This window comes from Trachemys scripta, chromosome 1 (assembly GCF_013100865.1).
Source record: "Trachemys scripta elegans isolate TJP31775 chromosome 1, CAS_Tse_1.0, whole genome shotgun sequence".
Taxonomy (NCBI): domain Eukaryota; kingdom Metazoa; phylum Chordata; order Testudines; family Emydidae; genus Trachemys; species Trachemys scripta.
This window is the reverse complement of record NC_048298.1, coordinates 53096819-53168907: the sequence shown is the minus strand read 5'-3', so window position 1 is coordinate 53168907 and position 72089 is coordinate 53096819. Positions and strand designations below refer to the sequence as shown.

The following is a 72089-nucleotide window of genomic DNA, read 5'->3' as shown; positions in this document are numbered from 1 at the left end:
AAAAAGGTTGCTTAATTAGTTAATTAATTAACTATTACATTAATTAAAAAGAGTGCAGTTCAAAGATCTTTCTCCCCTCCTGATACATAAGTCCTCCATACTCCCCTGTTATCTTGACATTTCCAAGATAATGCACACAGGCCAAATTTGTGTCCATTTCAGCTAAACATGCACCAACTGTGGCTCTCCACAGGTCAGTGTGTTTAAAGCTGTGGTTTTCTTTACTGTCCCCTGGTATGGAGTGGTAGGGGTAGGTAGGGATACAGCCCATGATGCCACATGGAATGTTGGGAAGTGTAGGGAGTTGCTGAAATGGCTTTCTCCATTGACTGCCAACAGAGGCGAGCACATGACTGTTGGACCTGTATGTCAAAAAGACTCTACAGTATTTGTGTTTGCTGCCTGAGAAACCCCATTATGTCCTGGTGCATCTTCCTCACTGACTCCTGGGTCTTTCTCTTGTCTGCTCTTTCGTTTTCCAGGCTGTGTGCTCTATTCACCCTCCAGGCACTCTGTTCTAGGTCCAGGGCAGCACTCACTTGCAGGATCTCATTGAACATGTTCTCCCTAATCTGCTTCTTTCTCCTTCTCATCAGGGTCAGACATTCCACAGTGTGGGGACCCCTCAAGACTGCCATGGCAGCAGCTACAGATAAAACAGACAAATATCATTGAGTTTACAGTCACAATGCAAAGTGAAAGATGAGTTTCAGAACTCCTCTCATTCCCTTAAAAGTTTTAAATCCGACATGGTTATGACACGCAAGGTTGGAGCACAAATGCACAACACCACTGACCACCCTTGGGAGTGCGCTTCTGTGGAGAGATGGGACAAGAGGGAGGTTCCAGCCCAGTGAGAAGCTTCTCCATGGGAATATCATTGAATGAGAGGGCACAAACAGCTGAGGCAGGAAACTGTTTGTGTGCCGACAACCAGGCCACTTCTGATGGGACTGTCCATACATGGAATACAATTACAGGTGTGTCTAGATAACAGTACAGGTTAATGGGATCAGAGTTCAAAGCTTAATAGATTCAGTATATAGTCATGATGGTCAGAGAATACCTGGCAAGGGCAAAGGGAGAGCCTTTGGGTATCATATTTTTACAATGCATCCACAGGGATATGCACCCCTACTCCATGAGATGGGTGCAGTTAACAATACAGAACCACACTGACATGGCTTGCATATAGGTGGCCAGGAACCTAGCCTGCCCCATGATAATTGGGTGGGAGTGGAAGTTCTTTCAGGAATTGATAGAGACATGGTGAGAGGGGTCCCCACAGGAAGAAAGGGAGGAGTAAGTGGACATAATGATAGTAGACCCCCAGGGAACGGTCAGGCTGAGGGCAGGAATGATGATCTGGGGGAAGGAACGTCTGTCTACAGTTAATAGTCCCATCCCCCATGGATGACACCCTAGGCCAAAAAACGTATGCATCCCTGGTTAATAATCCCACCCCTACTGATGACCCAGGCCCCACAGAGACTTGAGCCAAGGACCCACAAACCACACCTCCTGACATAGACCTGCTCTTGAGCCAATTTGACTTCATTGAGCAACAATGAAATGATTTAATGCTGAGCAGATCCTACAAGCAGTGCACTGGGTCAACAATGAGGCAAAGAAACCACAGCTACTAAAACAATGGCCACACTTTGAATTGCAAGGGGAAAAGATATACTGAGTGGTGAAGGACACTCAGACTGGGGAGGTCAGGATGCAATTCCTCGTCCCCAAGTTCTGAAGGGAGGTATTGAAGCTGGCCCATGCAATACCTTGAGTAGAAAAAATGCTTGAAAGGGTGACTGAGGTTTTATTGGCCTAGTGTCCACAAGGAAGTATAGAACTATTGTGCTTCATGCCCCAAATGCCAGTGGATGAGCCCCAAGAAGGTCCCCAAGATCCCTCTAGGGCCCCTTTCTTTGGTAGGCCGCATCCGAAAGGGTAGGAATGGATTTAATAGGCCCGCTGGAAAAGAGTGTGGCAGGACACCAATATATCTTAGTGATCATGGAATATGCCATGTGTTAGCCCGAGGCAATAAACCTCTGATCCAGTTGCAGTCATTGCTGCTAGAGCTTACAAAGGGGATCCCTAAAGAAATAATCACCAACCAAGGGACCAATTTTATTTCACAGTTAATGAGGGGGATGTGCAGCTGACTAAAAGTGAAAGCCTTAAGAACATTTGTCTACCACCCACAGGCCACCAGGTTGGTGGAACATTTTAATAAAATGTTGAAAGAGATGTTTAAAAAGTTTGTGGCCACCTACTCTTGTTACTGGGACCAATTCCTGCCTTCCCTCATGTTTGCTGTCCAGGAAGTTCCCCAAACTTCTATGATTCAAATGGGTAAAACCCCACAGAACTGGAAGGGACCTCAAGAGATCATCTAGTCCAGTCCCCTGCACTCAAGGCAGGACTAAGTATTATTTGAGTTACTCTATGGGAGACAACGTGGGAGGGACAGGATGTAAGAACCATCAACCTGGTGCAATACATGCTACAACTAAGGGAAAAGCTAAAGACCCTGGGTGAATTTGCAAAGGAGGAAATGTTGAAGGCGCAACATGACCAAGAGCGGACCTATAATAAAGACGCCCATATCTGCGAATTCCAACTGAGGGCCCAAGTATTGCTTTTGTTACCTACCTTTGAATCCAAGTTGTTGCCATTGGCAAGGTCCCTTTGAAGTAGTGAGTTGGGACAGAACCGTAGATTATGAAGTTCACCAACTGGGGAAGAGAAAGAGTACTCAGATATATCACACAAACCTGCTGAAAGCATGGAAAGAGCAGGAGAGAGTCCTCATTACTCTGTTCCCTCCTGACCCTGAGCTTGGCTCCTAGGCTATAACGGTTCCCCATCCAGAGACAGTGCCGATCGGAGAAGGGTTATGACTTAAATGGGAGCAGCAGATACACAAGCTTCCTTTCTGTGTTTTTGGCAAACCCAAATCAGACTCACTTGGCGTTGCACTATATAGAAACTGAACCCAGACAAAAAGCAGGGGAAACCGTGCAACCGTTACCCAGGAAAATGTGGGAGATGGTGCAGCAAGAACAGCAGAACAATGTTGACCCTAGCGGTTATCGAAGAGTCCCACAAGTGGCGAAGTCTGATCATACTTGTGCCCAAGCCAGATGGTTCAACACAATTCTGCACTGACTTTCAAAAAGTGAATGCAGTATCCAAGTTGGTGCCTATCCCATGCCTCAGATCTGGAGAAGTTGGGGATACTGGTTATATATTCACCCTTGGTTTGACCAAGTGATACTGGCAGATCCTCTGACCCTTGAATCCCAGGAGAAGACTGCCTTCTATACACCCCTGGCCTTATTCCAGTTTAAAACCATCCCTTTGGTCTGCATGGGGCTGCTGCTACATTCCAGAGGTTATTTGAAAAAGTGTTACGACTACACAGACAGTATGCAGTCACTTATATCGATGATAGTGTCATTTGTAGTGAAACCTGGGACGACCACATGAAACATCTCACAGCAGTCCTACAGGCATTCCAGGAAGCTGGACTGAAAGCCAACCCCGCTAAATGTCGATTGACCAACAAGTGAACTACCTGAGATATACTGTGGGTGGGGAATAGTCATGCCTTTTGGTGGGAAAGATTAAGGCTTTGTCAGAATGCACTATCCCCTCTACAAAGAAACAGGTGTGCTGCTTTCTGGGGCTAGCACAATATTATAGTGGTTCATCTCATGATCTTTGCCATGATCATCATCTCTTTAACATAACTGGTGAAAGATGCCTCACCAAGGAACCCCCACTGGACTGAAGCCCTTTGGCAAAACCTTCCAGCTATTAAAAGAATGGCTGATTCAGGCAGGGCCGGCTCTACCATTTTTGCTGCCCCAAGCAAAACAAACAAACAAAAAACCACGCTCGGACTGCCGCTGCCCAAACCGCTGAAGTGCAAAAAAAAGTCGCCTGGAATGTGCCGCCCCAAGAATGGACAGAATGCCGCCCCAGGCACGTGCTTGCTCCGCTGGTGTCTGGAGCCGGCCCTGGATCCAGGAACCCATTTTGTTTCACCCTGACATCTTGAAGCCTTTTATTTTGTAAATGAACATAACAGCCATATTGGGTCAGACCAGTGGTCCATCTAGCCCAGTATCCTGTCTTCTGACAGTGGCCAATGCCAGATGCTTCTGAGGGAATGAACAGAACAGGCAGTCATCGAGTGATCAATCCCCTATCATCCACTCCCAGCTTCTGGCAAACAGATGCTAGGGACACTCAGCATGGGGTTGCATCCCTGACCATCTTGGCTAATAGGCATTGATGGACCTATCCTCCATGAACTTATCTAGTTCTTCTTTGAGCCCTGTTATAGTTTTAGTCTTCATACCATCCCCTGGCAACAAGTTCCACAGGTTTAGTGTGTGCTGTGTGAAGACTTTCTTTTGTTTGTTTTAAACCTACTGCCTATTAATTTCATAGGGTGACCCTTGGTTTTTGTGTTATGTGAAAGAGTAAATAACACTTCCTTATTCACTTTCTCCACAACAAAGTCATCTCTTTTCTGAGATGAAAAGTCCCAGTCTTTTTAATCACTCCTCATATGGAAGCTGTCCCAAACCCTTTTGTTGCCCTTCTCTGTACCTTTTTGAAGTCTAATATATCTTTTTTGAGGTCGGTGAACAGAATTGCACACAGTATTCCATGGATTTATATAGAGGCATTATGATATTTTCTTTCTTATTATTTATTCCTTTCCTAATGGTTCCTAACATTCTTTTGGGTTTTTTTGGCTGCACTCTGAGCAGATGTTTTCAGAGAACTATCCACGATGATGCCAAGATCTCTTGCTTGAGTTGTAGCAGTTAATTTACACCCCATCATTTTGTAAGTATAGTTGGGATTATGTTTTCCAATGTGCATAACTTTGCATTTACCAACATTGAATTTCATCTGTCATTTTATGGCCCAATCACCCAGTTTTGCGAGATCCCTTTGTAACTCTTTGCAGTCTGCTTTGTACTAACTCTCTCAAATAATTTTGTATCATCTATAAATTTTGCTACCCATTAATCCCTTTTTCCAGATAATTTATGAATATGTTGAACAGCACTGGTCCCAGTACAGAACTCTGGGGGACACCACTATTTACCTCTTTCCATTGCAAAAACTGACCATTTATTCCTACCCATTGTTTTCGGTCTTTGATCCATGAGAGGACCTTCCCTCTTATCCCATGACTGCTTACTTGTCAAAGGCTTTCTGAAAGTCTAATTACACTATATCCTCTGGATTACTCTTGTCCACATGTTTGTTGACCCCCTCAAAGAATTCTAATAGATTGGTGAGGCAAGATTTCCCTTTACAAAAGCCATGCTGACTCTTCCCCCAACAAATTGTTTTAATCTATGGGTCTGTGTAGCAAAGTGAAGACTGACCAGCACGGCACCTCCTGCTGTTCATAAGGGAATTAGCTCTTTTCAGGTCCAGAGCACCCTCTGCTGGCCAGTGGCTCACCCACCTTAGGGCCCCAATATCCCTCCCAGACCCCAGTGCCCCTTTACCTTGGGGTTCTGACCCCTTACTTTGGGTTTCCCCTCCCAGGGGAACGCCCAACCCTCTAAACCCACCTTGCCTCAGTGGCTACTGAGAGTCATCATCTAGCCCCCACTCTCTGGGGCAAACTACAGTCTGTAAAGGCCACTCATCATTGGCGAGGGGTTAGGACCAGCTACCTCTGCCTATTCCCAGGCTGTATCTCTACAGCCCCAGTACCTCTTCATAGGCCTTCATCAAGGTCTGCAGCCTGGGGGTTTACCAGGCTGGAGCTCCCCAGCTCCCTTTACCCTTCCCCACTACTGCCCCACCTCAGGTACCTTGCTCCTAGACAACTAGCCCTTCTCACTCCAGGGCTAGAGTTAGACTCCTCAGTGCCTGGCTCACTGCCCCTTTATACGACCAGCTGTGGCCTGATTGGGCTGGCCACACCTGTGGTCAGTTACTCCCTCAGCTGCTTTCACTCTTTTTCCCAGCCACAGCCCTCTCCAGGGCTGCTTTCAACCCCCGTTCTGTGGGAATGGGGCAGCTGCCCCACTATAGTCTGATAATTCAGTTCTTTAGTATAGTTTCAACCAATTTGTCTGGTACTAAAGAAAGGTTTATTGGCCTATACTTGCCAGGTTTGCCTCCGGAGCCTTTTGAAAAAAATGGTGTCACGTTAGCTATCTTCCAGTCATCTGGTACAGAAGCTGATTTAAACTATTATTACATACCACACTTAATGGATGCATCTGATGTCAGCCTTGGAGCTGTACTGTCACAAGAAGTGGTGGGAGGGGAACCTCTTGTCTTCAACATCAGCAGGAACTTGTTCCCCCAGGAAGTTGCCTCTTCAGAGATTGAGAAGGAGGCCCTAACAGTAAAATGGTCTGTAGATGCCCTATGCTATTACCTATGGGGCCACCCATTCCATCTGGGACTGTCCCCTGTGATGGCTACAGTTCCTGAAGGACCGTAACTCCAGAGTGATGTGGTGGTATTTGTCTCTGCAACCATACCAATTCACAGTGCTACATCAAGCTGGCATGGATTATAAAAATGCAGACTTCTTTTCACAAGACTGGTGGAGGCAGGAAGACTCAACACAAGTTCACCCAGTGACTCCAGAGCTGAGGAGGAGGGTGTGAGATGGGATTTACAGACTACACACTAAACCAGAGCAAGGCATAAGGCAATACTGGGTTAGGGAGACCCCCACCCCTTAGCAGCTGCAGGGCATGCTCCAGGTTGAGGGACAGTTTAAAAGGGCATTGTAGCCCAGAGGAAAAGGGGAAAGAGTTATAGGCTGCACTGGGAAGTGAGATTTAAAGCCTGGAGCTGTGGAATAGTGACTACAGCATTGATAAAGTTAATCTACAAGAAGTAATTCATATTCCTCCTCTTGTTCGAGTTGGAAACCCATAAGAGGCCCCAAAGAATGGGTTATTGTGTTCCTGGCAGATTAAGCTGATACTACTATGACTGTTACCGTGCCCCAAATGGAAGAGCCACGGTCCAGTCACAAGTGACCCAGGGAAAAGTATAACTTGGGGTGAACTGAGTGGTCTGGACCCTGCAATACCCCTTTACAGCCCTTGATTTGGACCCGATGAAGTGGGGGGCCTGGGTCCCTCTGTACTGCTCCTACTCCCCTCTGCTACGACAGAACCCCAAGGGGAGTAGAAAGGACAGGAGGGTCTGAGGCCCATTGTATATGATTTGGCAGTGCCTCCTCCAGAACGAACAAGACCGATGAGAACTGTGGAGCTGCTGAGTGGACAAAATGCCCCTAGGTGCTGCATTTTGCAGGGAAGAGGGGAATAAAGTTCACCTAGGAATCTAGAGATATTCCTTCGCAGTACATTTCTGTAATGTCCTATTGTGACGTTGCACCCGATAAAGCTTTATGGAAATATGCTTATGAATGTATATATGACATAACTGGAATTTTATGCTACATATCTCTGTAAAGGTTATGGTCTGCTGAATCTATTCATTCTATTTGTATGCATGTATCATTTTTGTATTCAAAGTTATGAATATTGGCTGTGTTCTGGTTTGATTTTCAGTAGCCTAAGGCCGTGGCTACACTCGAAACTTCAAAGCGCTGCTGCAGGTACTCCACCTCCATGAGGGGATTAGCTGGGGCACTGTTTATACTGGCGCTTTGCAGCGCTGTAACTTGCTGCACTCAGGGGGGTGTTTTTTCACACCCTGAGCGAGAAAGTTGCAGCGCTGCAAAGCGCCAGTGTAGCCATAGCCTTAGTAAGGCATTTGGGCAGCTTCTTTAGAAAGGAATTTGCAAGTTAAGTGCCCAATCAAGAAACACTTAATGGACAATGGATCTTGGAAGGCTCCAATCCACATAAGAAGTCTACTTGAGGTCGTTCAAGGTAGCATGTGAACCATAGCTGCTACCTGTAAATTCTGAGTCATACATGGACAAGAAACTCCAAAACTCCATCTTGTAGCTGGGATTCTACACAAGGGGAAGGAGGGGTGTCCGCCCACAAGAGAAAGTCTATTTAAACCCTTCCATTTTGTCTTCAGCTGGCTCAAGAGATAGCCTCTCCACCCCAAAGGATACCTGAAAGAAACTGGGACAAAGGACAGTAACTACAGGGGGTATGAGTGATTGGTGGACCCAGACTAGAAGAAGGCTTGTCTGTAAAAGAGGCTTATTGGAACATCTCTGAGGGTGAGATTTTATCTGTATTCAGATTCTTACTGTATTAGGCATAGGCTTGTGTGTTTTATTTTATTTTGCTTGGTAATTCACTTTGTTCTGTCTGTTAACACTTGGAACCAATTAAATCCTACTTTTTGTATTTAATAAAATCGCTTTTTACTTATCTATTAACCCAGAGTATGTATTAATACCTGGGGGAGCAAACAGCTGTGCATATCTCTCTATCAGTGTTATAGAGGGCAAACAATTTTATGAGCTTTATACAGGGTACAACGGATTTATTTGAGGTTTGGACCCCATTAGAAGCTGGGCATCTGACTGTTAAAAACAAAAACCCTTCTTAAGCTGTTTTCAGTTAAGCCTGCAGCTTCTGGGGGACGTGGTTCAGACTTGGGTCTGGGTTCGTACCAGGCTAGCGGGCCTGGCTCAAACCAGGCAGGGCACTGAACCCCCAAGCAGCCAGGAAAAGTGGGCTCAGGGGTAGTCTCAGCACATCAGTTGGCAGCCCCAAGGGGGTTTCTGTGAGCCAACCCATCACAGTGGTGTAGTTGAGCAGGATCTGTGCACAGCTGATTGCTTTGAGATACTGGTAGTGATTTTAAGTGAGTTTTGGGTGTGGTGGCTGGAGAACAGACAAAGTGGTTACTGGTTTGTTATTTTCTGTTTGCTTATTTCGGGTAAGGGAAGTAGGGACAGAAAAGTAAGCAAAATAAGTAAGAGTAAAGATCAGAAGAAGTTAGAACTACACAGGTTGCAAATTGCCCAGAAAGGTTGAACACTGGGCGCTGGGAAAGTCTCTGTTAACTAAGAAGCCCCTGAGCTGAGTGCATCCCAGTTTCAGTGAACTGCAGAGGGGGTGTGGCCCAGCACAAGAAAGCAGGAAAATTACTAGCAGTGAAGCAGCTACTAAACTATAGCTGGCTAGACTGGAAGCAGATGAGAAGGCAAAGGATCGGGAGTTTCAATTGAAACTCAAAGAAGCAAAGACAACTGCACACCGAAGGGCTATGGAGGCAGAGGCAGCCAGGGAGGAGGCTGCTCATAAAAGAGCCCTGGAGTTAAGAGACAGAGAGAAATACAGGCCAAAATTGAGGCCCAAAAGCATGAACTGGCTGTTATGGAATTGAAGAGACAAAACCCTCCAGCTGCTGGCTCCACTTCCCCAAAAATCCACAAATGGGAGTGACTATGTCCACAGTATGATGAATCCGGCGATATTGCTGAATATTTCATCACCTTTGAGAGACTATGCACCCTCTATGCTATCCCTGAAGATCAAAAGATGACCACATTGATGGCAAAATTGACGGGCAGAGCTCTAAGTATATTTAATAAAATGCTATTAATGATGCTTCAAACTATGGTAAATTTAAGGAATGGATTTTGAAACAGTTTCACATTACACCTAAAACCTAGAGGGTTAAATTCAGGAGTCTTAAGAGGGGATCTGAATTCAGTAATGTGGCTTATGTAAATGCAATGAAAAATTTGGTAGATAAGTGGGTGAGGGAGAAAGGCATTACAAGCTTTGAAGGAATGTGTAATTTGGTTACTCAGAAACAATTCTTAAATATGTACAGTAATAATGTAAAACAGTATTTGTGGGACAAAAAGGTGAAAGCAGTGGGTGAATTAGCTGGGTTTACAGACTCTTATGAGCAAGCACAAGCTGCAATTAAGTATAAACCACTGGCAGAGGGGTACAGGATTGGGGGAAAGCAAAATCACCATTTTATCCCTGGGAAAAGGTAGGTTGGGTGGTCACCTCCCCATTTCCCTGTTACTCATCCCAAATCTCCTGTACAAGCAGAGGAGCCCAAGAGGTGCTATCATTGTAAGTCCACTGAGCACATGAGGAATAATGGTCCTTGGCTATGAGGGAGCAGGCAACACATGAAGCTGCTGCTTCTCAGAGCCAGACTGCAGCCTCTTTCCACACAGGGTTTGTAAAGGTTGCTTCTACCCAACCAAGCAGTGAGCATGTGCATGCTGTTAAACTTAATGGTAAATTACTTGTTGGATTAAGAGATACAGGTGCTGAGATTTCTATGGCCAGGAGGGACCTGATCCAGGAGAAGGATTTGTTGCCAGGGAAAATGGCAGAATTAGAACTGGTGGGAGGTTACAAAGTCCTTGCACCTTTAGCTAAGGTACACATGAAAACTGGTCATTTGCAGGCTAAGCTGACTGTTGCAACAGTGGCACACAATTTTGAACCGTTTCTACTAGAGAATGATTTTTTTGATGTGGCAGGATCTGTCCCAGGGTTTGTTAGCAGTGAGAAGGAATCCTGTGCTAAAAGCCCTGTGTGTGTGTGTGTGTGTAGTCACATGGACTGCTGGGTGAATAGGAGAGTGTCTCTTAAACTTCTCTGTGGCAGTAAAGAATGGAGCTTTAGGGGCAGCAATGTTGTAACCAGTTCCTGTAGCCCCAGGCTCAAGGCAAGTCCCAGAGGGAGGGGCTGGAGGAGGCCCGTAATCATCATCTGCCTGGAATGTTCCACCTTGTAGCAGGGAGGCCATCCCAGCTGCTGACTACCAGGAAGTTGCAGATCAGCAGGGGACAGGGCCTATCCTGGGGTGCACAAACACATGTGTCCCAAAGGTGGAAGTTGGGGTCCTGATAACCGCTGCAGTGAGAATAGGCCCCAAGGACTCTGTAGCTGCAAGCAAGCCCAACCTGAGGGAAAGAGGGGGAATTTTGCTGGCCAGTGAAGGGTCTGTCAGAGCTGGTAGCTATGAGTCCATAGCCGGACCAGGGTTACCTTCCCTTCTGGGGGACACAGAAGTGTCTGATCCAGAGGGGAGTCCAGAGAGAGATGTCCAGACGAAAGGTGACGGGGGGGTCAGAGAGTCTGCCCACCTTTTGTAAGAAGGATCTTTCCCAGGAGGAGGGTGAAAAATCTCCTGTGGATCAGGGTTTAAGGGAAAACTGGGGGTCAGATCTCCTGGAGGGGAGAGCCCCCACAGTTAACCTTTTGGGAACAGAAAGTGGGATGTCCAAAGGGGTCTTACCAATCCAAAGCACTCCATTGAAAGATGTTCCTGCTAAGCTTGTAAGAGATAAAAACTGTCTCTTCAAGGCAGGAGGAAGAAAACCTTTGCCTTAGGGAAACTTCACAAGTGTGTGAGGTCCAGCTCAGAGAAATTCCAGAGGGAGGGGCTGAGGGCAGGCATGGTTGTAGTACACCCTTTCCTTGCCAAAGACTTAAACACATGCCGGAATTAAAAGCCTTCTCCAAAGAGGCAGAAGAACCTGCATCAGGGCACCTATCATGGTACGCAAAGGAAGTGAAAAAGGTAATCGACACTAACCAAGCCAAAATGTGCGAAGAGAGCCTGTCCGCTGTAGATTTGTTGTTAATCTTGTGTCTTTTGCTACTTAATCTATGGGTCATGTCAAAGGAGTTAATACTAGTCGTAAACCCTTTAAAGATGTGGAACATACCTGATTTGTGGAAAAAAAACTGTTGTACATGCTAGGGATGGTGACAAGACAGTCCCACAAGCATGTTACCTTTCAGCTTATACCTGTAAACAGACTGGAAGCTTGGCACAGCAGCAAAAGCATAACAGGCATATGCTGCTGTGTAGAAGGGAAAACTGAGGCACACTGCCTCATGGCATTGGTGGCTAAATGCCAGTAGGCCTACACTTTAACAAATATTGCTGTCTGCATTCTGTTTAGCAATATTACACCCCAACCTGTTTCCTGGTCCCCAAGTGCCTGAAACCCCCAAACTTGTTGGTACGCTTATGAATGACATCCTTTCCGTACCTTTAAACCATATGGAGTGTGACCAAAGACAAACAGGGATTTTATATGTACTGCCTCTGCCGTGGACAGTGTTCAAGTCTCTGGCAGTAAGTTCAGGAGAAGGGTGTGATGTTGCATCCCATAAGGCTTTATGGAAATATGCTTATGAATGTATAGATGACATAACTGGAATATGTTTTATACTACATATGCCATGTAACATATCTCTGTAAAGGTTATGGTCTGCTGAATCTATTCATCCTATTTGTATGCATATATCATTTTTGTATTCAAAGTTATGAATATTGGCTGAGTATTGGTTTGATTTTTAGTAGCCTTAGTAAGGCATTTGGGCAGTTTCTTTAGAAAGGAATTTGCAAGTTAAGTGCCCAATCAAGAAACACCTTATGGACAATGGATCTTGGAAGGCTCCAATCCACATAAGAATTCTACTTGAGGACGTTCAAGGTAGCGTGTTAGCCATGGCTGCTACCTGTAAGTTCTCAGTCATGCATGGACATGTGACTTGCCCATCTAACGCCAAAACTCCATCTTGTAGCTGGGATTCTACACAGGGGGAGGGAGAGGTGTCCACCCACAAGACAGAGTCTATTTAAACCCCTCCATTTTGTTTTCAGCTGGCTCAAGAGAGAGCCTATCCACCCCCAAATGATACCTGAAAGAAACTGGGACAAAGGACAGTAACTACAGGGGGTGTGAGTGATTGCTGGACCCAGACTAGAAGAAGGCTAGTCTGTAAAAGAGGCTTATTGGAACATCTCTGAGGGTGAGATTTTATCTGTATTCAGGTTCTTACTGTATTAGGTATAGACTTGCATGTTTTATTTTATTTTGCTTGGTAGTTCACTTTGTTCTGTCTGTTATCACTTGGAACCACTTAAATCCTACTTTGTGTATTTAATAAAATCACTTTTTACTTCTCTATTAACCCAGAGTATGTATTAATACCTGGGGGGGGCAAACAGCTGTGCATATCTCTCTGTGTTCTAGAGGGCAAACACTTTATACAGGGTACAATGGATTTATTTGTGGTTTGGACCCCATTAAAAGCTGGGCATCTGAGTGTTACAAACAAAAACCCTTCTTAAGCCGTTTTCAGTTAAACCTGTAGCTTTTGGGAAACGTGGTTCAAACTTGGGTCTGGGTTTGTAGCAGGCTAGCGGGTCTGGCTCAAAGCTGGCAGGGCACTAAACCCACAACCTGGCAAAAAAGGCGGGCTCAGGGGTAGTCTCAGCACGTCAGGTGGCAGCCCCAAGGGGGTTTCTGTAATCCAATCCGTCACACCTATTACTGTCCCAAATTCAGGATTTACCTGAAGCTTGCTCTCTCTGAGCAAGTTTCTCCTTCTTCCTGCCTCCTAGGTTGAAGAATGCTGCTGAGCGCTACTGCCTGGAGCACGAATCCATCTTTCAAAAGTCACTCTGTCCTGTGTCACAGACCAACAATATTTTAGATGTGGTTACATCAAAGGTAGGCACATGTCATTGGTGATTTCCTGTGCCTCTATAAGTGTACCAAGGTATGCAGAAAATAATATTTCTTCTCTCTGTAATGTTATTCACATAGGATGAAATTCACTTAACCACTTAAAATAAGGCTGGAATGGGACTTGAGTGGTGAACAGGTTTTGTGTTACCCCTCTGCATGTGGGTAAATTTCATGCATCTTGAGCAGGGTCAGAATGGTAGAATCTGAAAGATTAGTGGGCGTTAGGAATGATAGTTGGGGATTAGCAGTGGTTGCTCTCCCTGCTGATCAGAAATGGTACTCCCCAGGAAATTTTCCCTTAGAGGAAAGAGAAAAGCTGCTACTCTTAAGCTGCTTTTTACTATGTTGCAACCTATCACAGTGTTTCATAGGTAGTGGTCTGAGTTTTATTTCGTTTCTTTTCATTTCTATGGGAAAATTCATAATGTCAGAGAAAAGGTCAAGAAAAAGGGGTTATTTCAAAATAATTGCTTTCTCAAAAGGGAAAAAAAGTTACGTATATAGTAGAGACTGTTATAAATAAAAGGGCACCAGGAGACAGGTTCTACCATCATTTCCAATCTAAAGATTTCTTCACAGTATCCAAGTGTCCAGCTTAGCAGTGCAACTCTGGGTTCCATCCCTATTGCAGACCAGGCTCTGGGAGCGGCAGGGAAAAGGAAGAAGTAGACATTGAGGGAGAGGAAGAAGTGAGGATGGGGAGAGGAGCATGGAGGGCAGTGATCATCAGACAGAAAACAATATTCATTCTTCATATTGTAACAAGTAGTCTGCTACAACCATAGATGGCAAGGTCCAGAGAGAGGGGCTGTGGTGCTTTTAGGTAAATGCTGAATGCCCCAAGAAATGGGGAGACAACCTTTTAGTATAATATAGCTCACTATTAGTAGATTCTTCTAGATTTTCAGTCTACATTTTCCTTTTCTTTATTACACCCCACTATTCCTAGCTAAGTCTTTTCGGCAACTTTCAGGCCAAGGAAGAACATTCTTAGTGTTTTGTTTAATGATGTTAGAGCATGCCATGTTAATCACAATTTATTTGTACTTAATCTATAAGTACAGATATTATTTGTATCCTTGTATCTAATGCTGGATAAGATCTATTATCTTATGAGTTTGTACCTGCATCTGTCACACTAGTACCAGTGTCTGGCATTGCAAGGTACCCAATGGAACTTCATGGAATCTTCTGCTCTTCTCCTGACCCTGGTTATAGGCAGCAGTGCCTGGGATACATTTTTTTTTCTTGGGCAAGGGGGTCTAATTATTGTGGTAAATGTTACTCTGTGATAATATGAAAGTTTTATCAAAGAGGGGAGGTCTTACAGCATGCTCTAAAGTGGTCAGATTCTAGTTTAGATTACTCTCTTCTGGAATTTTGTTCCACAGCCAGATCTCCTTAACGGATAACGCCTTAACTCTGGCTCGCATAGTGTTTTGTCCTGAGCTTTGATCAGCATTGTTTCAGTGGAATGCAGCTATATTGGTAGTTCATAGATGGAAATGTAGTCTCTCAGGTACTTAGGACCTAGGGTTGCCTAGTATTTGGCTGGACGTATTCCTGGAGGCTTCATCACATGACATAATCTTTAATTAAAAATTGATCTTTAAGTCCTGGAGACTCCAGAACAATCCTGGAGGGTTGGCAACATAATTAGGACCAGATCCATTAATGGCTCTGAAGAAAATGCCCAAGGCCTTGAACTGGCAGTGAAAATGGACCAAGAGCCAGTGCTGATGTGGCCTAACCTGTGGAGAAAGTGGGCTGTCTTAGTCTGTACTACCTGCAACCTTACTTACTATTGTTCATATTTATATTCAGGGAATTATGATTATACAGTCTGGAGTTGATAAATGAGGCCAGGTCTCTGGCTCACAGGAAGAGATGAAAGCTAGAGGTTTTCTGGATCAGTCCTGGCTTTACGAGGATTGGGTGCAATATTGCATTGTGTGTAATTTACATATCGTCCTAGGTGAGATGACATTGATTTACATGTAATAGGGAAATGGTTCTGTCATGTATTTCAGCCCATGCACTCTGCATCTGTAATGCATCAAAACACGCATGGCCTATATGAAATACATATGTCATCGCTGGAGAGGGGATCTGTCTCTCAGCCCGCCTGGCAGCTTGCTTGCCATGTGCTGTTAGGCAAGCTGTTACAGGCGCAGGAGACAACACAGTGGCCCGGGGGACCCCAACCCCGTCAATCCCCGCGCGGCGGGGACCCCCAACCCACACTGGGGGTGGGGGGGTTGCTGGCCCAGCACACGCACGAGTTTCCATGTCCCTGCCACCTGCCTCCCGGGCGCTGGCCGTGAAAGGGCGACCCCGACAGCCAGCGCTGTGTGTGGGGTGAGAGGCCCGGGCTGCCCTAGTCGCCTCAGCTCTCCGTCCGCCTCCCTGGCTGCCGCCTGCTCACCGCAGCCGCGTCCCCGCGCCCCTCCGGCCGCCCGGCGCCGCCAGCAGATGCGAACCTGCCGCCTCGCGCTGCCTGGGGCTCGGAGGGCTGCGGGCGGCCGCTGGTTGGCGGCGGGGGGACACGTGAGGGAGGAGGGGCGGCGGGCGGCAGCGGGAGCCGGAGTTTCCCCGACAGCTGGAGGTTGCGGCGGCGGCTCCTCCTCCCCGCTCGAGCCAGGGCCCCCCGCGCTCCTCCTTATTTACAAACACACAAAGGGCCGGGCCGGGGTCGCGTCTGCAGCCGGCATGGGAGACAAGAAGAGCCCGACCAGGTAAGGGCGGCGCGGGGGCCTGGCGCCGGCAGCGCCCGCGCCCTGGATTAGCGGCGCCTCCTGGCCGGGCCCGACCCTGCGCCGGGAGCAGCGGCGGCGGCGGAGAGCCGGCTCCGCCGTGCAGCGGCCATGGCGGCCGTGGGAGCCGGGCTGCAGCGGGGGCGGTCGGGCCGGGCTGAGAGCCGGGCCTGACCCACCGCCCTGCCTGTTTTGTCCCTCCCCTCGTTGTGTGTGTTGCAGGCCGAAGCGGCAGCCGAAACCCTCCTCGGACGAGGGCTACTGGGACTGCAGCGTGTGCACCTTCCGGAACAGCGCCGAGGCCTTCAAGTGCATGATGTGCGATGTGAGGAAGGGCACCTCCACCCGGTGAGTGTCCGGCCACCCCGGCCCGGCCGCCGGCGAGCAGCTCGCAGCAGCCCCGGCATGCCAGTGAGCCGCCTGCTGCAGTAGGAACTAGGTCAGATTTATTGGGGACTCTATCGCCCGCGGGCTGCAGGGACAGGGACCAGAAATGCTGCAGCGTTTGATCCCAGAGTCATTTAACCCTTTGGCTCTGCCAGCTAAGAGGCATTTTCCTTTATAAAATTAACAGAATACTTGTCCAGACACTAGCTGATTCAGCTCTGAAATCATCGGGAAGGGAAGAAGAGGTGAGCTCCCTTCATTGCAAGGAGCTCCCTGGGCTTGATTAACATCTTGTTGTGCTTTGATTAATGTGTGGTAGTATCCAAGCAGGTTTCCTTTTGTATGTTGTACTAAAATAGCGTATGCAATGTTACATTTTTTATATAATGCCTATGGAGTATATTCACCTAATTATGAAAATAATTCCGTGTAGCATGAGATAATTATTTTCAAGTTTTAATGTATAAAACTATTTGTACAAAGTACAATTTGTTAAACTATTTTTTTAATTGAAAGAAAGACAGGTGTGGGTCACCTTTATGCTATTTTACCTAACGCATTTGCCTGTATTAGTATTTTTTCTTTATGCAGTAGCCTAATTGTTTCCTTAAAAACCCTAAACAAAAATCCCTAAATTTTGTTTATTTTATCTCTAACATTAAAGAACTGTTCTGTTTATTTTCAACACCACCTTTGAGATTCCATTTCTCTACAGAGATGATTGCCCCTATTAATTTTACAAAAGAAATATAAATTAGCTGAGTGTCGTTATACAGTCAGTCTGAAAATCAGTGACTTCCTAGAACAACCTTTTTTTTTTTTAAAAACTCCTTCAGAAAGTATGCTGGGAATTATTTGGATCCAACACGTCTGTATAGTTTTAATATTATAGGTTAGAACAGAGATAGTCAATTATTTTTTGTCAAGGTCCACATTTCCTAATCAAGATATAGTCAAGGTCCAGACTCCAGAGGAAATAATAATAACCCCCCCCCCATAATGACAATAAGAAAATAAAAATATTTTGGTGTCTGTTCAAAAGGGTTTGGTGGTCCAGATTTGGCCCACGGTCCACCTATTGATTACTCCTGGTTTAGAACATGCACTAGAGGATGGATAATTCTATAAAACCAACAAGAGTGCAATTGTAGAGTCCTTTGTCTATTAGCATAAGAAAATACTTATTTAATGAGGTTTTACTATTATTACTATTATACCTTTTCAGTTAAACTTGCTAGCAAAAGAAGTTTGTGGCCATAGAAGTCGCAGTATTCTCAAGAGTTATAAGAACTTCATTCCAGACATAAACCATAACAATATTGAATATGACTTTTGCAATGAATTTATGGTAAATCAATGTTAGAATACAAAACTGTGTAGAATTGAGTAAAATAATTTCAGGATTTTTTTGGGCGGGGGGGGGGGGGACCATAATGTATTTTTAAGTATTTTTTCAAAGCTAACTTTTAAATTAAAATGAGACTGGCTTTCTGCTTAAGTCACTTCGTCAGTTTTCAGAGAATTTAATAAGCTATAAATCTTTAATAGAAGCAAGGTGGGTGAGGTAATATCTTTTACTGGACCAACTTCTGTTGATGAAAGAGACAGGCTTTACAAACCTGAACAAGAGCTCGGGCTAAGCGCCACAGCTTGTCTCTTTCACCCACAGAACTTGGTCCTATAAGGATTACCTCAACACCTTGTGTTTCTACTACCTTGGGACCAACGTGAGTACAACAGCACTGCAGACATACGTCTTGATAGTCAGACAGCATCCATAAAAAGTTACAATGCCAGAAGAGTGAAAGCAAAATCTCCCCAACAAGTTTAATACAAGTGAAGATGACAGCTTCTCCTAGACTTCATTAAGGACTCAAAGCCAGTTAAAATAGTGTTTTATTACACTAAAAAAATCATTTGGGAGAAAAGTATTAGAATCTACAGCTGGCATTGGCTAGAGAGGCAGCTGTGGGAAACCATTGTTTTATTCTAGGGTATTTTAAAAAGAAAAAAAACCCTAATTTTGTTTTTCCTTGTTCAGTGATGTTCTGATATGGAGGGTTTCAGTAGATTCATGGATTTTTGTTCCCCCACTTGAAAACCTAAACCAAACATGTAAACTGACTAGACATATGGATTTCTTGCCATAAAACTTAGTCATATTTTCAAAACCAGCCTTCTAAGTTTTGTTTACAGCACCATGTATGCAAAGTCTTGGATTTACACATGCCAGTCATATGTACGGATAGTTGATTCACTTGTTCAGTTACATTTGTGTGCACAAATTATGCCCTAATCCTGCATTTGGATTTGTGCTAGTGGATGCCTGTGCCCATGAAGAACTTCATTAGGCTCCATGTATGGATCCAATTATAGGAGCCTTAGAGGCTAGAGTGAGGACCTTCTGAAAATGTGTTCCAGGTAGTGCAAACAAAAAAAAATGTTTTTAATTAGAGGGAAGACTAGACACTCCCAAATAACACTTTTGTGAGAGAGAGAGAGTGGATGAATTCTGTAGCCTTTTAAGAACATAAGAATGGCCGTACTGGGTCAGACCAAAGGTCCATCCAGCCCAGTATCCTGTCGGCCGACAGTGGCCAATGCCAGGTGCCACAGAGGGAGTGAACCTAATAGGTAATGATCAAGTGATCTCTCTCCTGCCGTCCATCATCACCCTCTGACAAACAGAGGCTAGAGACACCCTTTCTTACTCATCCTGGCTAATAGCCATTAATGGACTTAACTGGATAAATTCATGGAGGTTTTCTTTTAAACCCTGTTATAGTCCTAGCCTTCACAATCTCCTCAGGTAAGGAGTTCCACAAGTTGACTGTGTGCTGTGTGAAGAAGAACTTCCTTTTATTTGTTTTAAACCTGCTGCCCATTGATTTCATTTGGTGGCCCCTATTTCTTATATTATGGAAACAAGTAAATAACTTTTCCTTATTCACTTTCTCCACATCACTCATGATTTTATATACTTCTATTATATCCCCCCTTAGTCTCCTCTTTTCCAAGCTGAAAAGTCCTGGCCTCTTTAACCTCTCCTCATATGGGACCCGTTCCAAATCTCTAATCATTTTAGTTGCCCTTCTCTGAACCTTTTCTAATGCCAGTATATCTTTTTTGAGATGAGGAGACCATATCTGTACGCAGTATTCAAGATGTGGGCATACCATGGATTTATATAAGGGCAATAAGATATTCTCTATCCCCTTTTTAATGATTCCTAACATCCTGTTTGCTTTTTTGACTGCCACTGCACACTGCGTGGACATCTCAGAGAACTATCCATGATGACTCCAAGATCTTTTTCCTGATTAGTTGTAACTAAATTAGCCCCCATCATATTGTATGTATAGTTGGGGTTATTTTTCCCAATGTGCATTACTTTACATTTATCCACATTAAATTTCATTTGCCATTTTGTTGCCCAATCACTTAGTTTTGTGAGATCTTTTTGAAGTTCTTCACAGTCTGCTTTGGTCTTAACCATCTTGAGCAGTTTAATATCATCTGCAAACTTTGCCACCTCACTGTTTACCCCTTTCTCCAGATCATTTATGAATAAGTTGAATAGGATTGGTTCTAGGACTGACCCTTGGGAACACCACTAGTTATTCCTCTCCATTCTGAAAATTTACCATTTATTCCTACCCTTTATTCCCTGTCTTATAACCAGTTCTCAATCCATGACAGAATCTTCCCTCTTATCCCATGACAACTTAATTTACGTAAGAACCTTTGGTGAGGGATCTTGTCAAAGGCTTTCTGGAAATCTAAGTACACTATGTCCACTTGATCCCCCTTGTTCACATGTTTGTTGACCCCTTCAAAGAACTCTAATAGATTAGTAAGACACGATTTCCCTTTACAGAAACCATGTTGACTTTTGCCCAACAATTCATGTTCTTCTGTGTGTCTGACAATTTTATTCTTTACTATTGTTTCAACTAATTTGCCCGGTACTGACGTTAGACTTACCGGTCTGTAATTGCCAGGATCACCTCTAGACCCCTTTTTAAATATTGGCGTTACATTAACTATCTTCCAGTCATTGGGTACAGAAGCCGATTTAAAGGACAGGTTACAAACCAAAGTTAGTAGTTCCGCAATTTCACATTTGAGTTCTTTCAGAACTTTTGGGTGAATGCCATCTGGTCCCGGTGACTTGTTAAGTTTACTCAGAATTGCAGAGAAAAAATGCAGACAACTACAGACCATGAATGTTGTATTTTTGAAAGCCACTGGAGAACAGCTGAAAATGAGATACTTGAATTTTCATTGTTCCAATATTAAGTGCCTGCTATTAATACAATATAATAAATATTTTCAATCTTTTCACTGTCAAATAATGGAATTTTTTTTACATTTCCACAAAGTTTGACTTTTTTATAATAATAGGTATATCTCCATATATTATTATCTCATAGAGTTGGAAAGGACCCTGAAAGGTCATAGAGTCCAGCCCCCTGCCTTCACTAGCAGGACCAAGTACTGATTTTTGCCCCAGATCCCTAAGTGGCTCCCTCAAGGATTGAACTCACAACCCTGGGTTTAGCAGGCCAATGCTCAAACCCCTGAGCTATCCCTCCCCTCCCATGCTAATAGATAGGCATTGATTGTTTTTACTTATCTTTTTATAAAATCATAATTTTAAATGTGGGTTTTCATCTTACATGGTTAAACTGGGCAGTATTTGGACTGGAGACCTCCCAGAGAAATCCTGGATGCTGCAGGAAGTGATGTGATTCATTAGGTAGCGCACTCTTTTCTTTTTGTTAACACTAAATCAGTGCCCTAGCATGGTGCCAGGCTTCAATATACTGCCATTTGGATAAGACATACAGTCAAGACCTTTGTTTTAAGTTAAAAATCCCATTACTTTGGACAGTAAAGCTGGATTCCATTTTGGGTAACTTCACTCATGACCTAAATTCTTCCTGTAGATAGATACAGTATTTTTATTTACTTTCTAACCTATGTTGTTTGTAGTTGCTGGGTGCTAAGTTATTGTGTTCCACCGCATAGGAAACTGCATTTCAAAGCAGAGTGAAGTGATTTCTCTGTCATTTGTAAAACATTTTGGGAACTTTCTGGATGAAAGATGCTGTATACATGTATATAAGACAATATTCATCATGCCTTATGCAGCCAAATCTCTCACTGAAATTCAGTAGAGCCCTAAGATATTGCTTTATAGAAGGAACTGGTAGTGACCTCTATATTTAGGTTGACTAATACTTTCCATTATAAAAGATTCTTATGATTTCTCTTGAGAAGCTCTGAAACCCCTGTTGCTTGTACCAAGCCTTTGAAATGTAGCATGGGAGAGCCCTACAGTTAGATTAAGTGCCTTTTTTATTTATCCCATGAAATTTTGCTCAGATTTTGCTGAGATATAAAGAGCTGAAAATCATTACTTTCTGTCACTTGCATTGCTAAGGAAAATTGTGGCACCATGCCAAAATAACAGAACATGAAAACATTCTATAATACCAGGCCCACATCACTCCCAAAGCAGTGGTGGACACTGCAGTGGGATCCCTGAGAGTAGATGCCTGTTCCACCTCCCTCCTATACCTACCTAATTGTGGGGCAGGTGTCCTCCTAACTTTGGGTGGGGGTAGGAGAGAGGGAAAGAGAACTGAGCTGGGTTACCCTGACCACCCGTGAGCCCAGCACATGATCCCTGAGGCCCATCTTCATCTTCCTCCACTCACATGCTTTGTAGTAAGTCTTCTGCTGAAAGCTAAAGTAGTTAGGCCTGTAGTTCAAGTGATAGACGTCTATGCTGGAATGCTAAATATTCAGGGTTCCAACCCTGCTGAAGATGCTTGATGAAGGGCTTGTTAGAGTTGTACCTAATAGAATTTTTGTTTACCTTTTTCCTTTTGAAAACAAATAAACTCCCTAGGAAATTGTATGACCCAAAGTATGTTAAAATAATGTCGTTTGGGTTGCAAAGTCAAGTGCTCAAAAGTTTAAAAATGCAAGATGTAAGGTTGCTCATGCAACCATAGTTATGCTTTTAATTGATTACATGCTACGTCCCCCACTGCTGCCCACCCTCCCTTTCTATCCCTGTTTCATTCATTGCACAGGATAAACACACAATGGGGCAGAATTAAGGTTACATGGGCTACTGTAAATCTGGCTTTTCCTAACTTTCAGGTGCTTAACTGTGTAAACTAAACAACATTCTTTTAACATAGTTTTTAAAATGTAATTAAAGAGGCTTTTCATTTAATAGGTGGCTTTCTTTAGATTTAACAAAATTAAATGGTATGTCAAACTAACTAAATAGGTGGAAATCTAAAACACACTTTTATTAATATAATTTCAAATAGTATTTTTTAGGAATATAAGAACAGCAGAATTGCTATATAAAAATGTGTTTTTTGTTGTTGTTGTTGTTTTTTGTTTTTTGTTTTTTTTCACAAGCCATGGTCGGCGGGCCCCTACTATGCCTAAGCTTTCCAAAGGGGTCTGCACCTTCATATGAAATTTTTTAGGGGGACACAAATGAAAAAAAGATTGAAAACCACTGATATATAAAGTTAAATAGTTATGGTTTCTTGAATTATATTTCTGAAGTTATGATTTGGGGCTTATTACTCCTAAATTGATCTTTAAATTACTTGTATTGCTTGCTTTGAATTTAGTAAAAATTTCATCTGGCTTCTAAACGGCAAATTGGTGCAAAGCTATACAACCCCCCAAAAAAATGGATTTGGGTTTTTTTGTGTGGATTCTGACATTTTATAAAATGTAGCACTCTTTAATAAACATATTGGGCCACCTGCTTTACACTACAGTAGAATCTCAGAGTTATGAACTGACTAGTCAACCGTACACCGCATTTGGAACAGGAAGTATGCCATCAGGCAGCAAAGACAAAAAAAAAAGGCCAATACTGTACAGTACAGTGCTGTGTGAAACATAAACTAAAAATAAAGGGAAAGCTTAAAAAAAAGACTTGACAAGACAAGGAAACTGTTTATGTGCTTGTTTCATTTAAATTAAGATGGTTAAAAGCAGCATTTTTCTTCTGCTGAAAGTTTCAAAGCTGTATTAAGTTAATGTTCAGTTGTAAACTTTGAAAGAACAACCATAACGTTTTGTTTAGAGTTATGAACATTTCAGAGTTATGAACAACCACTGTTGATGAGGTGTTAATAACTTTCAGGTTCTACTGTACACCAGTAATGCAAGAGATGTAGACAGGTATTTGAGGATCACCCCAGTTTCAGGGAAGCTTCTAGAGGCATAGAGATGCAGCCTCACCACACTCCACTGTTGAAATGGGAATATGATGGAAAAAAGGGGGTGCGACTGGAGTATCCTTATGCTCTGCTTATCTCAGTTATAGGATTGCCCCTTCCACCCAGCCTGATTTTGAAGAACGCAAAAGACCTCGCTGAGTTATACCAGGAGACTGACAATGGTGCACAACTGGGCTAGGAAACGAGATGCTCAAAAGCCACCTTTGAACCCCTTCCCCCTAGATATTTGTTCTGTATTTCTTGGCTATAGCAGAGGTTCTATGATCTGGGCCACTAGTTTTCTGCATGTATTTTAAAAAAGACTGGGCGGTTCCTGGTAAACTTGTAAATGTGAGATATAGGTTTCCATTTGAAACTCTCATGTGACTTAATATGCATTGAGAAATTATAAATAAAATGCTTTTTTTTAGTTGGTTATCAGGGTCATTTTTCTTCATAAAACATGTGAAATATGTTTGGTCATGTGCCATCTGGATATTTACAGTTACAAATGAGTTACATTTAACCAAATCTGGTATGTTTATTTCTTTTGAAATGCAGTACCTCTCAGTGCTGATGGCCGGAGCATATCTGAGTTTTAACACGTCTAGGTTACAGCAGCTTATTAAGAACTGATCTTTTGTATTCCAATATTCAGATTTGTATTTTGGGGGAGGGGGAAAATTGGCTGCTATGCTGATTTTACCAAATTCAGGACTGAATCAAGCTTAATGTATTGAAGAGCCAAAAGGGCATGCATTTGAATGTACATATGGCAGTTTTTGAAAAAGAAATATTTGCAAGTGTTGAGAGTGAAAACAAATTTACAAAGACATTGTAATGTATATGACTGCTTATGCCATTGGTCTTTAATATGAAATTATTATGAGGAAGAGCTGAGTATGTCATAAGTAAATTGCTTCCTCGCTTTCTATATGTAACCATTAGGAGTCAGAAATACTGAATTGGATTCTTTTAAGGTTTATATGACCTTTGTTAAATCTGTGCATCACAGTGCTGATTTTTTAAAATTTTTATCAAAAACGTAATGAACTTTGAGTTTCAGAAAGCTTTATTTTTTGCACAAGTAGTCAAATGAAATGGAGTTCTTGTATCATGATGGGGTGCCATCTTTATTTTGAACACTGTTAGGAGCAGTTTGTATGGGAAGAAGAGGTCATAATTAGCTGATAAACAGAAGAGCAGACTTGAAGTAGTGCGTTTGAAAAATATTTATAGCCTGTTTTTCAGAATTAGCTCTTAGTGTTAAATGTATTTGATATTTTAAACCTAACTGATAGATAAATTTCAACCCATGTTCTTTTGCAAAATGTTTTTCAAAAAATCTGAACTTGATATTTTGACTGTTTTATGTAACCATCTCCTGATTTCTACTGTGTCTGTAAAAAACCAAACAAGCATTTCATTTGAATTTAAATTTAAAGTTATTCCAGTAGTACATGAGCTATGTCAAACAACTATGTCTGGTTGATGCAAACTAAATTAGAGATTTCATCTGAGATCAAGTCACAGAATATATTGGTTTTATTGACAACCAGCTTTGTGTTGAGGAGCTTGAAGTGAAGCTTAGGTAACTTTTAGGGCTGTCGATTAGTCGCAGTTAACTCATGCGATTAACTCAAAAAAATTAATCTTGATTAATTGCACTGTTAAACAATAGAATACCAATTGAAATTTATTAAATATTTTTGGATGTTTTTCTACATTTTCAAATATATTGATTTCTATTGCAACACAGAATACAAAGTGTACAGTGCTCACTTTATATTATTACTTTTTATTACAAATATTTGTAAAATGATAAAAGAAATTGTTTGAGCATTGTCCTGCTAAAGCCAGGGTTGTGAGTTCAATCCTTGAGGGGGACATTTAGGGATATGGGGCAAACAAAATAGTTGGGGATTGGTCCTGCTTTGAGCAGGGGGTTGGACTAGATGACCTCCTGAGTTTCCTTCCAACCCTGATTATGTATTCTACGAAATAGTATTTTTAAATTCACCACATACAAATACTGTAGTGCAATCTCTTTATGGTGAAGGTGTAACTTACAAATGTAGATTTTTTTTTTATTACATCAAAAACAAAACAATGTAAAACTTTAGAGCCTAGAAGTCCACTCAGTCCTATTTCTTGTTCAGCCAATTGCTAAGACAAACAAGTTTGTTTACATTTATGGGAGATACTGATACCTGCTTCTTATTTGCAATGACACCTGAAAGTGAGAACAGGCATTCACATGGCACTTTTGTAGCTGGCGTTGCAAAGTATTTACATGCCAGATATGCTAAACTTTTGCATGCCCCTTCATGTTTCAGCCACCAGTCCAGAGGACATGCTTCTATGCTGATGATGCTTGTTTAAAAAAAAAAGTGCATTAATTAAATTTGTTACGGAACTCCTTGGGGGAGAATATGTCTCCTGTTCTGTTTTACCCGCATTCTGCCATATATTTCATGTTATAGCAGTCTTGGATGATGACCCAGCACATGTTGTTTATTTTAAGAACACTTTCACAGCAGATTTGACAAAATGCAAAGACGGTACCAATCGGAGATTTCTAAAGATAGCTACAGCACTCAACCCAAGGTTTAAGAATCTGAAGTGCCGTCCAAAATCTGAGAGGGACGAGGTGTGGAGCATGCTTTCAGAAGTCTTAAAAGAGCAACACTCTGATGAGGAAACTATAGATCCCGAACCACCAAAAAAAAGAAAATCAGCCTGCTGGTGGCATCTGACTCAGATGATGAAAATGAACATATGTTGGTCCACTCTGCTTTTGATCGTTATTGAGCAAAACTCGTCATCAGCATGGACGCATGTCCTCTGGAATGGTGGTTGAAGCATGAAGGGACATATGAATCTTTAGTGCATCTGGCACGTAAATATCTTGTGACACTGACTAGAACAGTGCCATGGGAACTCCTATTCTCTCAGGTGACATTGTAAACAAGAAGCGGGCAACTTTATCTCCTGCAAATTGTAACCAAACTTGATTGACTGAAGTAGGACTGAGTGGACTTGTAAGTGCTAAAGTTTTACATTGTTTTATTTTTGGATGCAGGGTTTTTTATCATAATTCTACATTAGTAAGTTCAACTTTCATGATAGTTATTTCACTACAGTATTTGTATTAGGTGAATTGAAAAATACTATTTTTGTTTTTTACTGTGAAAATATTTGTAATCAAAAATAAATATGAAGTGAACACTTTACACTTTGTATTCTGTGTTTGTAATTGAAATTAATATATTTGAAAATGTAGAAAACATCCAAAAATATTTAAATGGTATTCTAGTATTGTTTGAGAGCGATTAATTTTTTTAATCGCTTGACAGCTCTAGTAACTTTCTGACACCTTGACTTTCTGCGAGAACATGAACTATGATGATAAAGAAATAGGAATCAGGGATTACTTCGCACTCTGTCTAGGGAAAGGCCTTTTCTCCCCCTTCCTATTGTCACTGGACCTGATGAAATCAGAGCTATTGGAAAACCTCTACTTATTGTTGTTCTTGGCCTTCTAGATCCCAGTACTTCAAGTGTTGTTCAACCCTCCTTTTACACCGTTGGTAGATGTGTTTCCTGAAGGGCACATCTGATGCAAATGTATGCTGGATAACATAGGCATAGTTGAAAGGGTTTGGGGAGGTGAAGGAAAAAGGTCTGAGAATGTACTGCATAGGAGGGATTCATAGACTCATAGGGATTCAGACTCCAGGGCCAGAAGAGACTATTATGATCATCTAATGACAGTCTGGCCTCTGTATAAGACAGAGCCAGAGAACTTCCTCAAAATAATCTTTTCTGAACTAGAACATATCTTAAAAAAACAATCTTGATTTAAAAATTGAGAATCCATCACATCGCTTAGTAATTGTTCCAGTGGTTAATTACTTTTTCTGTTAAAAATATATGCCTTATTTCCAGGCTGAATTTGTCTAGCCTCATCTTCCAGCCATTAGACATTTGTTTGCAAGATTGAAGAGACCATTATCAAATATTTGTTCCCCATTTAAGTACTTATAGACTATAATCAAGTCACCCCTTAACCTTTCTCTTTAAGCTAAATAGATTGAGATCCTTGAGTCATTATTATAAGGTGTGTTGTCTAATTCTTTAATCATTCTCGTGGCTCTTCTCTGAACACTCTCCAGTTTATCAGCATCCTTCTTGAATTGTGGACACCAGAACTGGACACACTATTCCAGCACCGAGCTCTCCACAAAATACAGAGGTAAAATAACCTCTACTTCTTCTCAAGATTTCCCTCTTTCGCATCCAAGGATCACATTAGCCCTTTTGGCCCCAGCATTGCACTGGGAATTCATATTCAGCTGATTATTCACCATGACCCCCAAATCTTTTTCAGAGTCACTGCTTTCCAGGATAGAGTCCCCCCCATCTTACTGAAGTATGGCTTATGTTCTTTGGTCCTAAATGAATACATTTACATTTAGCTGTATTAAAATGCATGTTGTTTACTTGCGCCCAGCTTACCAAGCAATCCACATCACTCTACATTACTGGCCTGATATTTCTCTCCATTATTTACCACACCCTAATCTTTTGTCATATGCAGACTTTATGGGTGACGATTTTATGTTCTTTTCCAGGTCAGGGTTGTGCTGAATCCTGTTGATCTATCTTAGCTATTTGTAAGGCATCTGTCACTTTGGTATTGAAGTGCATTTAAAAAAAAAAAAAAAATTTGGAATTTACTCCTGGGGTGCTTCTAGGAGGACTGCTATGGGTCCTAATGAGCATTCTAATGATTCTGGCTCTTCTGTTGTCCTTCATTCTTTCACCTAAATAGTGTGTGTTAATATAATTTAATTATTTTTTTTTTAAATGCGTGCAAGTGGGGTTAATAAATTTGGTGTCAGTGCCACCAGTCTCCTCTTCTTTAGCTATCTTGCTGTTGCATGGTCTGAAAGATATAGAGATTTGAATGAATACCTGACTCAAGATTAATTTGGATAAGACAGAGATGATATTGGTACCATCTTCTAAAGGGAAACTTGACCAGCTTGCATTATTATTTTTTTGAAAGGTTTGGGGAAGGGCCACCATCAACTAGAAAACTCCTCATCCTTCTGGCTTTCATCTGAAAGCAATGACTTGTCCTTAAACTTGGGTATTCCATAGTGCTTGGCTCTGCCATAATTAGAACACACAAATTGATTTTTTTTCCCCCCTAGTGGAAAAAGAGCATCTTAATCTATCGTTCATTTAAAAAGTAGAACTACCAACTCTAAAAAACAGATAAAAGGTCAGCTTGACTGGTTCAACAACAAACTGCTGCTTACAAATATAGGGTCAGATTGCCCCCTTATGCTTTCTGAACAGAAGAGCTTGTATCTGCTTGCGTGAGGAGAGGAACAGAGAAGTTGAGTGCTGCTTCTGTGGCATCATCTTCTCCTGGGCTTCTGTAAACTCCCCACTGTGAGCTGAAGAAAAAGCTGTATTGTCCACATTCCCTCTCCTTCCTCTCCAGGAACGCGATGGATATTTATACCCAGTATTAACCCTGCTTTGAGCAATAGTAACTGTGCCTTTGCAGATAAACGGGCGGGGGAGGAGGAGAGGTCATGTTCCCATGAATCCCACAGATCTGGGAGTCTATACCAGCTGCCTGCTCTGCAGACTCCCAAAGGCTTTCTCCTAAGGGGATGTTGTGAAGGAAACTGAGCTTTCTGACCCTTCTACTCCCCCTTCCATTTCGCCTATTGTTTTCTAATAAATAGTAGCTGGCTGAGATCTGTACTCCTTTCAGTTATTTTTTTGTACCAAGTGTATTCCAATATTTATTATGTGAACCTACATTTCTTTCTAGATAGAAAACATATTTGAAATAAACATCACTTTGCTGCATACCGGGGTTGGGGGGGGATCAGTTGTAATACCAGTATATGAGAAGTTAAAATACTTTCTGTAACACAGCTAAAGAACATTAGGTTGCTGCTTTTTTTTTTTTTTTTTTTAAATCCATCCATGAATGGGTTTCTAAAGCTGATGAAATAGATATTTCTTTCTCAGGATGGACTGTTATGCAGCGTACCAGTCCCCTGCAGGATGCTTGCTGGCCTCATCTGTTAAATGCCATCTGGAAAATAGGGCAGTATGTGCTTTAAGGGAATGATTAAATAGGAACACTGCCTCAAGGGGTAGTTTTACGCACATTTATACAGTGACTGATAAAACCATATGGGGCCTGTACATCTATTCTAATTGAATCAGTTTTATAGAAATACAGAATTGCTAGAAATGTAGTAAATGGATAAATTCCAAGTAAATACTTCACACAACAAAATAGCTAGGAATCTTAAGGTACTGGAAATCAGTCATTGTTGGAAATGCGGGGTCATTTGGAGGTTAGATTATTATTAATTTTTTAAGTGTAGTAAATAGAGTGCAACAATGCAATTTGTATGTATTCGGCATATGGGTTTGGTCTACTCAGAGTTCCATAGCACCATTCAGGCCACTGTTTCCATTGTTTGCATTGTCAGGACTGTTGTATAATTTGCATAAGCAATACGACTTGTCCTAAGCAATATGGCATACAATGGAAGTGATGGTAATGAGAATAAAAAGGGAAGAAAATCATTTGGATTAGTTAAGTAAATTAATAAATGTTGAAGATACTCTTATTATGCACTGTCCTAATGTTGAACTATGGAAGACTAGTTACTCAGAAGATGGCTGTGTGTCGTCATTAGCAGCAATGTTTATGTAACATTGAAAGGGAAACAGTTTCATATATTTGGGGTTCTCAAACATTTGTATATTGTGGGCTACATCTTTGTAGAGAGATTGGTCATAGGCCACTGCCCCACCCATCACAATCTGCAGACCACCTCTTCTCCCATTGGTGATTCAATTACATCCCTGTGGCAATGAAAACAATTGCTTATATAGAAAGCAATCTTAAGAAGGTATTTAATGTAATTATAGCTTCTTTCAGTATGACTTAGTGGATAGAAATAAGGAGAGCCATCATCATGTGAGGTCCATTGCAAATGTTCTGTGGACCACAGTTTTAGAGCCAATTTTTAAAAGGTTTTGAATACTTCTTAATTTGTATATTAATTGTCAACATTCTGCACAGTGACACTGCTTCAGTACAGAAGAAATAATTTTAAGTAGAAGCTGCAAATTCACTTTCCATAGAGTTAAAGTTGAGGGGTGATATTTTGCTCTCATTGAAGTTGAGGGCAAAACTTCCATTGACTTCAGAGGTGCCAGGATTCACCGAAGGTCTCTAGTGAAGTTTGAAAAAAGTAGCTAGTTTTGTAATAACTTTTATTTAATATTGCAGTAGCACCCAGTGAGGATCAATATGCTGTTGTGCTAGGTGCTGTACAAAAACCTGCATAGATACAGCTCTTGCAGCCAAAGAACTTGCAAAATAGGTAGGTAAGTCTGATATAGTCTGTCTTAATGGGAAAAGAGATATAAAAGAATTTTGAATTTTTAGTTTTGAGAAACTAAGAGAACATTATTAGAGTAGTTGGGAAAAATTGAGGGCCTAGTAAAATTGACTAAAAGGGACACCTTCATCTTGAAAATAACATTATCTGGAAATGTTGTATTTATTACACTTAAGACCATTATAGCTGAAAAGTTGATCTATGAGATTGTGTGTGGGGGGCGGGGGGGGAGAGGGGTGACATTTATTTTTATTTCAGTATGGTTTTATGCTTGACAGCTCTTTTGAGCTTGTTTGTTCCTGCAAGAGGACTCTGAGGTACTGAGCATCTTCAACAGCCATTAAAACCTCTGCGAGTTGAAGGCACTCAGTACGTTGCAGGATCAGGCCCTTCGTGTTTAGTCAGTTTCATAGTTTCCCTGCATAGTCAGCCATTTTCTCATTATTTAAAAAAAAAAAAAAATCAATAAGAGAGCAGAAAAACCTTTACAAACTTTTCCAAGTTCCTTTTAAGATTTCAGGACGTGTGATTTAAAAGATGACCTATCAGAAACTAAAACTTTAATTTAAAAAATAATACACCTTTAGCTTGAATCATGAGCTAAGGCCAATAAAAATGTAATTTTGTTTCCACTTTTTAAAAAAGATTAGATTGTGCAAAAGCGCATGCGGTTAAGGTTTAATTAAATAGACTGTTCAAAATGGAATAAACAGCATGAGATGGAAGCTTTAAATTTCTGCCCTTTTACCTGGAAGCTGACTTCCATCAGATCCTGCCCCTTAATGACATCAATATTGGTTTTAGTGAGAAACTGTGGCAAGATTGAATTATCAACTGTTTGCCATCTAGATCTCTACATGAACAAAAGTATTAATCGTTTTACTTTCTAAAGTCTTAATCTAAATATTTTTTATGTATTTTTATTTTTTTCCTGAAATCTATTGATTTCTGCCCATATCATGAAGACTTGCGTTTAGTGGCAATTTCTTGGATCTGTGGAAATTCCACATCTGTGCATTTGTAGACTCTGGTCAGAAGATAAGGATGATCAATTCACTATTTTCTTATATAAAATGCTAATAGGATTACAACATGGGTACAAATATGCATCCTGATCCCGCAAGATTTTCCATGTAATGGAATCCCCTGGCCCGCAAGGGGTTCTTTTTGAAGTCAGCAGGACTCCTCCATATGGGACCCAGTACAAATAGAGGTCATCCCCATACAAGGCTGCTTGTAGGACTAGGGCCACAGTGACATACATGCACTTTCTACTAGGATAAAGATCAGAATATAATAAAAATTAAAAAGTTGTGAAAGCTGTTAATATTTGGTTATGATAAAATACATCAGAAGCTGTTAGTTCTTATAAGAACAAGACAGTTCTGTCTTTATATACATTAATTTTTTTATTATCAGTATTTGCTTTTGTACTTTTAAAGGAACAAAAGATAGATGGGGACATAGATACAGAAGTCTCTTAACCTCTCGGTGCCTTTTTAAAATATCTTTTCTGTAACAGGATTTAAAAACATACCTATTTGTACAGTGGTGTTGTGTGGGTTGATCAATGTTTGTAGAGAAGTTTGTCATCCTTAGGTGAAAGGCACAATGTAAGTGCAAAGTATACTGGAGGGGAAAAAAATGTTTATTGGTTGTAGCACCTGTTTTATATAACTTTTTAATGGTATTGCAGTTTATATTGCATGTTTATTTCAGTATATTGTGACTCTATTGCATCCAAATTGTCACTTGTCATGAAAAATGTGTCTTCTAATGCTGCTCATGGTTGTAACCTATTCTGTAATTTCAATGCTGAGCAGCAGTTGGTTTCAGGGTTTTTTTGGTTTGGTTTAGTTTTAGCTGCAATTAAAACTTTGCATAATGACCTTTCTTTGGAAATTATATTAAATGAATATTTACTGTCTGACACCGCACCTATAATAAAAACTTAAACATTGTACAATGATTATTAAGATCATACATACATATATGGGTTATGTGAAGGTGTGCTTCTTAATACTATGTATTCTGATATTCTGTGTCTAACCTCATCCCAGAAAGGTTTAAGTACGTGCTTCCTATATCATTTATAAAAAATATACCTGCTTGTGTTTTGTATTTTTAGCATTTGCTAGAAATAAACAAAGTAGATATCATTCTAGCTGGTATGGGGGGCAAGAGCGAGCGAGTGTGTTGATTAGATTTAATTAAGAATTTTCAGTATATTTGTTTGGATTATTGAATTAAGATACTTGAGTACCTAAGTAGTTCTTTTTTTGTGTAGGATTTGGCAAATATATGATTATGTAGATAGAAAGTTGCAAAGATACACTGTGACAATTTGTGGTTCAAACCAGACCAGTAAGTGGTGGTATCACCACCTGTCCTGCAACTCTGGATGCCTTAAATGCTATGCTGACGCCGACACTCAGCCGACAATCATGCAGATCACACCCAGGCTTCCATCACCCATTTACTTTTTGTACAGTGACCCCCAGCACCATCCCAATCCCAAATTTCCCCAAATTCATCTGCCAACATGACAATCTGCTGAGGCTCCCTGAATTGTGAGTTACTGCGTTACTCCTCTCAGCCTCAGCAAGTGGAAATTTTGCTCCTCCTCAGCTGTGTGACAACACCCTGACACTCCAGTTTCTCTACCCTGCCAGCAAACTCTTCAGGAGTCTGCCAGTCCAAACCTTGCCTTGCAGGTAGCAAACAGTGAACCCCCTCTACTGAGTTCCCCAAAGAGGTCTCTTTGTAGTGTCCAGCTCTTTCCTGGAATACTCTGAGAAGCTAAGTTGATTGCTCCATTAAAAAGACAATACACAGCAGCTCATTAATTTAACTGGGGTTTGACAGACACTCTTATTTCAATCTCGGCACTGGATTGGTTGATGGTAAACAAGTTTATTAAACAAAAGATCATAGCTTAAGTCATACCAAGTATAAGGAGTAAAGATAGAAATGGTTACAAACAAACAAAAGTAAATCTACATTTCTAAGACTAAGTCCTGGTCTACACTACTGACTTATGACTGTCACTGAGGGGAGTGGAAAATCCACACCTCTGAGTGATGCAGTTATACCAACCGAACTCCCAGTGTAGACAGTGCAGTGTTGATGGGAGGGCTTCTGCATTAACATAGCTACCACCTCTCAGGGAGGTGGAGTGCCTGTGCCGATGGGAGAAGTTCTCCTCTTGGTGTAGGTAGCATCTTCACTAAACCACCCAATGCAGCTGTGCCACTGTAACTCTGTAAGTGTAGGCAAGCACTAAAACTTAACTTCAGCAAGTTACAGTCTTTGCCTCAGTAGGGTTACTCACTTCTATTCCGTTCCCAGAGACTTAAACCCCCTTGGTTGATGGACCTAGCATTCTGTGATTTCAGTAGCTCTGGACCCTTGAATCCCCCAAGTGATGGTCAACTATGGGGTTCTCTCCCCTTATTGTAGTTCAGTAAACCTCTGAAATATATTCTTTGAAAAGTAAGCCCAGACAAAGTTTGTCTCTCCTGTTGGGGTGTAAATGCCATGCTGTCTTCTCTCCTGCTTGTTAGCTGGATAGCTTTGTTTACCTTATATTTAAATTTGCTTTCATTGTCTTTGCTTGATGCCCAGATTGGTCAGACAGGCTCATTCATTCCTTTGTCTAGAGCAGACTGGATTTATGCACTGTTTGCCAAATAACTTTTAGAACAAAATTATATCACATACATATAACTGTTTGTACACACCCTGTACATATGCTACTGGATGATTTTTGGGACCAGCGTGGCACCAGTTTGTATACGATACCTTACATGACATCTTTTAGATACAGATTATGACAGTAGTATGTTGGGTGCAGTGAATGTTTCAGGCCTGATAGCTGCTGACAGAGAGTTGTAAACCCACCAGTGGGACCCTGTGTCACACATGTTTTTTCATAGGATTTCAGTGATGACTATGCACTGGAAAAATTGAGATAGGTTGGTTTTTATCTGAAGACCTGTGATTCTATAAGTAGTTTCTTGAGACAATGTTTGGGATTCAACTGGTGTGGTATGGCTGGTGGTCTTAATTTATATAGCAGAGGTTTGAGAGGGAATAATTCCAGTTCCACCTATTTTCAGTTCTAATAGTTGATGGAATCCTTTCCCTATATAAATTAATGGATTTTATTTGAAGACCACTGGCCATACCACACCAGTTGAATCCCAGACATGATAAAGAGATTGCATTACGGTATTGTATGAGGAGAATTGAAAAATAGTTTTTTATCATTCTTACAGTGCAAATATTTGTAATAAAAATAATATAAAGTGAGCACTGTGCACTTTGTATTCTGTTATAATTGAAATCAATATATTTGAAAATATCGGAAAACATCCAAAATATTTAATAAATTTCAATTGGTATTCTATTGTTTAACAGTGCGATTGAAACTGCGATTAATCACAAATAATTTTTTTTGAGTTAATCACAAATAATTTTTTTTGAGTTAACTGCGATTAATTGACAGCCTTAGTGTTTACCCAACCTGGCAGCCACTAGTTGCATTGTATACTATTCACAATAGTATATTGCTGTTGAGTTGGCTTATTAACGTTATTCTGCAATTTATCCCATGTTATGGTTCATTTATTTTAAAAGCTGGATTTCTTCATATAAATATTAATGAAAAAAGTACTACTTGTCTGTATTTTTTGTTAGCAGGTCTGTGTTTGTTGAGAGAAGCATGATGCTTCTGATATATCACAAATTTTTTCCTTGAAAAGGTGATATATGAACTAGCTTTTTTTTTTTTTTTTTTTTGCCACATCCTGCAGTAACTGCATTTCAAAAACTGCATGGTTAAAATTGGAATGTTCTAAAATATCTTTACAATATCAATTTTGATTTGTTTTTGAGATGTAATTGTAGCTTAGGATTTTAGCCTTTGTATATTTTAAACTAGTCAAGATCTGTGTCTTTCTACTAGTGTTTAAATGTAACTTTTTAAAACCAAACAATTTCAGATAATTCAGTGTTAACATTTATGAATTATGTAACTAAGCATGCAGTACAAAGATCTAATACCATGGAGGAGTTCTGGTGAAGAGACAGTCCATGAGAGCAAAGATAAAGTATTTGTCATCAGGATCCATTACTAGAACTTATTTCCAAAATGACAATTGGATATGGCGCCTTTGCTGGCAGCTCAGTCTCCACCCCCCATTACTTTTATACAGAGCCTATCTTTTATCCTCTAGAGATGGCTTATCTCTCCCCATTCCCCCTTCCTCCCCTCCCATATTTGAGCTAAAGTGCGTTTGTAAACTGCTGTGCCTGTTAAGGTAGACAAGTAGACTATGTCAATCTGGCATCTTTCACATGGACTGAGCTTGTTGTTAAATGTTAAGAGAAATTAGGGTTGGAAAAATTCATAAAATAGAAATCTTGATAAAATATTTTTAAATCTTACCTCAGTGAGGTTACATGAAAGAATGGGGAAGGCAGTATCAGCAGGATGATGAAGATGGAATTCCATCATCCCTGTTGAAAGAATATTTTGACTTCAAAAGAGCTTAGTCAGGAATACACAAATATCCTACAACACAGAGGACACAATGCAGCTAGGGAGAGGAGAGTGTCCAGATCCATTGAGCTTTATGTGAACCTAAGAACAAGAGCTAGAGATAAATTAGTTTACACTTTGCATTGTGAAAAGTTGAAATAGCTGCCAAATATTATCCCACTCTTCAGCTGCTGAAAAAAGTACGTACACTGTTTCCTAGGCCTTGTGGAAGTGGGGATTTTAAGAAGTAGGGATTTTTACTGCACACAATGTACAAGGTGCCATATGAACATTAAAAAGGCACAGTGACTGCTGCAAAGAGCTTGCATTCCAAAAAGGGATAAAAAAGATGCAAAGACAGAGGGGTAGGGGGAAGCGAGGTCAAGAGACAAAGCAGTAATTAATAATGTCCTGATAACACAGTGTTTTAGTAATATGTTTGGGTTTTATTTTTGTAAGATACATACTATTTCCAAATACTCTACAATGCTGCCACTCAACTGCCACTGCCAGTCAGATGGTTAGATTTTTATAGGCCAGGTCTATGCTACAGACCAATATTGGTGAAAAATCCACACCCCTGAGAGAGAGAGTTAAACTGACCTAAGCCCCTATATAGACAGCGCTACGTTGGTGGGAGAGCTCCTCCTGTTGACATAGTTAATCCACCTCCCGGATAGGCAGTAGCTATGTCGACAGGAGAAGCTATCCTGTCAGCTTAGTACATCTTCACTAAAGTGCTGCACTGGTGCAGCTGTGCCCCTGTAGTGCTGTACATGAAGACAAGCCCATAGACACTATAGCAAAAGTGAGCCTTCAGGAGGGGCCTGATAGGGAATCTTAGTTGCCTTTTGAATTCGTTTGGGAGGGAGGACATTCCTTGTACAGGGGATGGTGTAAAAGAAAGCAGAGATAATTCTGGAAGAAGCAAACAAGTGAGACAGCAAACATTGGTCTTGGAACAGGAGGTGGGTGACCCAATGAGAGAGAGTGAGTGGATAAGGAAAGAGGGTCAGTGTAAGTGGAACGTTTTAGTGTAGTGGTTAGGGTGCAAGCTTGGGACTTGAGAGACTCAAGTTTACTGCGTAGCTGCAGACTTCCTGCGATAGGTCACTTGGCTTTTCTGTCTCAGTTATAAGTAGTAGTAGAAGTAATAAGTACTTTTCTATGTCACTAGCATAGTGAAGATTATTGATAAAGATTGTGTGGTCCTCAGATGCAGCAGTAAGGAGGGCCATGTAAGTAGATATGAAACAGAGATGTCTGTCTAAGATAGACAAAAAAAATTTAACTTGTGTGAAAAAGTGGAAGCCAGTGAAGGGATTCAAAGTTGTGTGTAAGAGACATGGCCAGATCGGTGGACAAGAAATGATCTCAGCAGCTTTATTTTGTGTGGATTTAAAGGGAGAACATTGGTGTCAGGAAGATATTATAGTAACTAAGATAAGAGATGAGAGTTCTAACTACATGAATAGAAAAAGAAGAGGCATGATCTTAGACACATTTTGGAGGAATCAAAGGGGCATGAATGATATGGAAAGTGATGTCAGTAGTAATGGAGATAATGATAATAGTGCTACTAATAATAATTTGGATCCTTACAAGACAGCATCCTGGCTTTTGGATTTTGAGCAGAATTAGGACAGAGGTAATGAAGAAAGTTCTGGATGAATGTAGAAGAGGAGAGGAAGTAAACCTGTCAACACTGGGGGAATTACTCCTCATGACTCTTCAGGCCATTGAATGATTATAATTTAGACCTGGGCTCCAAGAGTAAAAGTGGTTGAGTTCACCATTTTGATCTCTGGATGAGGTTGATTAGCTGGGACTCTCTGGACTAGATTTGACTTTAGGGCTTCTGCTAAGTATGGAGATAACTGGACTAAGCACAGCAGGTTTGCTCATTTATGTGTTGTCAGCACTCTAGGGTTTGCTGCAAACATTTCATTAAAGTTCTTCTACAAAATGTTGCCATGACACATGAGGACAAGAAGTTAAAATGAACTTTGATAGGATTGAAGTGATATCACTGCTCCTTCTCCCCCATCCCCCTCAAAAAAATTCGGTCTCTTCTGAGACTGAAAAGCCATAATTTGGCAGGGTTTTGTGTTTGTATTATCCATTCCATTGGAAATAAACTTCCCAGTGTTTGACTAAAGATGATTTATGTGAATGGATTAATTAGTGCTTGTAAAGCCCTTGGGAGATGAAAAGTGTTATTATTTAATAGGCCTGGCAGAATTCAATTTTTATTATTTATAATTTTGACATCAATTTATTTTTATGCATTTTTTTAATTTTAATTTTTAAATTTTCACAATTGTGGGAAATTATGGGAGGGTTCAGACAATTGGAAAGTCAGACAGCAATTAATGACAACAGATGTTGAGATTCAAAACGCAGTTTTATAACCATTAAAACAGAAATTGTCAACATCACATCAACATACAAAGTAAATATTGTGAAATCAAACACTAGGTTTTCAAGCAGCATTTTTCTTACTTTGCCTATCTGTAAATTTCAGCTATTATTGATGGAAATTTTTTTTTCTTTGTGTTGTGAAATCAACGTTTACCAATAAAAATCTAATCCTTCCAAGCTTAATTATTAATCATTGTTAAAACCCTGCATCATCTGCTTTAGAGTACTATTGGATCAGATGTACATTTATGTGAATATCTTGTCTTTGACAATAAATGGTCATTCACAGGCTAGCTCCCTGAACATTGAAAAAGAAACTTGTGTCTATGAACCAAAAGTAATCTGTCAGTGTTGTAGTTGCCACTGCATAGTTACCGCCTCTATGAACTGCTTTTCACAGGCAGTTGCGTCCTAGGCCCTGGCTTCCCAAACTTTGTAGTAGGGAGAGCTACACTAGCAATTTGTCAGGGAGTCCAATGGACACACTGAATTTGAATATCTGAAAATGTATGTCGTTTTATTAAAAACTAACACCATAGTGCACATATACTTTATCAATAGGTGAATAGAAATTGCTTGTTACAGTGCACCAGTAATGAACAGAAAAAGTGAGCCATGTAAAGCAGCGAGGGAAATTTAATAGTTAAATTGGGTAAGAATGGATTAATGCAAGAATCAAAGGATGGGTAAGGAACTGGTTAAAGTGGAGACTACACCAGGTCATGCTAAAAGGCGAACTGTCAGGCTGGAGGGAAGTTACTAGTGGAGTTCCTCAAGGATTGGTCTTGGGACCAATCTTATTTAATGCTATCCTTAATGACTTTGACACAAAAATTGGAAGTATGGTAATAAAATCTGTGGATGACGCAAAGTTGGGAGGTATTGCCAATATGGGGAGGACGGACTATCATACAAGAAGATTTGGACCACGAAAATTGGAGTAATAGAAATGAGATGAAATTTAATAGTGCAAAGTTCAAGGTCATGCTCTTAGGGACTAACAACAAAAATTTTTGCTATAAGCTGAGGATGTATCCGTTGGAAGCAAGAGAGGTGGATAAAGTCCTGGGTGTGTTGGTCAGTCACAGAATAGCGGAGAGCCCCAGTGTGATGCAGTTATGAAAAAGGATAATGCAATCCTAGGATGCACAGGGGAGGTGTTTTCAGTAGAGATAAGGAAGTATTATTATCATTATACAGGGCGCTGGTGAGATGTCATGGAATATCATGTGCAATTCTAGTTTCCCATCTTTAAGAAAGATTAATTCAAATTGGAACAGATGCAGAGAAGGGCTACTAGATCTAGATGATCAGAGGAATGGAGAAACGTACCTTGCCAGAAGAAATTTAAGGAGTGTGGCTTGTTTATTCCAACAAAATTAAGGCTGAGGGAAGAGATGATTGCTCTCTGTAAATACATCAGGGGGATAAACACCAGGGAGGGGAGAGGAATTATTTTAAGTTAAGGGCCAATGTTGGCACAATAATAATGGATATAAACTGGTCATCAATAAGTTTAGGCTTGAAATTAGATGAAGGTTTCTAACCATCTGAGGAGTGACATTCTGGAACAACCTTCCAAGGAGAATAGTGGGGGACAAAAAGCTTTAAGACGGAGCATGATAAGTTTATGGAGGGGATATGATGAGATTGCCCACAATGGCATGTGGCTCATCCACGACCGCTATAAGCAAATATCTCCAGCTACCAGAGACTGGATGCTAGAATGGGAGGCTCTGAGTTACTACAGAGAAGTCTTTCCAAGGTGTGTAGCTGATGGGTCTTGCTCACATGTTCGTGGTCTAACTGATCATTATATTTGGGATCAGGAAGGAATTTCCCCCCAGGTCAGATTGGCAGAGACTCTGGGGGGTTTCTCCTGCCTCTGCAGCGTTGGGACATGGGTCACTTGCTGGTTTGAACTAGAATAAATCGTGCATTCGCTGTAATTTTAAGTCTTTCTTTACATCAGGGGTGGGCAAACTTTTTGGCCTGAGGGCTGCATCAGGTTTCGTAAATTATATGGAGGGCGGATTAGGGGAAGGGGTCGTGGCCCGGCATCCCCTCCTATCTGCGCGCCTCCCTCCACCCCCCGACTCCTGCCCCATCCAATCCCCCCATTCCCTGACGGCCTACCCAGGACCCCTGCCCCATCCAACCCCCCTCCTTCCTGACGGCCCTCCCCCCCCCCCCGGGACTCCTGCCCCCATTTAACCCCCTGTTTCTCCCCCCACCACTTCAACCCCTATCCACCCCCTTTCCCCTGACCACCGCCCTGAACTTCCCTGCCCTCTATCCTGTCCCCTTACCACGCTGCCTGGAGCACTGGTGGCGCTGGAGCCGGGCCATGCCGTCGACGCCACCACGCAGCACAGAGCACCGGGTCAGGCCAGGCTCTGCAGCTGTGCTGCCCCAGAAGCTCACAGCCCCACCGCCCAGAGCATTGTGTCAGCGGCGCAGCGAGCGAGCTGAGGCTGCGGGGTGGGGGGACAGCATGGGAGGGGCCAGGGGCTAGCCTCCTGGGCCAGGAGCTAAGGGGCCGGGCAGGATGGTCCCACAGGCCATAGTTTGCCCACCTCTGCTTTAAATGAAGATTTGAGGACTTCTGAAACTCAGCCAGAGGTTATAGGCCTACTACAGGAGTGGATGGGTTAGGTTCTGTGGCCTGCAGTTTGGAGGTCAGACTAGATCAGTGGTTCCCAAACTGGGGTTGGTAAAATGTTGCAGGGGGTTCTCGGGGAAAAAATTCCCTAATGGCGGACAGAGCTGTGCCTAGGGGGACAGCCCAGAGCCCCTAGACTTCCAAGAGCTAAGCAGATCAAAGCAAGCATATAGATCACACTGAGATTCAAACTTTAAGACTCCTTATAAGAAATGCAAAGGGAGGTGGATATTTTTTGCTGTTTTTAAAATTAAATAGGCAGCTAGTGTTGTTCTTAAAATTATTATGAAGAACAAGTTTAAGCTTTGTTATAATGTGCATTATTTGCCTGGACTGTTCAAGACCTGAATGCTTGTGTAGGAGGAACTCTGAGTTGGCTTCTTAAATCCCTTCATGCTGTTTCACGTCTGATACTCCTTGATGAAGCCTACAAGCCTTTTATTATAACAGGCTTATTCAAAGTGATACAAGTGACAAAAGTGAGATCTTGAAAGAGTGCTGCCGTTTTCATAATGTAATAAAAATACTGATATGATAAATAATAATTAATAATACATAGTGTGTAATCAGCATGTCCTAAAAAACAATTTTATATTTCCAAGATCACTGCTTTTCTAATTTATACTCAGCTAAACGAGAAAATCCCTGGAAATACTCATTTTTAGGAGGGGGTTTGCGAGACTTGACATTTTAGTGAAAGGGGTTCATGGGTTGTTAAAGTTTGGGAACTACTGGACTAGATGATTATGATGGGTCCTTTCTGGCCTTAGTCTGAGACACAATGCCAGACTTGACCTCTGGGTTGTTTACTATATCTATATACGGGCTGCAGATCCAGATTAAACTATATTAGATACAGTAAACTATATAATATGTTGTGTAGCACATTTGGCACCCTTGTTTTAGTAAATTGATGGGTCTGCCCCTCACTTAAGATAAAGTAGACTCCCAACGAAGTAATCACCAATGCTTAAATCTCAACCAAAATGTAGATGGGCATTAAACAATTTGGGGTGGGGTGGAGAATACAGTAGAATAGAAGGTGTAACTATAGAGTGTACCTCTTGGCCTAAGTCATCTGCTACAACATAAGCTGCCACAATGGTAGAAAAATTAGAGGTAGTGGTTGTTTTTTAAAAAACAAACATTCAGCTGTTAAGAGGTTTTCTTAATTTGTAACCCTCAGTTAAAATAGAACCATTTTAGGGATCCTTAAAGCAATGTGACTGGTAGATTATTAAACTCTTAATTGATACGAGTGGTGGTGGGGGGAGTTACTTAGGTGGAAGTATACTGGCAGATTAGGAGAAAGTGGCAGTGAGTAGAGAGGGAATTATAAAAGATGGAGAAGGAACAGGATGTTGATGTGAGGCAAATTATTGTACAAGTCCTCTTGGAAAAATACTTTGCCAAACTAGTTATAAATTATTATTGGTATTGCAGTAATGCCCAAAGGCCCTCAGCTATAGTCTCTGTCTCAATGAGCTTATAGCTTTATCTAATCTAGTACAGTGATTCTGAAACCCATGGCCCACAGGCTGCTTGCGGCCCAATCAGCACACAGCTGCAGCTGATGTGACATTCTCAGGGTCATGCAGGTAGTATATATATTGTGTGAATGCAGCCCACATAACACATAGAGAGATGCATATGCAGCCCACAATGGTAAATATGTTGATTACCACTGACCTGGTGTAAAAGCGTGTCTCTCTGATGGTTGTCCCACTCATCACTAATTTCATGTTTCTTCAGTGTGATTGCCTGCATGAGCATTTTATAAACAAATGTATACTTTGGCTTTCTTCACTAACCATTGCTTGGTAATTGTTACTTTTGAATATTGATCTCTGAGCTTAGAACCAGGTCAGATCTCTTTCTAGAACTCAAAAAATGCGATTGAGGGAAAGGACAGGCATTCTGGATAAAAAATTGAAGCTTACCCTTTTTAAGGTTGACCGTATCTGTGACCAAACCAGTACTACAGGCAGAAATACTTTTACAAATGCCAGAAAAAGTTACTATTTGTATCCTCTTTCTATAAATGGGAATTAGTCCTGTTACACCTGCATGTAGTCATAAAAGCAAGTTTAATATGCATAAAATACGCAATTGTTTAAAAAGACCAGTAGAGCAAATACTAAAATTCTACAGTATTTGCTAACTTCCTCTGTTTTAATCTGTCTATAAGAATATATATTGTAGCCGTAAACTAGTTACGTTTTAAAATATTTTTTTTTGTATAGTGCTTAGCACAGTGGGGTCTTGATGGTCAATTTGGGCTCATAAGCAGTACTGTAATCAAAAGTTCGCCCTGTATGTAAAACTGGAATTATTTAAAATCAGAGGTCTTTATGGTAGCTGTATCTAAAACTTTCTAATCTGAATTTAGCTTCTGGGACCTCTTTCCCAACACTTGCCAGAAATTACTCCTAGATGTCTCATCAGATATGCCATTTTCTTACTGGATAGGCAAGACACAGGGGTGAAAGTAAGGCGGTACGGGCTGGCACGGTGTACCGGTAAAAAGAGGCCGCCGGTTCCGGCTCATACAGTGCTTTAATGTTGATGCTCCTTTTGTGCCCCCCCATCGGCAGCCCTGATGGGTCCCTAGTGGCAGGGCCACTGACGTGCGTGGGGTGGGGGAGGGAATGCAAAAAGGGCAGCAACGTTAAAGTGCTGCTGCAGCAAAGGACCCTGCTTAATGTCGTTGTCCCTTTTGCACCCCTCCCCTCCCGCCTGGGCTGCCGACGGGCAAAAGGAGCAGCTGCCCCAGGGCCGGCGATTTAAAAGCAGCAGTGGCTGGAGTTCCGTGCTCTTTAAATCGCCGCTGGAGCCCCAGGCGGCACGGGCCAGGTGGCGCGGATGTGCTGGCTGGGGAACACTGGACCCCCACCCCTTCCGGTTAGAGAGAAACTTATTTTCACCCCTGGCAAGACACCAAATAATTCTTCTTCGAGTCGTGCCCTATGCTGGCTCCACTCTAGGTGCAGTAGTGCTCCCTGTGCCTTTGATCAGAGATTTCTAATAACAGTGTTCGTTTGGCCTGGGTATGTGTACTAGTCAGCCCCGTGCCGTTCTATAGCAGAGTGTGGGTGAATTGCTTTGTTTCTTCTCAACCACCTTGTCCTGAGACAGAGCTCTGGCAGTTGTCCTTATTTCTTAGTCCTGTAGTTAGTTGAAGTTGCTCTTAGCATTAGTGTAGTTAAATTTTCTTCTTTTTTCATATATTGATAGATATTAGTTAGTAGTTCTTGTTCACTGGAAGGTTATGCCTGATTCTCCTGGCTTCACGTTGTCTATAGTGCTGGGAGGTGATCCTGGTAAGCAACGGGCAAACCTGGTGCATCCGTTGCCTCACAGAATCACATGTTGCCCAGAAGTGTAATTTCTGTCTGGCACTGAAATCCAGAGCCAGAAAAAACAGGGAGACAAAGTTTTGTTTCATTATGATAGAGTTCGCTCTGTCCAGCTTTTGACCCAAGAGAAGGAACCCTGTCTGTACGCCGGTCTCTGAGCAAATTTGCTGCCTCCACAATATCAGAGCCCCTCTCCTCTATGGCATCTAAGGGGAAGACACATGACTCCTGTCATAAGTCCTCCAAGGACTGTGCCCCAAGCTCACCAGTTAGGAAAATATACCTCTAAAAAGCCAAGGTCATTGGTGTCTTCAGCAACTTCAGCACCATCTGCTCTCCAATTAGGTATACACAAGGCTGCTGAAAGATCAAACGATGGCAAAGCCTCAGGCCCAGGGAGATCACTGGCGGACCAAGGCAGCAAGAAGAGCTCTTCCTTGGTACCAAAGAAGTCCTCTTGGGCTCCGACTGCACTTTCCTCAGAGTGCCCAAGACTCATGGTACAGTAACTCCCCACTTAATGTCCTCTCTCTTAACATTGCTTCAATCTTACATCCCTGCTCAGTTACAGAACACGCTCCATTTAAAGTTGTGCAATGCTTCGCTATAACGTCATTTGGCTGCCTGCTTTGTTCACAGCTGGCAGCCACCGTATCAGCTCCTCTCTGTGGCCCCCCCCCCCAGCACCTCCCGCCCTCCGGCAGACCCCGTGGATCAGCGCCTTCCCCTTCTGCCCCCCGCCTTCTGCCCATGGCAATCAGCTGGCTTCCGGTATTCAGGAGGTGGGGGGGGAGAAGCGAGGACTCGGCGCGCAGGGTCCCCCTCCCTTCCCTGCCTCCCAAATGCCGCAAACCAGCTGATTGCCGCAGGCAGGAGGGGGGAGGAGCGAGGCTGCAGCGTGCGGAGTAAAGGGGAAGGAGGGGGGGAAGAAGAGGCAGGTAAAGGGTGGGGGCTCGGAGGAAGGGCTGGCGTGGGCGGGCCGAGGGTTGAGCTCCCCGCCCTGGTGCTTGCAGAGTAGGGGAAGCTGCTGCTGCGCAACATGCTTCTCCTAGCCTACAGCACCTTCAGCCTCCTTGCCTGCCTCATTGTCTCCAGTGCCAGTGGGCTGTGCCTGTGTGGGGTAAGGCGGGGGCACCTCCCAACTATAGTACTGTACTGCATGGTAAAAAAAAAAAAATTCCCTGGGACCTAACCCTCCCCCCGCATTTACATTAATTCTTATGGAGAAATTGGATTCGCTTAATATCGTTTCACTTAGTCGCATTTTTCAGGAACATAACTACAATGTTAAGTGAGGAGCTACTGTACTATCAGTGCCCTCGGCCACGATCACGTCAGTGCAGACCACGGACTTAGTACCGATAACACACCTGGCTGTATCTGAGACTCGGAAGTCTCTGCTGCTCTGCTTCGACTTAGTGTCTGTACCGAGTTCCAGAGTAACAGCCGTGTTAGTCTGTATCCGCAAAAAGAAGAACAGGAGTACTTGTGGCATCCGAAGAAGTGGGCTGTAGTCCACGAAAGCTTATGCTCTAATAAATTTGTTAGTCTCTAAGGTGCCACAAGTACTCCTGTTCTTCTTTTTGTCTGTACCGAGGACATTGAGTTCACCTGAAGTTCATCTTATACCGACAGTTTCACCTCAGATTTCTCCAGGCACTCCACCAATCCAGAGTGAATTTGAGGAAGAGGATTCTGATGAAGACCTTGCCTCGGTGTCTCAAATATCAATTCAGGATTCTCCTTCACTCCTATAGAGGCCCCTTTCCAGAAGTCTCTGACGAGCCTATAATTACTCATGCCACAAGCTTGCAACCAGCATCTCACTGGTATGAGCATTTGTGGGTGCCTCCTCTTATGTCTTCTGCACCACCTCCTTGGCCATATTGGGACCCTTGGACAGTTCATTGCCAACAATTTTCCAGGGCACTGACTGGGCCGGCTTCAGCTTTTCTGCCACCCCAAGCGGGGGGGGGGGGGGGAAAAGAAAAGACGACTATGATGACGAGCGGCACTTCGGTGGCAGCTAAATCGTGCTGCTCCTTCGGCGGCAGTTCGGCGGCGGGTCCTCCCTCGCTTCCTCTTCGGCGGCAGTTCGGCAGCAGCTCAAAGAGGAAGAGAGGGAATGAGGGACCCACTGCCAAATTGCTGCCGAAGACCTGGACGTGCTGCCCCGATGCCGGACGGAGTGCTGCCCCTTTGAATTGGCCGCCCCAAGCACCTGCTTCCTGTGCTGGTGCCTGGAGCCGGCACTGAGCACCACCTGTCACAGAGAGGAAACCTGCATCACCTGCTCGCGCACGCGCGCTCTCTCTCTCTCTCTCTCTGTCTGAGACCTGCCCCTCAAGAAGAATCCTTTGAGGAGCGGGAAGCTAGAGCCGATGAAGAGGCCTCTGTTATGGCCAACGTTTCATCTTCATCTCCAGATGAAGCTGTCGTGCTGCCTCCTCCTCCATCCAGGATGGATGATCTTAAACAGTTTGAGGATCTAGTCAAGAGAATTGTTGACTTCTTGCAGATCCCTCTCGAGGAGGTTAAAGAACCTCATTATAAGCTGCTTGATATCTTTCATTCACCCTCATTTGCACACATAGCTTTGTCTGTCAATGAAGCCCTTTTGGACCCAGTGAAGATATTTTGGCGCACTCCAGTTGCTATTCTGCCTACATGCAAGAGAGTGAATAAGAAATATTACATTCCAGCAAAGGACGCAGAATTTTTTTTCTTATCCTTCACCTAACTCCTTGGTAGTCGATACAGTTAATAAACATAGAAGGCAGCACCATGGTAAAACCATGCCCCATGAAAAAGACTGTAAGCATCTATACCTGCTGGGAAGGAAGTCTTGCTCATGAGCCTCCTTACAATTTAGAATCGCTAATTACCAGGCACTAATGGCAAATTACAATCATATAAACTGTACCAAACTGAACTCTTTTGTTGACCACCTCCCGGCAGAGCACAGGAAGCAATTCCAGGCAATTATTGCGGAGGACCAACTACTCACCAGAACATCTCTACACCTCGACACCACTGATACTGCCACCTATTTAGTCACTACAGCAGTAGTTATGAGAAGTTATGTCTCTAGCTCTCCGGATTTCCAAAAGAAGTCAAAAATATGGTGGAGGACCTTCATTTTGATGGGTCTGAATTATTTGTTGACGCCACAGATGAATCTCTGCAAATGTTAAAGGACTCTAGAGCTACCTTATGTTCTCAAATCTGCCTACAAGAGAGAGCTCAGTGAGTCCCAGACTGGTCAGCGATCACATCCTGCTCAATTCCTGATGTCCCAGAGGCCATAAGAACCACATCAAAAGAGACAGATTCCAGAGATTGAAACCACCCACCTCTCAGCCTTCCACCTTGCACTTTTCCACCTCCAGCCAGCAATCTTGACCCCCTGGTAGAGGGCCTGAATTACCATCCTGATCCTTATCAGCTGCAGTGATTCACCTGCCTTCCTCCATTTGGTGCCCGCCTTTACCCCTTCAGGCGGGCTTGAGAGTTAATCACTGGGTTTTGAGATCATCTCCACAGAGTATGCCATCCATATTACTATGCTTTCACCAACAAACCCCCCTTCCCCGCCCCTCTTCAGGGACCCCTCTCATGGTAACTTGTTTTTTCAAGAAATAGACTCTCATATGGTTGGAAGCTATACAACCAGTCCCCATGCAACACAGAGGGAAGGGGTTTTATTCACAGTATTTCCTGGTACCAAAAAAGAGCAAGCTTAGGAATTGGTGCACATGCAACTCGGTCGTCATCACAGCAGGTATTCAGAACATGACCGGGGATGTACTCTGCAGACATTCTTCCAAGACCATGAATGAGACACAGACCTCAGCGTATTACACCACATATTCTGTCAATGGGGCACCCTCAGATAGACCAGTTTGCCACACAGTTAAACAAGAAATGTGCCCAGTTTTGCTCGAGAGGAGGACTGGGTCATTGATCCCTGGGGGATGCATTTCACTTTCATTGGGCTAGGATCTCTTGTACGCATTCCCATCTACTTCTCTAATAGCCAAAGTTATGCACAAAATAAAAAAAGCTAAAGCCAGAGTTATGTTAACAGTTCCAACCTGGCCCAGACAAGCATGGTTTACTTAGCTGGTACAGTTGGCTGATTGCCTACTGATCATTCTCCACATTGCTCCTCATCTCTCCCAGGAAGGCAGGAAGATCCTTCACTCCAATCTCACGGTGCTTCGTCTCAAAGCATGGCTGGTCAATCATTCACAGGATTAGAGACTACCTCAGAGGAAGTAAAAATAGTACTATTACAGAGCAGGAAACAGTCTACACGCTACACATAGTCTCAAAAATGGGCAACATTTGTCTGTTGATATGACCTCAGACATATTCCACTGATGACCTCATTGCTGCCAGATAGTCCTGAAATTTTTGGTGTATATCGATGAGCTCCATTAGAGTCCACCTGGAAGCCATCACAGCTTTCCACTCCCCATTACAGGGTTATTCTGGTTTTGCCTACCCAATGACAGTGAGGTTCCTCCAGGGACTCAGAAATCTTTATCCACTAGTCAATTGCCCTACTTCTGTTTGGGACCTGAATCTGGTCCTTAAATGTCTCACAAGGCCACTGTTTAAACCAATGGCTACCTGCTTACTGCTCCATTTATCAGTGAAGACCACATTCCTCAGAGTCATCACATCGTCATGACAGGTTGGGGAAATAGGGGCCTTTATAGCATACCCCCCTTCCCATCTTGCACCCCCGCATCACGTCTTGCATCTGAAGAAGTGAGGTTCTTACCCACGAAAGCTTATGCTCCCAATACTTCTGTTAGTCTTAAAGGTGCCACAGGACCCTCTGTTGCTTTTTTTCCCCCTTCACAGTATTTTTTTAAGGACAAGGTCACTTTGCGACCCCATCCAAAATTTTTACCCAGAGTTTCTTCTGAGTTCCATATTACCCAACCTATTCACCTGCCAGTCTTCCATCCTAAACTGCTTCTCGATAACCAAAAGGCACTGCTGCACATCCTTGACATCTGTAGAGCCCTGGCCTTCTATCTGGATAGGACTAAACCCTTCAGAAAGACCCCCAAATTGTTTGTCTCACTGGCAGATAGATCAAAAGGTGTGCAGTCTCTAGTAAAAGACTTTCCAATGGATATCCAGCTGCATTAATTCTTGCTATGAATCTTGTAATACTCAAACACCTTCAAGCATACCCATTCATTCTATGAGCATTTCCACCTCTATAGCATTCCTCAAAAATGTACCCATTATTGAAATACGTAAGGCCGCCATTTGGGTGTCTAGACATACATTGGCCAAACACTATGCAATAACTCACGACTCTGCTTCTGATACTGGTCAGTTCAGCTGTACTTTCTTCGGTATTGGACTCTATTCTGAAGGCCCCCTTCCTTGCCTTTGAGGGAACTGCTCGATAGTTATCCAGAGTGGAGCATCCATAGGGACGCTACTCAAAGAAGAAGAAATGATTACACACCCTGTGCAGTAATTCTGGTTCTTTGAGATGTGTGTCCCTTTGAGTGCTCCACTACCACCCTCCTTCCCCTCTGCTATGGAGCCTCACAGTAGAGAAGGAACTGAGGGCGGTTCGCCCATGCAGTACTATGTAACAATGGCACAGGACATGAGGCTGACTAGCATGCATGTGTGGGCTGAACACACACTGCTATGAATAATACCCAGTGAAGGGTGTAGGGGACACTAGCACACCTAGGGAGGAGCACCCTTAGGGATGCACATCTTGAAGAACCACAGTTTACTGCACAGGGTGAATAACAATTTCTTCTCCCATTCACCACAGACTTAGATATTAGTATTTCTAACAATTGCCTCATGACAGTCTGTTTCACTGTATCCCCATCTCCTGGAGGGATCTCCTTAATGTATTCGCAATGATCAGCCTTCTCTCTGTCAGAAGGTGATTCCTACCTAAGGGTGTTTTATACATCCATTCCACCTTGTTTCCTCCTATTTTGACACCTGCTACCTCAACTGGAGCATTAGTGGCAGCCAGTTCTGAGGCAGGATCACTGTACAGTATTCCTCTGTTTTTTCTTAACCCCTATCTATAATGTGTAGTGGGGGTTGAGGGGGGAAGCTGCATTATTGTGGGTGACTTCAGTCTGAATGACATATGCTGGAGATCTCATGCAGCAAGTATTACTATTTCCTCAGAAGTTCTAAATATTACAGCCGACAAGTCCCTAACTCAAAAAGTGTTGCATTCAATATGGGGGAATTCTGTATAAGATCTCATGTTGACAGATTAAGAGGAATTGATTTCAGAAGTAAAAATTAATGGTTATTTAGGTGCACATGATCATGACTTGAATACATTTATGTGCAAACAAATCAGTAATATGTACTTAGTTGAAAGGGTTAAATTTACAAAGTTGAAAATACTTGAGCTGAATCATCTGGGAGAAAGAACTTAAACAGAAAAATGTGAATGATAATTGAATTAAGAACATTTTAGTAGATGCCCCCAAGTCCACAATCCCAGAGAGAAAAGGCTACACTGATTTTTAAAATAAATTAAAAAAAAAAAAAAAAGCCTGGCTTAAAGGGGAAGTGAAAGCTGTGTATACATACATACATACGTACGTACGTGTGTGTGTGTATAATATAAAAATAAAATAGAGGAATGAAGTTGATAGTATTGAATGTAAATTAGAAGTTTAGGAAGTGTAGAAAATTGATAAGGGAAGCAGAAGGACACATGGAGAAATCTGTTAGAAGCATTAAGGACAATAAAAAGGTGTTTAAGTATATTAAGTACAAAACAATTCTAACATTACTAGAGGGACGTGGCAGAATGATGTAAAAAAGGAAAAAGCTCTTTGAGCTCTGGTCAAGTGTAGTTTCTGTTTTGTATTTAACAAGAAGCCAGATGATGCATTTATATCATCTGATGATACAGAAACAGTAACTGAGGGTATGTCTATACAGCAGCTGGGAGGAGTGATTCTCAGTATTGGTAGACATATCTGTGCTAGCTTTGCTTGTGTTAGCACCTAAAAATAGCAGTGTGGCTATAGCGGAATGGGCAGTGATTCGGGCGAGCTGCCTGAGTACAATCCTGCTTGACCCCCTGGGTACGTACTTGGGGGGTAGCCTGAGACACTATTTGTCATGCTTCTGTGATCACACTGCTGTTTATTGTTTAGCTTGAGGAGAACTAGTGCATGTATGTATGTCTACTCCTGCTGGGATTCTCATGTTTTTTGAAATCAGTAGGTTTAGATAACTTGCATCCAATAGGTTGCAGAAGAGGTCTCCAAATGGGTAACGTTGATTTTTCAATCAGTCTTGGGACACTGTGGACGGTCTAGCTAGAGGACTGAAAGAATGTTAATGTGCCATTATTTAAAAAGGTTAAAAGGAATGACCCAGCCTGACACTGATCCTGGGCAAAATCATGGAGCGGGTGAAATGGGATTCGCTTAATAAAGAATTAAAGGACAGTAATATAATTAATGCCAATCAACATGGATTTACAGAAGATAAATACTGTCAAAGTAAGGTGATACCTTTTTTGATACCTTTATCAAGTCAACTTGTAATCTAAGAGTTGATGTAATGTACTTATTCCAGAAGGCATTTGACTTGGTACCACATGACCTCTTGACTAATAAACTAGAACATTAAAAGGATTAAAAACTGGTCCCAAAATGCAATTATAAATGGGACATCATTGTTGCGTGGCTATGTTTCTAGTGGGATTACACAGGGATTGGTTCTTCCTATGCAAGTTTTTTATCAAGGAGTTGGGGAAAAAACCATAAAATTGTTACTGATAAAGTTTGCAGATGAGACAAAGATTGTGAGAATAGTAAATAATGAAGAGGACGGGTCACTGATGCAGATTTATCTGGATCATTTGGTAATCTGAGTTTTTAGGCATTTCAATACAGCCAAACGTAAGGGTCATCTATCTAGGAACAAAGAACGTAGGCCACACTTAAAAGATGGGAGATTTATCCTGGGAGGTAATGACTCTGAAAAAGATTTGGGGGTCACGGTGCATAATCAGTTGAACATGAGTTCCCAGTGTGACACTGGCCAAAAGGGTTAATGTGATCCTTGGAATACTGTCTAGATTTGGTGTTCATACTTTAAGAAGAATGTTGAAAAATTGGAGAGAATTCAGAGAATAGCCATGAGAATGATTAAAGGATTAGAGACTATGAGCTCCTTAAATCTTCCATTATAATGCAATTTATCTTCTCTTTGATAAGGTGAAGGAGTGACTTGATCACAGTTTATAAGTACCTACAAGGGGGACAGAGGTTTGATAATAGAAGGTTCTTACTTTAGCAGAAAAAGGTCTTACAAGAGCCAATGGCTGTAAGCTGAAGCTAGACAAATTCAGATTAAAAGTAAGGGGCACATTTTATTTATTTATTTATTTAACGGTGAGGATAATTAATCATTGGAACCACTTACCAAGGTTTGTGATGTTTCCATCATTGGACATTTTTAAATCAAGATAGGTGTTTTTTTTCTAAAAGTGTGCTCTAGTTCAAGCACAATTGTTGGACCTGAAGCAGGGGTATACAAGTCCTATGGCTTGTGTTAAGCAGAAGGTGAGCCTAGACAATCACAATGGTCTCTTGTGATCTTGAAAAATCTGTGTATCTATTTCCATATAAATATTTCAGCTACTGTCTGCTATTTTAGTTCAGCAGTTCTGGCCTCAAGATGCTCTGACAGTCATGCACTACATGCCAATATCAAGTGCAAATGTATGCCACTTGGCTACAAAGAAAATAGTCATATGTTTTGCCTTCTGACATAAACTGTATAGTTCTGACTGACTAATTGGGTGCTGGTTTTCTACCCCCATTTGTTGTTCTGGTGTTTTTACTTCATGTCTGCGTGTTGGGTAACCTAGGTTTCAATTTCTGTCCATTGTATCAGTCTAATTGTGTCTCCAGCACTCTGGCCTCTCAGCTTGACAGTGGAACTCTACATGTAACCTTAACAATAACAGTAGTTACTGAAAATACTATAACTTCCTGAAGGCATTTACATTGGCATTCTGCTTGCTATTTCAATTACTGTTACACCAACTTTTTTATTATTTTTATTACTAAATAGTATAAAAATTACAAAATATATAACAAAGAAGTTTCTGTGTGGAGTTCAAGGGTATCGGATTTAATCTATAAAGCCCACAATGGCTTGGGAGTTAGTGAGCTGAAAGATCAGCTCTTTCCCCATGTGATATTACTGTATTTGCTATCCGCAGATGTGCTCAAACTGGGGACCTTTAAATTAAACAGGTGGTGCTGCTGACAGGGCATTCTCTGTGAAGGCTCTTCCTATTCCAGAGATCACCACCTTTGGTGTGTCTACATATATTAATTTTCTGGGCACACAGTGTCAGTGAGTCAACTGGGGTCCAAGAAGGGGCCTCATACTTTAGTGGCCACATCACCTAGCAGTGAAAGTCCAATAACTGGCCACTTACTTCGGCGGCCAAATTGTTCCACAGCAACAGTCTATAGGGCCACCTCTCTCTTGGTGGCAGTGGTTGCCCAACAGCAAGTCTAAAGAGCTGCCCTCTCTAGTGGCAATAGTGCCTAAAGGCAATTGTGGGGAGGGGAGGGGCCTCCATACTCCACTGGGTTCCAGGCCAAGCCCCTATGACAACCAGGTACCCTGGTATAGGGTTCTGGTTTTAGTATACCCAAACGTGTACCCGGGGTCACTTCCTACCATTAATCCCAATTCTGTAGCTCCTTGTTGATAGCAGCTCGTCATCCTCTCTCGTCTCCGTGGTCAACCGGGGTCTCGTGGCATAGTCAGGATGCTCTGCCTCAGTGCTTTGGAGCTCTAGTGGCTTCCTAGCAGCAGCCTACCGTGCATGTCCTGTCCCCCTCCTCAGCCAGCCCAGACTGAGCTGCATACTTTTAAATGCTCCCTCCATTGGGAGCATGCCCAGCAATGGCTTAGGGGTGTGGCCTCCTGTGCCCAAAGTATTGGGTTAACCCTTATGTTGCCGGTGCAGGGTTGATACACCTCTTCACGCATTGCACAAAGCCCTGTCTCTAAATCCTTAAAATTTGTCTCTTTTGGTGGATTAGTAGGCTAATGGGCAGGATACAGTGAGTTTGAATTGGATATGCTATTACTATGAACTGTTGGCAGTTTGATGTGTTTAACAGTCTTGCATTTTGTATTGACTATTGTTTTAATTACAGTGAAATGTAGAGTATAAAACTGGCACTATAAAATCTAAATAATAAATGTATATGTGTTCACAGGAAACCTCGACCTGTCTCTCAGCTGGTTGCACAACAGGTTACTCAGCAATTTGTGCCCCCTACACAATCAAAAAAAGAGAAAAAAGACAAAGTAGAAAAGGAAAAAAGTGAAAAGGAAACAACTAGCAAAAAGAACAGTCATAAGAAAACCAGGTAAATTAAAAGCTGTTGGTATTTGTAAAATATTAAACGATGCACATTTTTCATCACTAGCGTAAGTGTTCTCTTAAGTCATTTTAAAATTAGACTAAATATTTGTTGAAGTTTCATTGTTTTATGATGCTGTTGTTTAATGTGAAGCAATCTTGCAGTTTGTAGTTTTGACCACAAGATGGAGACTAAATAAGAGAGGGAAAATTAGGTATTGTCAGTGAAGGCATAGAGTTTTCCTTGTCTAGCAAAATGATTTGTAGACAGAAAAATGGAAGATATAACGTTCCAGAAAACCAGGAGAAGAGGAAAGTGACTAGTTTTTATACAGAATTGGATGAGAAAAGGGAATATAAGGTTCTGGAGAAGTAGGCAAGGTAGAGTTGTTGATATTCATGCAGAATTTGGGATAAGGAACAAAGGCTAGAATAGCGACTTTTGGAGACAAACTGACTTAAGAAGCTGAAAACATACATAGTGGATTGAGAAACTGAAGGATATCTTGGACTCTTAGAATACTAGTCTGAAATATGACAGTTCAAGCAAGTAGCCGCAAAGTCTTGATCTTGCCATGGAGTAGGAGCACCCTGCAGTTGGAAGGAAAAATGTAGGATGTTAGACACAAGTAGAACTGGGTGAAATTTTTCAGCCAAAAATACAGATTTGGTGATACAGAAAAATTTTCATGAATTTGTGTCAGTGTTGCCAAATTTTGTGTTGGGGGGAAAAACAAAATCCAAAAATGTCTAAACATTTTGTTTTTATATTTGAAAAATGAAATGTTTTGATTTTTTTTATTCAAATGGACTGTTTCAGGATTTCCTTCAATGTCATTTAAAAAAACTAAAACCACCCACTCAGTGTTAATTAAAACACGCACGCACACATACATACATACATACATGCATATACATTGTTTCAGGTAAAAAGAAACATTTCATTTAACCTGAAACTAATTTTTATAACTTTTCAATTCACTGAAAACCTAGAAAAAGTTCCTTTCTGGGTTGATCCAAATTGATTTTTTTGTAATTTATCGTTTGGAACTGCAGGCAAACAAAAAAATCAGTTGTTTGCATAGCTCTGGGACAATATTGCTTGTGTCTAGATTTCCCCAAATTAAGTATAAAGTTAGTTTAGTCACAGATATGTAACTGAAAACCTGAGAAGACTGAAAGAGATGCAACCTGCTTAAAAGAGGAAGAGAAAATGTAGGGAAATAGTGTCACTGTGTGTTTTGGAAGTGCTGCAGTCTGTGAGGCAGAGTTCAGCCAAGGACGATTCTATGGAATCACTGCTGCAGAGAAGCAGAGAAGTAGCAGACGTTTTCCATGCATTGGATGAAACAGGACCTTCAGTGTTATTCAGGGACTGCTCCAGAAAGAGTAAAGAGTACTCCCCAAATTTACATTGAAACGGTTGGGACTATTTTTTTTTTCAACAGGAAGGAAATGAACAGAGCTGGGATAAAGGATTTTTGTAATGTTTGTCTTATTTCTAATTATACATTTTGGCTGGCTAGAGTGAAACATTTGTAAGTAGTATCTTAGAGGTATTGTTTTGAATGGTAACAATTATGTGGGAATGCTGAAGGTTAAATAGTCTTATTACATGAGAAGTGAGAGAGGGTGATATTGCAAGGGCCGGGAACAGGGATGTGCACAGGAATTTAAATTTGACCGCTTTTGGAAGGGCACATTAAACACACACATTAAACCATATCAGCACACACATGTACATCACATACATAGAAATAAACGCTCACCACTTCAATGAAAATCCATGTGCAGTGGAGCCATTTGAATAAATGTATCCACAAAGACTTGGCTGTGGTGGGGTCAGAGCTCTACCCACCCCAGGGCCATGGCAGAGAGAGTGAGCGGAGCTCTGTGACCTTGCCAATTATTGAAGGGGGCCCGTGCCACTGCTTGCCCTCCCATGTGCACGCCTCTGGCTGGGACTGTTTAAAAATAAAAATCTCAGTAAGAGCAGTATAAAGAATTGCTTGAAAAATTAATAGTGAAGAGAAATCAACCTACTGGTTTCCATATTCAAACACTCAAGTATTACATACAAGTAAAAAAAAAAAAGTACTATCTGATTTTGGCTAGACTGGGTTCTGATTAAGAATGCTCACCTTAGTTTCTACGTGGATTACTTTAAAAAGGAGCACATTTACATGTTTCCAGAAATATGTATAACAAAATCTGCATATAGTAAGCCCTACATTTTCTCTCTGGCATGCAGCCCATTCAGGCTGGCAAAAGTGAATCCTTCCTCTCCACTCCCACATCTTCGAGCAACCAGTTAGGCTCTTTATTAATGCCAGTTCAGCCTTCGGGCAAGAGTCGCATTGGGCTCCCTGTGAACTCTTTTGCAGCTTCAACTCTTGGCTGCGTGGGAGTGCAAAAGGTGGGGTGAGGTGACTCAGCATCAGTTCTACTTGAGGCAGGGCTCTAAATCTCTGTGTAGGCGAGGTGAGGGTTAAGATTTGCTTTTAGGAGCACACCTGCCAAATCTTGGTTTCATGTTAATTTCTTTACTTCCAAGTTTGGTCTGGAGAAAGTTGTGGAATCAAATATAGGTTCTGTAGGTCATTTTTAAAAGGCTTGCTGTGTGCTGTGCTGCTGTTGTCAGCAGGTATTTTCAGCTGCTGTGGTGACATGCTTTGTCCCCTGGCACACACAGAAAACTAGCAACTTAAAGTGTTTCATGCCTAGATCATCCATTGCACTAGCACCTGCAAAGATCAAGTTGATGGAATATAGTTTAAATGTTCTATTGTGGTCTTCAAAAAAAAAAAAAAAAAAAAAAAAAAAAAAAGTAGTAATCAAACCAGAGTTTGTGGCCCCATGTCCTATGCAGGATATTAGTATTAAATTATGCATCAGGGAACCCAGACTCCAGCCCTGTCATCATAGTGTTTTGTGTGTAAATTATTTTAAAATTAAATTCTTTTTACATGATGCCCACTTCAAATTTTAAATTTTCAGTGTGCTGCAGAATTTGTATTTGCTCATACCTGCACAGTAGAAGTTTAGAAACAACTGGTTAGAGGACATGGGAGCTGTTTTCTGCATACTCAGAACTTAAAGTCAACACCCACTGAGATAAATGGAGAAGTTCATGCTTCTCAGGGCTGTTGTTTCAGGCTGTCTGCTGACACTGATATTACTGTGGGGTCATATTTTGAACATTCTTTGCAGCCATGAAGGCTAGAGACTTACCGTATATACTTGTTCATAAGCCAAATATTTTTGGTAAAAAAGTGACGCATCAAAGAGCATGGGTTGGCTTATAAACGGGTCTACACCAAAATTTGATGATTTTAAACTCTGCGGAATCATTGAATTGACTATCTAATACATTGTCGTTTTGTTTTACTTGGAGCATCTGCAGCCACAGAGCCCCTCAGCTCCCATTGGCTGGGAACTGCAAACGGCGGCCACTGGGAGCTGAGGGCTCCGTGCCTGTGAACGCTCCAAGTAAACAAAACATCCCAACCCGCCAGCGGCTTACCCTGAAGGGCTGGGAGCCAAAGTTTTCCAACCCCTGAAATACAGGGTCGGCTTATGAAAGGGTCATACAGTTTTTGCTATTTTTACCTATCCATTTTGGGGGGGTCGGCTTATAAACGAATGGGCTAATGAACGAGTGTATATGGTAATTTTTTACAAGCAAAATTTTTAAAATGTGGAGTACGGTTTTGTGACCACCTTAATCGCATTATCCAGGGGGCCCTGTTCAAATCAAATTATTTAGAGGTGAAGAAAAATTTAAATATTACAGTATAGAGTTACTAGCTATGTGGTACATTCTCATTTTATGTATTCATAATATTGCTGTGTGCAGTATTTCACTAAGTTATACGTTTTCTACAAAGATCACTAAAAATTGGAGTGGCAAGAGGATTATGGGATGTGGAAGCTTCTAGCTTTTAATTTGATTCTGTTTTATTTAGGCCAAGATTGAAAAATGTGGATCGGAGTAGTGCCCAGCATTTGGAAGTTACCGTTGGAGATCTGACAGTCATTATTACAGACTTTAAGGAGAAAACTAAGTCACCACCTGCTTCCAGTACCGCATCTGCAGATCAACACAGTCAGAGTGGTTCTAGCTCTGACAATACAGAGAGGGGAATGTCCAGGTCATCTTCGCCCAGAGGAGAAGCCTCATCGTTGAATGGAGAATCTCATTAAAGTTTATTTTCTCCAGTTTCTTTAGTCTCTTCTCTTCAAAACATGCAAATACACAACTTCTGCCAACAGCTACCACATTTTCATGACAGATTATCCATGCACAATTGATATGTTTACTGGAACATAATTTATGCAGTTTTACAAAAGTGAAGTGAAGCAGTAGAAATAATAATTTAAATGCAATCTACAAATGCCTACAAAGCATTTTCAGACTAACTTTTTAATCTTCACATTTAAAGGTGCCATGAAAATGTGGTTTGAATGTTCATTATGCAGTGTTATTGGTAAGTCCATTTTCACTTTTAGTTTAGTGAATTCTAACACAACTCTTGGAGTCTCTACTATTGGCATGTACTGAATTAAAATTTTTATAACATAGTTCAAGCTGCCTAAATATGTATTATTTGAGAATTGTGAAACATAGTTATATGTATGCAAATCAAAGATCAACTTAATCAACTATTGCTGCAACAGAATTTTCATAATTATTATCTTCTTAAAAACACCTGCTGGTACTTGGTGTGCTTAAATAGGAAAAAATGTTATTAAATAAAACATTTGTATGAATTTTTGCCAATGTTTGACATCGTTTACTAAATTACTGTTACTGAATTATGTTGCTGGTTTTACCAATATTTTCCTCACACTTAAAACACTTCTTGTAATGTTTACGAACAAAAAGAGTGAACATACTATGAGCATTGGTTATTTAGCTTTATAATTCAGATACAGTACTACATTGTCATTAGACACTGATAGTCTATGTTCTATAACCCGATATCAAATCTCAAATGACTAAGCATTTGGCAAAAAGTAAATTTTTAAAATCTGAAATTCTGGAAAAGCTTTAAAAATAACTTTTTAGTACAGTTTTCATTTCTGCTTAGCATTATTTCCTTGCCCCAAACTTGCCCAGTGTCATAGTCGCATATCAGTGTAGTACAAAAATACTATGTTGCACAGGAGTAAGGAAATAAGGAATACTGTCACATTTTGTTCTTAGATCAGCTTCTTTGATTTTGAATTGGCCCTTTATTAAATACTGTAGCATCAGTCATAAATGCAGTACCCTATTTTCTGGCATAAACTGTCAACATTTATGCATTTAGCAATATACTGATACAGAGCAAAAATATTTACAGTCCCACCCGGTATTATGTAAAATAACCAATAAAATATTTTTATGAATACAGATTTCGCATTTTTGTTTACAACTAGGTGTTGGGTTTTTTTTATGCACAAAAAAATCCATATATAGATTTAAATTATAGGGTCAGATTCAATACAAAAATGCATCTGGCTCCTGTCCAAAGGAAGCCCATTCACATCCCAGTAATTCTCTCTTCTCTTTGTGTCTCATTAAAAATATGTATTTTTGGGCCAATGTGAAAGTGGGATGGACTTTTTTTGGTAGTGAATCCAGCCCTAAAATATCTTCATATGATGCATCCTGATAACAGCTAAAATAATGGATTTTTGTAGACCCTGATAATTGTGATGTTTGGTGGTTTCTTGTAGTAATGTATCTTTCTGTTTTTTAATGCAGTACTTCTACAGGCACAATGGTACTGTCTATTTTGTAAGATGCGAGTTGTGAAATACAGTTAGTTGCATAAAATGAAAGTCTGATGTGATATCTAAAAACTTACATACCTCATTCCTTGGTGTTACTGTTAACCTATAATTAACATTGGATTTTTAAAGTTTATTTCAAATGGACAACTACTGACCTGGTTAAAATGTATTATGCTTTACCTTACTAAACATTTCTTCATTCCAATTTTCTGATCATATTTTAATACCTTTTAAAACATTGCATTTTAAGTTTCATAAATGTTTTTGGCTGGGATGGGGCTAGATGTTCAAGTAATGAATGTTAATTCTTACAAAGAAAGATACATTCTGAGTTTTACTTTTTACAATTTGCTAGGTGGAAACTAAATGGAAAAGAGTATACTGAGTTAATGGATTACAAGAGAGCTGAATCTGTTTAAAGTAAGCAATATAATGATAGTGAATCTCAATGCAAGATCCTTTATGAAATGTTTCAATTTTAAAACAAAATGAATATTAACATATTTCAGTACTCTTTGCAAACATCAAATAGTGATCTAATACCTATAGTTCACTAAGTCAGAACCTTATTATTAAATTTAGTATAGGTTGACCATTCAGCACCTGCAACAAGTGTCTTTTCTGTCTAGAGAAGTAGGCAGTCATTGATTTATTTATTTAGTTAATTTGCATGGAATTGACTACTAAGAGGTATAATCTAATATCAAATGAAAGCAATCCTTAGTATCTACAAGAGAAATTTTAAAGTGTGGTTATTATCAGAAAAGTGATTGTAAAAAGAATGTCACTGGATTGCTCGTTTTTACTCAAGAATTTCTATATCAAATATACTCCATTTATGTAAAATTGCCAGCACTACATACTCCACCTAGAGTTTGTAATTAAGTTGTAGTATTGGGGTTATGTAAGAGGTGTAAAGAACAATGATAATGTAACCAAACGTTAGCTTGCCATTCCTGTAGATGCATGAAACACATCAGAATTTTTGCTCTTCTATAGCAAAAGTGGTGTGACAGTGCTGATGCCAGAGTTTAAAAAAAATAATCAGCGAAGTAAGGAGATCTGACTCTCTACTCATAACATTATAACTATACTTTAAACCAGCCTCACTTCCATAATCTCTGAAGAAGTTTTCAGTTGGTTTATACCAAGTCCTTTCTTCAACTCTGTAAATTCATAAAAAAGGTCTACTCTATCTTTACTCAGTTTGTAGAATGTAAAAACCTAACACTGTAACTCATTGTTAGTTATTTTTCTTTTACTGTTCTCTGCATAATAACTGATCATCTGTTACATTCTAAGTCTGCACCAACCTTCATCAGCCGAGCATTTTGCGTGGTTACATGAGATGATCCAACAAAGATGAATGTGATGATGCTCCATGTAAATAAGTTCCTTTGTGCATTGATTGTCCACTGTTTCAAAAACAAAAATAATAAGATGCAGTTAATTCACTGTAAAGGTGTAAAATAATTCAATGTTTTGTCATCCTGTTTTTTGCCACTAATTATAGCTGGCATAAGGAAATACTGAAATATACAATAGTAAGGTGTGATTTATTTTTTTACTTCTGAATTTCAAAGTCTGCATAATAGAAGCAATCAAAATCTGTACCAAGTAATACCATGTCAAAATCTGCAGTGTAAAATGTTGACTCTTAAGATTAGTGATAGGAAAAAGGTTATATTCAAAGGCTTAATTTTAAGTTTTGATGCAGTGACTAGTCTTGAAACAATCAAGATTATGATCTAAAATGTTACCCTACTGTATGTGTTTCTCTAGCTATTTGATGTTATATGGCATAGATGATATAGTTCGAACAATTTAAGATTATGCAGTATTCTGCATTTTAGATGTGTGTGGGTTTTTTTTGTTTTTTTTTTTTAATGTGGTCAGAGGCAGTGCATTTATCTACCCATGTAAAATAGAATGGATAGGTGGCTCATGCTTTTCCCCTCCCACCCCTCTGTAGCCCCAGGACGTGTCTTCCAAGCTCCACACAGTGGTCTAGTTCTGTCCTGTGGCAGAAGTAGCCTAAGGTTGCCTCACCACTCTGGCACATGTGGGGACGCTTACAAAGTGCACAAATAGGGAGGCAATTGATTAGGTCTGGGTGATTAACCAGTTAACATGAGGATTAACTTGTCAGCTGGGGACTGTTAAACTGGAGACAGGAAGGCAGAGGGGGAAAGAGAGGCTGGAAAGAAGGGCAAAGACACTTAGGACCTCTTTCCCCTTCCCTCCCCCCATGCCTAACAGGTCTGCTGAAACTTGGGGAAAGCCTTATGGTGACGGGACATGAAGCTGCATAAAACATTGAAAATAAAGTGCACTGTGGTGAATTTACATAAGAATGTGTGAGGACTGCTTGCAAAGGAAGGTCCAGGGTGAGGGAGCCCACCCAGTGACATGCCCTTTGTAGTTTTAATTCTTTCTCTCCTCTTCCCAAAAGTGGGAAGACTTCCCAGATCATGCAGCTAGCTGTGCTTATGAAATATAGGAGGGAACTAGTGATAGACCTGTCAAGTGTGTGCTTTCATTAAAATCCACTTTTTTTCTCTCTCTGTATCTAATCTATTTCTCTCTCCCTTACATGCCTTCTGATACTACTACTACTACTGTCTACTAGAGAGAAGGGCTGAAACCAATTTCCTTTGGAGTAGCAGAAGTCATAGCAGAGGTAGATGAAATCAATTTTTCCCCCTGGCAATTGCATGTTACCACATCTGTAGTGGGTTTGATCACTAGGAAAAGCTAGCTCTGGAGATAAGTTCAAAATGTTAATACAGTTATTGGATAGTGGACTAGTCCAATGCTAGGCATGTTTAGCTAGCAACACATTCTCTTAGCAAATTGGTAAGATTTGAGGTTGTTGGAAATGTCACTGGAAGAGTAGAGCTATAAAAGGTTGGATATCATTTCTTACCTGACTTCAGAAGCATGAGTCTCGTTTGAAGGTATATATTGCACCTACTAGTAAGTAGATCAGCTTGACTTTTATTTTTTTTTCTCCTGCTTCACAAGTATTTCAAGGCAATATTTCTGTAGCAGGAGGAGGAAAAAGAAAACTGTAGTGTAAACAAAAGCCACAAATTTGAGCCTAATTGAACACTAAAACAAAACCAACAACTCTCTCCTAACACCATTTTAATGAAAAGCAATACAATCAATCTAGGATCTAGTTAAAATAAGAAAAAATACTTTGCAAGTCTTGTTACGAACAAGTACTTTACAAACATTTTAACCTCCCCTATCCATCTGTATGCATTAGGTAAATAGTATTATTCCCATTTTGTAGGTAAGAAAACAGGATTTACAACTTAAATGACTTGCCCAACATGTCACACAGGGAAAATTGGGGTAGAGTTAACAAATAATAATTTATGAATATGCTACTTCATTAAACTAATCAACCTGGTCCTTTGGCTCTAGAGGTAGAGGCTCCTGCTTTTAAATTCAGAGATTCTGTGTTCAAACCTGGCAGACAACCCACCCAGAGATATAAATTACCAATTCCATTAGTTCAAGGTACTAGCAAAGAAAGTGGCTAGTCTAGCCATTAAAGAAAGACAAAGAGCCACTTGGTGTTAGCCTGGGCTACATAAGCAGAGAAGATAGTGATAGAATATATGTGCCAAAGGTGTTAATGTAACCCAGTCACTGTCAAACATTAAACAATTTGAACAAGGGATTTGGTGTACAGAGATGTCAGCCTGCTTAGTACCATGGCACAAACATCATTAAAAAGCCCTTTAACCTTATATTAAAGATAGAGAAGAGAAGGCAAAACAGTTAAAGCATTTACAATGTGAAGTATTAAATAAGACTTTCATTTTAAAATTTCTTGTTCCCTTTCCCTTCAGGATGGAGAGAGTTTTAGAAGGAAAAAAACCCTTGTTTGACAGTCTCTTTGATGGTATTAATGATGGCAGTAACTATCCATCTGAGAAAAAAGTTAGTTGAGATGAGCAAGAGCTGGAGCTGTTGTTGCTGTTAAAATCCTTTCATCCCAGCCAATAGGCTGGTGATGTCCTTTGGGTCCCTCTCTCTGGCCTGGTGTGGTCATTTTTCCAGATGAGGATGAAGAAGTCCCAGGAGATGGTAGTGGCAGCCCTGATGATGAAGTTTGGTTCAGTAGTCTCCATCTGTTATTTTAAGTATGTGTTACGTATTTTTGTTCTTTCACATTTTCCCCACAAAATCTTTCTTTTAAGGACCCAGAAAGGGATTGATGAGTAGAATAGCCCCTCCTCTTATTATTTTGTCCACCAACTAGGCCTACTATCCAATGTACCAATTTTGGCTCATTAACTTCTGGCTCCACATCTGTTTTTTAATGCATAATTTCAATCCAATCCTTGAATCATCTCAACTTTACCTTCTTTAGCCTAATTTAGTTATTCTGTCTTCCTTTTGTACCTTTTCCCATCAACATTTGTTGGTTTATTTTAACACTTTATGAACTTTTACATACTTTTTAGTTGCGCTCACAATTCTTGAAAATTTGTTGGCCACAGCCACTGTTGTGACAATTGGGCCTAAGTTCTGACCTTTTTTAGAAGATATATTACTGGTTTCCCCGAAAAAGAGAATATCTATCTCAGACTGATCCTTCTTTGCAGAGAATAAATCAAAACCAAGATCTATTGAGTGTACAGTTCTCTAGGCAAGAGAATCTACCATCAGGTTTGTCTTCCCTAACACAACAGCCAACAACTATGAGAGATTCTCTTTGACACTTTTTAACTAAGTTTAGTATTGGTTAAGTATCATAACTCCACTTGTAAAGGAAATAGACTCTGCTCTAACATCTCTTTGAAGTCCAGGGCCAATTTCACTGCTAGCGTAAGTGGATGCGATTTGTTTGAAATAATAAATTATACTTGATTATGCTAGTGGTCAATTTGACAGACACACACACATTTCCCCTCCCCCTCCCCCCCAGTGTTCCTGAGCCATTGAATAGTTTAGGTATTTCTACAAACTAAAACTTGTGTGTGATGGATGATCTCCCAACTCTGCTCTAGTTTTTACATAACTTTTCCTTTCTAGATAAGTGATATATAGGGAGAATTTTTGCTAAATGGTTTTCCTTTGTACACTCATGGGAGCTCTCTAGTTGATGAGACTGGCATTCAGAATGCCAGTTACCACTTTGGTTCTCAGATTCATATCCCTGAAAAGGACTGCTTCTATCACTTGAAGGAGGCTTTCACTCATAGGAAAGTAGGTGGGATATGTTCTAGAGCTTGATGAAGAAGTGTCCCCCAAGTGACACATAGTACCTGAAGGCTTTTGCAAGGTGCAGGAAAGAAGCTTTGGAGAGGCAGCCAAGGGTGGATGGAGAGGTAGATCTTCTGCCAAAAAGAACACACAGAGTTTTCACCATCTCCTTATGGAGATCCTGGGGAGATGGCCTCTTATCTCCAAGATGTATCTCAATACTTTTTGTTGGATTGAAGAACAGAGAGGATTATAGCAAGAGAAAAATTATTTTGTAAATCTCTGAATGATGACTAGAAAGTCTTCCTACTTCTGTGTTTAAATAAAAAAAACTTCATGAGCTAATATGCCCTTCTCTGTGAGAATTTGTTACTGTGCACCACCATCTGCTGTTACAATGTGCAAGTAGGCATCCTCCATTTCTACCTTTACTAAAATCCATACTGATAGATGGCTTTGATTTAGAATCTTTGGACATAGATTGGTTCAGTGATTTTTGACCTAAGATATACCGCAAAACATGACCCAAAGAAGAGCACTATCTAAGCTCGAAAGCATGTCTCTCTCTCACCAACGGATGGTCCAATAAAAGATATTACACCTCACCCATGTAGACACTCTAAAAATATCTGTTTGTGAACTTCGGGATTCTAGACAGTAAATGGCATATATAGCTGTCTTTTAGCTACAGATCCTGGGTGGTGGCTTTATATATACCCTTATTTTTTCTAGAGGACTGGGCGTCAGGAGGATTGGATTGAAGGGGAAGAGAAAGGAAAAACTCTTGTGGACCTTCTTGCACATTTTAGAGACCATCCAACCTGAGATGATCGTATTCTAGACTTCCTGTAAAAAGGATAATCTTCCTATTGAAAGAATGTTCTCTGGGACAGTCAGAGCCCCAGTTAGACCTTGTGGTGTTTCGCAACTGAGGAAGATTTTGTAGGCAGTAGTTCCAAAATGAATAACTGGAGAAGGTTTGGAATAGCCAATCTTGAAGCATAGTAGGAACAGCAATAGGTAGAAAAACCTTTAGAAGTAGATGGAGACTAGATCTGACAAAATTCTTGGTAGTGAGATGCTCTCTCTAACTATGCCATCAAGTACCTTATCTACAGCATTACTGAGGCAATGACTCCATTGAAAGAAAATATGTGTTAAAAGATCTACCCTGTGGGTGGAGCCACAAGTTGTTATATTTCTGGTTCTAACGCAAGGAATCTTAATGTACTGCTGGTAAAGGTACCTTAAAAGAAGCAATGAGTCCCACAACTTGTGAATTTTTCTGTTTGTGAAAATAAGTAATTTTGGAGGCGACCATTTCTTCTAATCCAGTGGTTCTCAAACTTTTGTACTGGTGACCCCTTTCACACAGCAAGCCTCTGAGTGTGGCACTTCCCCCTCCCCCCCCCCCAATAAATTTAAAAACACTTTTTTTATATATTTAACACCATTATAAATGCTGGAGGCAACAAGGGGTTTGGGGTAGAGGCTGACAGCTCACGACCCCCCATGTAATAACCTCCTGACCGCCCCAGGTTGAGAACCCCTGTTCTAGTCAACTGCTATAGCCTACCAGTATATCACAGAATGGATGAAACTACCTGGAGGGAAATCATTACTAAGGCTATCTGAGTCAGCTTCTTGACTGCCACGTCAAAGGGAGTGACCCCTTCAATGGGTATAAGTAGACATTGAATTGATCAATAGGATTTGTATTTGTCTAAGGGTAGACTTTAAACTTTAAAGATTTTGTCAGCAAAAGTTCTTATGTAATTTTGAAAAATCCCAGAAACTAGGTTGTCTCCCCTAAGTGAATAAATTTCTTTTCTGTTCTGACTTCTTAGAAGAAATGACCTTGTCTAGACTGAACGTAAATCTTGGATAAATGACTAAAGTAGTAAGCACTAGCATTAGCTGAAGGCCTGAATTATGATTCCTGCTCACTGCAGGCTCCACTTTAGTTTTGTGGCTTCAGCCATGCCACTTTAACATGTGATCTCAGATATCAAGTTAATGATAGCTAAGTATGGATTGGAGATCTTCAAGGAAAGCGTATGTTTTTCAGGAATGGAACTAACATTGATTATTCAATAGTCAATACCCTACTCTGATTCAGTGATGCCCCACCAGGATGGCAAGGAGTCCTTTCTATTGATAAAAACTAAAACTGAGGTCCTGAAACTTCTAGTCACTAATGAACCTGTGATATTTATTTGAAAGAATAGGACTGTGAACCTTGAAGTCATGCCCGCATTTTAATTAGATAATTACATTTTTCCCACTTACATTTCAGTAGTTGCCAAGCAGGAAGAAATGCATGAAAAGCAAAAAGAGGTTCTCCAATTTTATTGGTTTTGCTTCCTATGTGTGGAAAAAATCCCTTCACTCAGGATTGGCACCGCTGAATGTATATTTTTCCTTCATGCTTAAAGCTAATTTTAATGGAGTTTCTCTGAGACACTTTTGTAGTAATATCCATATTTCCAACAAACATTGAAGGCAACAATAAACAGATCTCCATAAACAAAATATGCATGTGAATGTTTTTCATGAACATACAATATTTATTATAAAATCTCAAAGATATGGCAAGGAAAAGAAAAACAGGGTGAGAATAGAAGGCTGCTTTGGACTAATAACAATACAATTTAGAGCAGTTTCAGCAGGAGGGCATATGCTATAAAATCTGTAGGAAGATGTGAAATTATAGGTTCGCCTTCAAGCGCTATTCCCTGTGTCTTTCGCTGTAGTTATGCATATGCTTCATATTCAAGGAGTCGGAGAATTCTTGAAAGCAATGTCCATTGGTCCATGCAAGCACCACTGCTCTTCTCATGCATCCAATTATGCATCCAACCAAGGACATAAAGAGTGGAGCAGACTGATTGTCTTTCCAGTTCCTTCTCACTGCTGCATGGCCTTTGTTGGAGCCTCCAGTGTCCAGAGCTTCATCTTCATTTATTCTTCTATCTGTAAATACATATTTTTAGAATTTTATCCAGTAGCTTAAACCAAGTTTTATAGTTAGATTCTCCATACTGGGGAATTCCACCCTCCCTTTCCCTCGCCCCCCTTCTATCCCCCGGAATCCAGGCTTCAAAATCTGTGCTGCTCCTCAGTCAATGATGGTTATCGGAGCTGCCTGTACTGCCTTAGGGAAATCGTACTGTGGCAAGGTGCAGTATTTGAAGCTCTTTCCCCAGCTGCACCCGTGAAGTGCAGGAACTCCACCTTAAGAAGCTTTAATAGAGAAGACTTTGAAGTTGCAATCGGACCCAGGCTGGGGCCCACTCAGTACTTCAGCCTGACTCAGCAAAGAGTGCCCTCCTGGTGCACCGTCTCATTTAGGAGCGAGAGAAACTACCCCCCAGAGAACCCCTGTAGGGTTTTGTTGGAAGGACGGGGAATGTTCTTATAAACCCAAGAGCAAATCCTCTAAATACACTTCAAGGAAGTCGGATACAACCCTGCCTAAGTTGAGCAAGTCTTTCCACTCAGCCCAGGAGGACTTAGAACATCCTAAGTCTTAGGATCATGACAAGAAAGTCCATAAATCCAGGGCTCCGTCAGCACCAGACCACGCTCCAGTGGCAACAGTGCCTCTGGCATTAACCAACCCTCAACTTTGAGAACTGAAGGCAACAACAAAAGGCAACCATTGAGAGCCTCCATCATCAACGATACTGGCTCTGCCTCACCTGACTATGGCACAAACAGTAACTGCTCCAACCCCTTCAGTTTGGACTGACAGGATGTCTGGCACTTAAGGGAGAGCGGAGTCTTATGCTCCACCTGAGGACATTATTGTTTGCCCAGATCACCAGTCTTGATCACCATCAGGTCCTTTGCTTATGAGAGAGGTCCTGAGTCCACCACAAGATGCAATTTAGAATAGGAGAGAGACTCCTCCCATATCATCTAGCCTTAGTTTCCCTCCAGTGGAACTCTTAGTACTGCCAGTGGATCCAGAATTGGCATTTATTTTCTCAGGAGACTGTGAAGCACCCGATGAACAGACTTCTCCTCTTCTGAGGCATGCCTTCCCAGTTGGGACCCGGACCAACCTGCATCCTATTACCTGCCTTAAAACTGTTGGTACCCCATGCTATGGGGACCTCCATAACCACCCTGTGACCCATGTTACTGGCCAAACTGGGGATTGTGGGACCTGTATCATGTTGTAGAGTTGACACAGTCTGTAATGCTCTGTACCTAGGGGGATCAGCCTACACCCCCATATTCATCCTTGTAAAATGATTGTGTGGTATTCAATGTAAAGTTTATCTTATTGGGTGCCTTCGGAAGGCTCATGATGTACCGAGCATTGTTGTTAGTGATGGTTATAGGTTATAATTTCATGTATATAGTTATGAGGCTGAAAATGTATCCTCATGGCTTAAAGCAAGCCCAGGCAAAAACTCTCCAGAAGCAGAGGGTCAGTTCACACCTCATCAGGGCGAGGATGGGACAAACCCAGCCCAGCCTCACAGGAACAAAGGGCAGTGGCCTAGGCAGCAACAAAAGAATGTTAGACTCTCGAGGGAGTCACCCCCCTTCCTTTGGTCAGTTTGGAACTGCGATGAGGTAATGCTCACCTGACTCTGAAGGGGAGGGGGCAAAGCCAAGAGGGAAGAAAGGACATGATAAAAGGGAGAGACATTTGCCATGCTCTCTCTCGCTCTCTCTTCCACCTACATCTACAGACACCATAGCAAGCAACTGAAGAGCTGATCAAAGGGGAGAGCCTGGCTGAAGTGCCACCAGCCAGCCTGCGGTGAGAAGCATCTAAGGCCTTGACTACACTTGTGAGTTACAGCGCAATAAAGCAGCCCCAGGCGCCCTAGCTCACTCCCCGTCCACACTGGCGAGGCACATACTCCACCTCGGTGAGTGGAATGTTTGCTGCGCCCCCGCTGGAGCGCCACGGCGCCAGTGTGAACGAGGTGTTGCGTTACTGCACTGTGATCAGCCTCTGGAAATGTCCCATAATCCCTATAAGTCAAGTGGCCACTCTTGTCATTGTTGTGAAATCAACTGCAGGAATGCGGAAATGCCCTTTCAAAGCTTCGTTTCGGAGAAGTCGGCTGCTTATCAGCTCTGAGAAAAAGCAAACATTTACTGTTTGGTAGGCGGGGAAGGGGGTCTGAACTTACAAGACAGCATGTTGACACACTCTCAGCACCCCAAAAACCCACTCTCTCCCCCCCCCACATACACACAACACCCTCCCTGTCACACTCCACCCCCATTTGAAAAGCATGTTGCAGTCACTTGCATGCTGGGATAGCTGCCCATAATGCACCGCTCCCAATGCCTCTGCAAGTGCCGCAAATGTGGCCATG

General features: G+C 41.4%; 1 protein-coding gene across 4 annotated transcripts; it reads left to right on the top strand.

Annotated features, from left to right (window-relative positions):
- The first annotated feature begins 16029 nt into the window (after nt 1-16029).
- Nucleotides 16030-67089, top strand: YAF2 (YY1 associated factor 2). Of its 4 annotated transcripts, XM_034769587.1 has the most exons (7): nt 16030-16209; nt 16450-16575; nt 55598-55750; nt 59709-60230; nt 61877-61941; nt 64151-64201; nt 65385-67089. In XM_034769587.1, exons 1-4 carry the CDS (start codon nt 16184-16186, stop codon nt 59944-59946), a joined length of 543 nt encoding a protein of 180 aa, XP_034625478.1. In that variant the 5' UTR covers nt 16030-16183; the 3' UTR covers nt 59947-60230; nt 61877-61941; nt 64151-64201; nt 65385-67089. The 4 variants fall into 4 exon arrangements, with proteins under 4 accessions (XP_034625478.1, XP_034625462.1, XP_034625470.1 ...); XM_034769571.1 differs by having other exon boundaries at nt 64151-67089; XM_034769579.1 differs by having other exon boundaries at nt 61877-64201.
- The last annotated feature ends 5000 nt before the right edge of the window (nt 67090-72089 follow it).

Coding starts and splice junctions, on each gene's coding strand:
- YAF2 (XM_034769587.1), top strand. CDS start 16,184: ATGGGAGACAAGAAGAGCCCGACCAG. Junction 16,210..16,449: donor GACAAGAAGAGCCCGACCAG/GTAAGGGCGGCG, acceptor TGTGTGTTGCAG/GCCGAAGCGGCAGCCGAAAC. Junction 16,576..55,597: donor AGGAAGGGCACCTCCACCCG/GTGAGTGTCCGG, acceptor ATGTGTTCACAG/GAAACCTCGACCTGTCTCTC.